This window comes from Quercus suber, unplaced genomic scaffold, assembly GCF_002906115.3.
Source record: "Quercus suber isolate HL8 unplaced genomic scaffold, Cork oak 2.0 scaffold_636, whole genome shotgun sequence".
Taxonomy (NCBI): domain Eukaryota; kingdom Viridiplantae; phylum Streptophyta; class Magnoliopsida; order Fagales; family Fagaceae; genus Quercus; species Quercus suber.
The window spans coordinates 167394-239482 of record NW_027070078.1 but is presented as its reverse complement, the minus strand read 5'-3'; the positions used below and the strand labels follow the sequence as shown (position 1 = coordinate 239482).

The 72089-nt window shown below is 33.7% G+C and overlaps 2 protein-coding genes across 2 annotated transcripts; both read left to right on the top strand.

Moving 5' to 3' along the window:
• Window positions 1–32035: 32035 nt before the first annotated feature.
• On the top strand, window positions 32036–39422 carry LOC111993753 (2-oxoglutarate-dependent dioxygenase 19). The gene is made up of 4 exons (XM_024025585.2): window positions 32036–32375; window positions 32483–32718; window positions 37356–37683; window positions 38959–39422. The coding sequence occupies exons 1-4, from the start codon at window positions 32097–32099 to the stop codon at window positions 39184–39186; spliced, it is 1071 nt and encodes a 356-aa protein (XP_023881353.1). The 5' UTR covers window positions 32036–32096; the 3' UTR covers window positions 39187–39422.
• A 16939-nt stretch (window positions 39423–56361) lies between these two features.
• LOC112000993 (metacaspase-1) lies at window positions 56362–62579 on the top strand. Its single transcript, XM_065765543.1, has 5 exons — window positions 56362–56975; window positions 57852–58182; window positions 58412–58532; window positions 58615–58821; window positions 62280–62579. Exons 1-5 carry the CDS (start codon window positions 56564–56566, stop codon window positions 62337–62339), a joined length of 1131 nt encoding a protein of 376 aa, XP_065621615.1. The 5' UTR covers window positions 56362–56563; the 3' UTR covers window positions 62340–62579.
• The last annotated feature ends 9510 nt before the right edge of the window (window positions 62580–72089 follow it).

The following is a 72089-nucleotide window of genomic DNA, read 5'->3' as shown; positions in this document are numbered from 1 at the left end:
GTACTCTTGGTTGGGATTTTCATCATAGGGGTTGGGAAAACTTATTTTTTGTCAAAAGTTTTGTATGGGATTGGTTTCTCTTGATGATTTGCTTTGGATGTTAGCCCCTTGTGGCAAAAAGAACATGTATTAAGGGTGGATTTCATGGTGTTCATGCATTGTTTCACATTGTTGTTCATAGTGTGCATGCTAGGTGTTTGATAAAATGACTTTTAGGCATTTTCTCACATGTTTGGATTTTGATGAGTACCAAACTTCGGGGTTTCTCATATGTCCTTATTAGGAACATGTTTGGTTCTTTGGTTGTGTATTTAACACATCTTACCCCACATGTGCATTTTTCATGCATTGGTCATGCATTGCACTTTGCCACCTCTTGCACACACCTTGCTACCCTTGTCATGCATTGGTTCATACATTATTTCTTCATCCTACCATGTCATATTTGCCTTATGCTTTGTAGCATTTTGCTTTGTCTTAGGTTTGAGCTTCATTTTCTCATTCATCTCGCACCCCTTATGCATCATTGCACCCCTCATGCATAATTATCATTTTTCATACCTTCATCTCTTGCCCTCTTTTCTCCTTGACCCCTTTGTCTATTCGTATCAAAAAGGGGGAGAGTATACTCTAGAGTAGTATACCAAAAAGTTTTGTCATTTCTATATGACTCTTGTACACATTCTTAGGGGGAGAAATTTTATTTCTCGTGCACATTCGTAGGGAGAGAGATATTCCATAGGGGAGATGCATATACTAAGGGGGAGAAGACATTTTTTGGTCAAGTTGCTCACATGTTTCACATCTTGTTTTCTTGATTGCAATTTTACTTGTTACATTATACTTATCCGTTTATTACTTGCTTTAACTTGAGGGTCTAATGTGTTTTGTGCAAGTGTTTCAGATTACCGGTATATATGTTCCAAGTTCATCATAACTCCTATGATTCATGATTGGGGGAGTGATATGATAGGGAAGTACTTTATTGTTTGTACATGGTACCTTTGTAGGTTGTTAAGGTTTTTGTTTATCTGATTTGTACCCATGTTACTTATGTAAGCTTTAAGGGTTTGGTTGTATGCACACTTGAAGGCTTTTGTGGTTTGTGCCATGCTTTATACAGCCTTTGTGCTTTGTTAAATCAGTATTTCTAATCTAATGCTATGCATTCATTTTTTAAGTATTATCACTCTTGTGCCCGTGTAGGATTTTTCCTAGATGCACATACTTCATGTATTGTGCATTGGTTGAGTGTTAGTCATTCAAGTGATTTGTCTTGTGTTTGTCATGTTGAATGTCCGGATGTTCATTCCAAGTATGAATAAGCATTGTGATCACTTGGCTATAATGATTGCATGTTTTGGTCTTGCCATGGTTTATTACTTTATTCCATTGTGCTTGATCGCATTGTACTTGTTCCATTTGCCTTACAAGTTTTCTGCATACAATGAACTTATTGTGTTATTATGTTTCAGGAGTTACTTGTTCTTATGGTTCTAAAACTCCACAGATTCTAGAGTTAGGTGTGAGTGAGTTTTCCAACTGTTCTTAACTCACGCGTTAAGTCTAGAGTTTGTTTTAGGGTTTTGTCACGAAATAGCCAAAAGGGGAGATTGTAAGGTTGAAATTTATCAACCATCTTATTGGCTTTATTTCGTGCCAATTTGCTTGTAATTTAGCACTTAGTAACCCTGTATTTAGGTGGGATTATTGTGAGGGTAATGTGTGAGAAGATGTGAAGAAAAGCTCAAGTATGTGCAAGAAAGTAGGGTTTCGCGGCTAGGACTCGCGACTGGCAAGCCGCCAACTGCAGGCATGTGAGATGCACACATGGGGAGCTGAAGGGTCGCACCAGCTGTTGCACTACAGGACAAAAGTCCTAGGCTGGCCAGGCCGTTTCGTCGCGACTTGGACAAGCCGTGAGGTCAAGCCACCAATCAGCCCTGTTTGGTAAAACTGACTCTTTGTATTCCAAACACACACCACTATATATAGACCCTTATACCCACTAATTTGAGAGAGCTTCTAGAGAGAATTTTTGTAAGAGAAACCTTAGAGAAAAACAAGATTGTCTCATCCCCAATCTTTACCTTAGAGATTTTACAAATTCCTATACTCTCTTTCTCTCCATTGTCATACCCTTGAGAGGTCATTGACCAAATCCTTATCTCACCACACCTATGTCTGTGAGAAGGTTCATTTGGTGCTAAGGAAAACAGTTTGGAAGGAACTAATATACATTGGTTGATGCTATGGTCTAGTAGCGGAATCTGGGAAGCTAAAGGAGAAATAGGTTCGGCGTAACCTCGTTGGAGCAAGAAACTTGGAGGGCTTAGGACTTGGGTAGATTAGGCTTGGAGGGTCTTCTGCTGTTCATGTATCCCAACTACATCCTTTAGTGGATTATTTGACTGCTTGGAGGGCGGCAGAGAGGTTTTACGTCGAGGACTTCGGTTTCCTCTTCGATAACATATCATGTGTTGTCCATGTGTTTGCATCTTCCTTCCTTTTATCTTTGCCTTATATTTACTGCTGTGAATGTATTTATATCTGGCATAGATTAGTTATCAATTCTGTGATTGGCTTATGTTCATGTTTCGCACATTAATTGTTTGATTATAAGCTTGAATTGATATTTTATTATTTAGGGTCTAAACGTTCAAGGGTGTTTTAGACACATATTGAACTTTCAAGAACCATAGAAACTGAGGAAAACATAGTATGACCAATGGGGTGTTGAAGAAGTAGATGGTGAAGAAGTCTCTTGAGTGCTCATTGAAGCCATTGGAAACTTACAACCTATGCTTTGTTTATGGAAAGGAGCTTTATAAGAACTTCAATATTCGACTTCAACGAAATAAAAAGATAAAAAAAAATTTTACATTCTGTATCAAGTTGGCTTACGTTACCGTTTACGTTGTGAAATTCTTGTTGACCCACGATTAAGGATTTTGGTTATGTTGGCACATGTGAGAAGCTCCCACTAAATGAAGCATGTTCCAACTGATAGCTAGGATTCAAACTTAGGAGGGCCAAAGTTCTTTATTGAAAGATTTTAAAAAATTGGAGAATTAATACTAAAGGTTGACAATGTTGCATTATTAGCATTATTAGCATTAATTTTTTAATTATTTGTATTTTTTATTTTGAAAAAAAAATTAATAATAGGAATTTTAATCAATAGTTTTCAAGGTCTGACAAAGGTTAGACTGATTATTTATTCTATCCACATTATAAATAAAAAAAATTATTTATTCTTTTCACATAATTCTATAACTAATAACTTCATAATGCCATGCTATTTATATAAATAATATATATATATATATATATTTAAAAGATTCTAAAAAAACAAAATACAAAAAACTATATTTAAAAGTTTAAATCCATGTTAAGCATTATATTAATAATACAGCTAAAACCACCGCACATTCTTGGTACGATGGTCACTCCACAAGTATAAGTGCTTGTGGGGTGTAGGAGGTAAGGGTTAGGGTTCAAATTTCCAGGAGGGAGATTCACATATATATACACTTAGATTAAGTTAGAGTAGAATTTCTATCTTGTATAATATAATAATATAATAATAATACAGCTAAAATAATGGTTAATAAATATCATGCATTAATATTCTGTGAAAAAAAGGTAAGACAATTATTGGTGTCTTGGTAAGGTTGAGATTTTTTTCCTTTAAAAACAAAAAATTAAAGTTTGAAAAAATGGTATTAAAAAAAAAAAAGATCTATTAAACAATCACTTGATAATGGACAATAAGTTTGAGTCTTTAACTAAGTAAATAATAAAGTTTTTTCTTGCACTACTAAATGGTTTAGACCCCTTAAACCAACCAGATTAACCTAGTTAATTAGCCAAGTTGTTACTTAGTCAAATTACGCAATTCTAGGTTATCACAAACATACAATCATATCAAAAGTATAAAGCAGCGGAATAGAAATAACACAAGACATGATCACTCAGGAAAACCAAACCGGTAAAAAACCTGGGGAGGATTTGACCTAGCTATCCTCAAAGTAAACCTGAATCCACTATGAAAGAATTGAAGTTCATACAAAAGAACTTACAGGCTCCCCGCTTGACTTCCTAATGCTACCCACTCGTAGCACTTACTGACACAATCACGTGCAAGCTCCGAATCCACGGACTCCTTCTTTCTTGGATTCTCCAATTAGCTACAAGCACCCACGCTTGTTATTCTTTAAACTCCAATGGCTGCAACCGAGTTGATCATTAAGGTTTTGAAGTAATCTCTACCTAGAAAACCTTAAGCTTTGTGTAAAGGAAAACTCCTCTAGATCTCATAAGAGATTTACACAAAATAGAAAAGTATGAGCAACAATACAACAGGAACAACTTTAAAAATGTGGCTAGGGTTTTTCTTTATATACTTAGGGTAAAAACAGAAAACCCAAAACGTTTAATGAGTTAGGGCTGAGCTAGAATATTCTGTAAAAAAACATTCTGCCCGAGATTCGATCGATCGAGTCTTTCTTTCATCGATTAAGCTAGGTCGAAATGCACCAATGCATCTGCAGCCTCTCGATTCCAACTTTACATGAAAGACCCATCTTTGAGTAAGCCTAAACAAGACTTAAACATATTGTTTTGATTATGGTTTGCCAACATTACACATTAAAGTTCTAAATACATAAATTCCTAAATCTTTAGAACCTAACAACTACATTTTTTTTTTAAGAGAGTTCCCATCATTACATTAATTTAGCTATTGCACAAAGTTTATTACCAATAGACTAATCACACACATGATTTGGTGGCATTTAGATTAGGCACAAAATAATAAATTGTTGTTGTTTCACACATGTATTACTATTTATGCATGCATGCCTAGTGTGTCCTAAAGTTAATAAAATATTAAAAATCAATAAAATTCTATCATTCAAAAAATAATTTTTTTTTTCACCGGTTGAGTTAAAAACATCAATTGACCCAAGCTGGTGGTGATATTAACTGGTGTGTGGATGAAACAATCAGTGGTATAGGAGTTGTCTCTGTGGCTATGAGGGTGGAGTTATTTGAGAGAGGAATAGAGCTCTCAAATGAGATGGAGAAATTGGGTAAATGTTATTAGGTATTTGTGATTTATTTTGCTAGGATTTGTAATTGATTTGTTGTTATTGTTTTTGCTTAGACCAGATTTATAATTTATTCAGAAATATATGTGCACTTCTTTTAAAGATTTTTCTTGTTATCTAATTTTGGGATTTCATGGGTCAACTTGTAAATTTTTCTTGTTATTTACTTTAGAGCCAAAAGTAATTTGTAAATTATTATTATTATTATTATTTTGGTTGTGTGTGTGTGTGTTAATATATATACTTGTGGGCATGGCCCCCTCAGCCCTAAGGTAGTTCCTTCACTGCCGTCACCACCTTTGCCGCACACAACCTGAGTTTTAATACACATTAAAATGTACACATGAAATCGTCTTCATGCAATTTTATGGATTGAAAGTCTTTTGTACGAGATGCCAAGTACGTGACTCTAACAACAATTAATTTCGACTCTTTGGTTTCACTGATGATAGAAACAAGATCGTGACAAGCAGTAGGTTCTCTTTTTTAATCAAAAATAAAATGAGTGAATCCTAAGTTTATATATAGGGAAAATTTTTTGATGATTCATGACCTTTCCCAATGATTTAATCTGTAGATTATACATTTTTTTTTTTTAACAGAGTAACTTCATTAACTAGAATATAGAAACAGAGTTAGGAGGCCATCGCCTCTTGGAGGAACTTCTGTAGACTATACTTTTTAAAATTCGAAGATAAGTTGATGAAGACCTTCCAATAAGATAATACACTAATTGAATTTTGATGTAGGGTGGAGATTGAACTTCAAATATTTTATTCAATTATCAAAAATTTTACCAGTTTAGTTAATTGGAACTTACAGTTTAAATTTTCTTTAGTTTGGAATAAAACACTCACATTCTTTATAATATTTAATATATATATATATATATATGTATGTATGTATTTATGCCTAATTAAGTTGAGGTAATCAAAAACCCAACCGAAACAAACCATTTCAGCCCCCAAAAACAAGTTGTCAAATTGTGCGATATATTACCCAAAAAAAAAAAAAAAAAAAAATTGTGCGGTGAGGTCAACCATACCTTTGCCTACTAACGTCCCCAATAAATTAAAAAAAAATTAATGATAAAAATAAATAAATTATATAAGAAAGGACAGAAACTTGTCTATTAAGTCCGAGGCATGATCTAACAAAAAATATATTATATATTTTAAAAAAAAAAGTCAAAGGCATCCAAGGAAATAACTTAATTAACTTAGAGCATTCGCAGTAGTGGAGCTAAAAATTTAACTTTTTAGCTCCACCAAAACTTATTTTATTTATTTTACCTATACATATACTGCAGTAGTGGATTTATTTTAACTTTCAATATAATAAAATAATATAAACATGACAATAAAATAATATATCTCTACAATAAAATAATATATCCCACTATCAATAAAACATCCACAGCACAACCACAACCACCTCTACCATCAACCACCACCACCACCACCACCTGTCCACAGCAAAAAAAAAAAAAAAAAAAAAAAAAAAAATCATAGACCAAACAAAATCACCAATCTTTTTCCTCAATCCAGATCAAACAAAATCCCCAATCATAAACAAAAAAAAAAAAAAAAAAAAAAAAAAAAAACCAATCACAGAGCTGGAGATGGAGGACTAGGTGGAGGTGTGGGTCAGAGATGTGCGGCTTGGGGCTTCGATCGGCGTTAGGGACGGCGTGGGTCTGAGGCTGGGACGGGCCGAGCCGAATTGGAGCCACCTGTGTTGGCGGCGTCGAGGCGAGCTGTGGTGAAGGTGCACTGTAGCAAATCAGCTAAAAATTATAAGGATGCCTCCACTGCTGCATAGCTAGTTTTGGCATTTTTGTGGAGCTAAAATAGCATTATAGCTATTTAGTTCCACTGCTGCGAATGCTCTTAGCACGCGAAGAGTTTCTCAAAAAACTTAGCACGTGAAAGAAGTTTATTTATTATATCGTATGGTTTGGTCAATATGTTAATTTTCTAATGTTTAATTCTTTTGTATAATTGATTTATTAGGATTTTGCCTTTTAATAAGTCATTGAACCAATCTATCTAAAAATTCTAATATTTAAAAAAATATGAAAGGTGTGAATGATTGGAAATAACGAGGAGCTCTTTCAGATGGAAGCATCGAGGAAGTGGTGGACCAATAGTTTGCTGCACAATACATAAATTCACAAAAATGTTTAAAGTTGTCCTAGAGATGGATTATTGGCAAAACTTATATACAGTACTTAGAGCATCTCTAGCAACTTTTCTATATTTGTATACTGTTTGGACAGTGAACAGTGACATTTACCTTTTATCTATCTACTTTTTTAAATACATCTTACAATAGATTCTTTATCTTATTTAAATATTATTTCTCTTCATTTATTCTTTTGCTAATGAACAGTAGCACATTAGGTTTGGAGAATAACTATTCATTAGCAAAAAACTTTTTGAGTTTTAAAGAAGTTGTTGGAGGACTATTTTTTGGTTTTATTATCTATTATAGAGATTATTTTGCTTTTACTTAAGCTATTGGAGATGCTCTTATGTGCTATTTCTTAGATTCTTCTTTTAAGATTTAATCATGTGACTGTATTTAACTAAAAATACACTTCTATCTCATAAGAAAATAACCACATCGCTGAATTTTAAGAGCGAAAATCTAAAGAACAACACTTAAGTACTATACTTAAGTTTTGTTCATCTCAGATTGCCAACCAGCTCTATCAAAGAAATTTTGTCAATATTCTTTGATTCCTCAATTGCGGTGATCTTGGTATGAAATTTCTTGAGTAGAGATCTGAGCACCTTTCTAACAATCTTGGGTTTGGGAATGGTTTCCCCAAGATTAAAGGCTAAGTTCACTATGTCCTTAAGCTTGGCATAGAACTCATCGAATGACTCATCGTCCTCCATCTTAATCTCTTCAAAGCTTATGGTAAGCCTTTGAAATTTTGAATCCTTGACAGCTTTAGTTCTTTCATAAGTTGTCTGGAGAATGGTCCATGCTTCATTTGTAGTTTCAGCAGAGGATATCTTCTTGAACTCCTCATTCGTGACTATACTGAATAACCCATTCAATGCCCTGCTGTTGAAATTTGCCACATTGATCTTCGCATCATCCTAATTGGCCGGCACTTCCTTTAGCTTGGTCCAGCCTATCTCCATAGCTTGACACACTTTCTCATCTAATGACTACAAGAAAACTCTTATGCACACTTTCTAGTATGTATAGTTAGTACTATCAAATAAAGGAGGTATAATAAGAGATTGTCCTCTATCCATGACAAATAGGAGTCAATGGATCACACAGCAAATATTAATCCTAATCAGAGTATGCCTGCTTTGATACCACTTGATAGGCCAAGAATGTATTAATCCCTTGTGATGATTAATTAATTAATTAGCCAAGTTAATTAATTAATTCAATTAGCATGCAATACGCGTAGCAGTACAAACAAATCACCAATTAACTAAATATGCAGTGGAAAATAAATGACACGGTGATTTGTATACAAATGGAGAAAACTTATGCGGCAAAAAATCCTACTAGGTGATTTTAAGGTCACCACTTCTGAGAATCCACTATTATCATAACAAGCGGTTACAAGTAAAGGAATCTCAGTGCCTTATACCAACTTATAGTTGAACTTTTACCACAATACCTAATTGGACTTGTTCTATAGTGATAATCTCTCCTTTCAATACACGGCTCCCAATACGTGATTAACCAATTCAATGCGCGGATCTTAGTATGTGGCTTACACACTAACTTAAGAAGGATGTTGGCTGCAAAGTTCTTTAGTTCATCAACACGATGAAGATTACGAAACTTCTTGGTTACAAAACCCTACGACATACAAACACAGTAGCTTCTTGAAGAAAAAGATGAACTAGGGCATATGTCTCCAGTTTACAATATGCTTGTGAAAAAATTTTACATTGAGGTGCATCAGCTGTGATGGCCCTTAAAACAGTCCTTATATATGTTTAGGGTTATGAGAAAAGAAAGCCCAAACATCTATACATGGATTGTAATGAAATCAGATCTAAAAAATTGATTTTCTTAAATCTCGATAGATATCCTATCTATCAAGTAGTTGTCGAGCATCGGGCTTAAACAGCCTTTTAAACATCGATAGATACTAGCTGTCGAGCTAGCTGTCAAGTTTTAAAATCCAACACTTCTTCACTTGATTTTTGGACAGACTTGCATAACTTTAACACTTGAACTTAAAACCTTGTTCATTGAAGTATTAAACATATCCTAGATCTACCTAATTACAAGTAAAGTGTGTTTTGTCAAAGGATTAGTCAATTCTATGCTGACAGCTATTCCTAACATGATTCACATATGTCTTAAATTATTATGATTTCACTGTTAGGATTAGTGCCCTAAAATCCTATTGTCTACGAAAACTATTACATTATGTATGATATTATGTTGTGACTAATAAAGTTATTTTATTGTTATCTAAAATAATGGTAACATGAATATTTGGACATTATCATATAGTCTATGAGATGCATAGTATGTGATTTATGTGATTTAGTCACAGAAGATATAAATCACAAATTCTTTTTAAACTAAAAATTTTAGTTTGTAGTTGGTGATAAAATTGAGTATTTCATCTGCAAACACTATAACATATCAATGAAGATGATTTGTGTTGATCATGGAAGTGGAGACTTCTAGTTGATATATTGATATGTTTTAAGTGTTAAGACGTATTAAATTGGACTGCTGTTATTATTCTACTAATAACTATCAAATGAATAATAAATCTCACGACTTCTATTTACATCAACTTTCAATTTTGAGAGAATAATGAACCTAATTATGAAGTGCAGGTTACTTTGATATATCAGAAGTGAGATTTAAAGTCACGATCAAAACCTCAGTATGTTGTGTAACCACATTTAATGTTGAAGAAACATACATTCTCAGGATGGAATTCATAATCTCTTAATGGAGATATAAATTATTCCCTTGAGATAAGTTTAATGAGTTTGGTTATTCAGAATGCTAGGCCTAACTACTTTAGTAAGAAGTTACTAAAGTATATATTTATGAAATTGGATTTCATAAATATATGATGAATAACTTAAAGGATTAAATCGGGTACTCAAGGATTAAGATGTAGTAATCTTTAATATGGCAGTCAACATTCATAAATTTGTATTACTACGATTATTTTAATGAAGGGGTTGAATGTATAATAAAGTCTTGGGATATAATTTATTAATAAGCCCTAAAATGCAATTATATTTATATAGTAGTATTAAATAATTAATGGTAATTTTGGACTTGTTAAGAGTTGATAGAAAGACCTAAAACCCATTGAAGCTAGTGTCTTATTTGTCCATTTTGGTCTCACTACAAGCCACATACTAAAACCCAATTGGAATGACCCAAAAGGCTAGCCTAATCAAATAATCAATTATATATAAGGAGAAAAACATATAGAATTTGAAATGCATGAAAATGTATGAAAATAGTGTGTATGTGAGTGTAAGCGACTCTCTTATTCTCCCTTGAACACATATGTGTAAAGTGATTGAGAGACTGCACTTCTTGGGCATAAGTGAAATTTGACTGAAAATTAAAAGTGTTCCTAGGTACTTCTAATCTTTAGTTTTGAATTTCATTGCACCAAGGTACGTTCTCCTGTTCTTAAATTCTGAAATTTACATAGTACATGTTATCAATTGCAAATGAAGTAGATTTGTTATTTTTTCGCTTCGTATGTTTTGTATGTGATACAAACTATGTTTTTCCAATATTCACAACTATACAAAATAATAATAAAGCTTACCTTGATCCATTGCTGAAATTTTCTTAAGATTAGGTCTTAGTATAAAAATCACTTAATTCTTATAAAATTGGTTTCTCTCTCTTGACCCTCTTTTTTCTTTAATTATTCAGTGTACGTGATGAGGGTAGCTAAATGTCTCTTTTATAGGCAGAAAGAGGACCAAGTTCCTTGTATCTATAACCTCCACTTACCCATCAAAGTTGGAGTTACTTAGGAAACTTACTTCCATTAACTAATGTTTTAAGGATAGGTAACATCTTGTTAAACCATAACATATATGAAGTTACCAAATGGATACGTTATCAAATAACACAATTTATTCTTACATTCTTCACTTGGCCCATATGATATCTTATGTCAAGGCTTAATATGATTAACTATTAGGCCCAGAATGATACATATCCTCTTACTTTAAATTGGTCATCATAATACTGTAATTAAACAACCCACTAATGTGAGTCATGGTGGTTCCATATCAATTATACGGCATAGTTCCTTCCATGTACTACAACATTAACAACTTGCTTAATATGGCTATCATTGAGAAGTGACTTAAAAGGTCCAACAATAATGTCTCTTTTGTTAGAGACTATTCCTGTTATTATTCATTCATTATCATATATGTATGTACATAAAATAAAATAGGAACAATCAGAAACACATTTAATAAGATCTCCAAGTGTCAAAAGCATAAAGTAACTTTAAAATAACAGCCATCATGTTCTACATTCGATCAACATGTTCCTTAAATGTCTTTGGAGGTAACCCCTTTGTCAATGGATCCACAATCATAAACTGTGTGTTTATGTGTTCTATTGACACTCATTGTTTCTGAAATTCTTCCTTAATAGTAAGATATTTCAATTCCATGTGTTTCATACCATTAGAATACTTATTGGTTTTAGAGAAAAACACAGCTACAGAATTATTACAATAAATTCTTAGTGGCTTGGAAATAGAGTTAACAATTCCTAGTCCTAAGATAAAATTCCACAACCACAATCCATGAATTGTGGCCTCAAAGCATGGCACAAATTCAGCTTCCATAGTGGATGTAGCAATGATAGTTTGCTTTGAACTTTTCCATGATATTGCTCTTCCAGCTAACATGAACAAATAAATAGAAGTGGACTATCTACTATCAATGCTTCTAGCAACATATGAATCTGAGTAACCTATGATCTCAAGATTATCAAATCTCTTAAATGTGAGCATGCAATCGTTTGCGCCTTACAAGTACGTCATTGCTTTCTTTGCAGCTTTCCAATGATCCAATCTTGGATTACTTTGGTATCTTCCTAGCATACCAACTGCAAAACTAATGTCGGGCCTTGTACATGTTTGGACATATACTAAACTTCCTACTGTAGAAGTATAAGGAATTCCTTCCATGTGTTTTCGTTCCCATTCATTTTGTGGGTATTACATAAGGCTAAATTTGTCCCCTTTTTGAATTGGAGCATCCCAGCAAAACATTTCTCCATATTGAATCTCTCTAGAACTCTTTCAATATATGCTTTCTAAGACAACCCTAACAGTCCATGTGATTTATCTCGGAATATTTCAATTCCTATCACATAAGTTGCCTTACCCATATTTTTCATTTCAAAGTTCTTAGAGAGAAACTTCTTTGTTTCATGCAATAAGCCAAGATCACTACTAGCAAGCAAAATATCATCAACATACAAAATTAAAAATACAAACTTACTCCCACTAACCTTCAAATAGATATACCAATCAATAATGTTTTCCTTAAATCCAAAAGATGTAATGGTATCATTAAACTTAAGATACCATTGTCAGGAAGCTTGTTTAAGTCTATATATTGACTTCTAAAGTTTGCAAGCTATTGTTCCTTACCCTTAATGGAGAAACCTTCAGGTTCATCCATATAGACATCCTCTTCTAAAATCCCATTCAGGAAAGTAGTTTTCACATCCATTTGGTGCAACTTTAAATCATAATGAGTTACCAATGCCAAAATGATTCTAAGTGAGTCATTCTTGATACAGGGGGAGAAGGTCTCTTGGTAATCAATGCCTTCTTTCTGAGTGAAACATTTGGCCACAAGTCTAGATTTAAATCGTTCAATATTGCCCTTAGAGTCATGCTTGGTCTTAAAGACCAACTTATCCCAAACTTTGTTTTGGTCTATTGATTTCATTTCATCTTTCATGGCATTTTTCAATTTAATAGAATCAACACCTTTTATGGCTTACAAAAAGGAAACCGGATTTGTACTTGTTCCTATATCAAGATCAGATTCATGTAGATAAACCATATAATCATTAGAAATAGCAGACTTTCTTTCTCTTTGAGATCTTCTTAATGCTACTTCTTGTGGTTTTTCTATCACTTGTTTGTTGGTGAGCATCTCGTTATGGAGTAATGGTTCATTAATTTGTTGTTCAACAATTGTTGGAACAACAATTTCATTTGAAGTTATAGGTAGTAGATCTTGTACCCTAACTTCTTGAACATCCACATTTCATAGATTATCACTCCTACTGATTTCACCATTTTCAATGAATCTGGCATTACTGGTTTCCACAATTCTCGTACTATGGTTAGGACCAAGGGAGTCAATACCGTATCGGAGGGTGTTTCGGTTTAGTTAGGAAAACGAAACATTTTGGTACCAACTAATACCGGTGCACCGTTTCAAGATTACTGATAATATATATATATATATATATATGTTAAGTCAAATCCCTATAATTTGTAAAAGAAATTTAAATTTGAAATAAAAAATTCACTTAATATGTTAACCTTTAGCTAAAGTGTGAGCTAATTAGTAATATTAGGCCATTGACGTATTTTGTATTTAGTATTTAGTTGATGATGATGATAATAATAATAATAATAATTAATGTCTTTTCCTACTTGCCGTTGGAAACTTCTAAGGTTTTAAAGAATTTTTATTAAATTTTTTTTTTAAAAACTTTGAATTATCAAGTTCATGTGAAGAGTAAATATTGTATGAGACGGTATTATGAAACCTATGTCTCAATGACATGTGAGTCCCTTGTATGAGATGGTCTTGTGAGACCCACATATCATTGAGACATAGGTCTCATGAGATTATCTCATACAAGAATTTTCCTCATGTGGGTTAGTATCCTATCAAAGGCACACTACCTAAACTTCAAGTTTAAAGGCCATAAAAGCTACACGTGTCCTCAAAAAAATAAAAGTTAAAAAGCTACAACTTGAGTCTACTGTCCATAAACATAAGATAATGTAAGAAATAGAAAGAGGGAAGATGCCTAGCTTTTGGGACTTTGTACGAAGAAGAAGAACATTAGAAGGACTAAATAAGAGGATGAATGGAAAAATAGGGTCATTACCAGAACATCATGGCGACAGTGGGGATTTGAGTTATCTAGTTTTTTTATTCTTATCCACTGACATTGTCTTTTTTTTTTTTTTTTTTTTTAAATACCGGCCGATTTTTATTTTTCGGCAAGAATCCGATATATTTCCTAGAATGGTCGGTACAATTCAGTATGCCCTGGTATTTGTTCTATACCGGTGTAGGTACTAGTATGCCAAATACCAGCAGTACTGGTCGATATGGTATGGTATGAACTCCCTTGGTCCATTGAATTATTATTATTTTTAATCTATTGGCTAATATTTGGAGCGTAATTAATACTCTTATAGGTATAGAAATTTCTATTGGTTAAAATTTGGGGCCTTAAACAACTGTCTAATTGGCCTAGTGGTAGGGCTGACCCTGAATAAAGTGTATATAATGAGTAAGAGGTTGGAACAAGATGTAATCTATGTAACAAATTTATAAGTATGTGCAATTCGCGGGTACGAAATCTCTAGGGACTTATGAAAATAAAGGCAACTACTTTTTAAATGACTATGACGACCAAATTTGTTGGTGCCAACTTCATTTGGCGGGTGTGAAATTGCCTTTAGCAGAACTTCCAATTTTGATGCGTAACCCCAACTCAAATACAACAAAAGCCCACAAATACAAGATATTAAGCGTGAATTACAATCAAATTGAAGTGAAATAAATAAAATATTAACAGACATGGCAAAACGAGCGGGTTGGGTTGGGTTTGTGCCGGGTCAATTGGGTTGCGGTAAAAAACGAGTCATTTTAGGCGGGTTAAAAATGGGTTCAGGTCAATCAGGTTGTGGGTTGGGTTTGGCTGGGTCTAGCTGACTCGTATTTTTCACATGATTTTTTTTTATTATTATAAAGAAGACAACATGTATTTGCCATTTTGAAAGTCATGCAACAAATTACTTGATATAAAATACATTACTTTGAATTCACCACTTATATTAAGAATGAATTACACTTATTAATACTTATTCAATAATTTTAAAATTATACAAATCCTAACATTGCTGTCTAAAACAAAATAACACAAAGATAAATAAAACAAATTCACAAGTTCTATTTCTACACAATATCAACATACCAAAATATAAAACAAAATTACAAATGACTTATTGGATAATTCATTTGACAAAGAATAAAAACATATAAGAAATTTACAATCTTGAAAATTAATTTTATAATCTATTGTCAATTATGGTTGACACTCTATTTCAATTTGAGATATATATTAAAATTTGATTGTTTACTTATTTATACATGGTCTCTTTTATAAATATCATATCATTGTTAAGCAACACACGCTCAAGGAAATATCATAATTTATTTTGAAAAGACGTTTATTTTGGACATAAATTATTTAAAAATAGGTCTAAGCATTCATAATTTATGTTAATTTGATACTTTGGCTTCACAATTTTCACACTTGTGAATGTTTCTCACACATGCCTACAATTTTAAATCTATATTTTTAACTGTATTGTAACTCGATTATCTTAGCATATACTTTGCTATTTGATATCTAAAAATCTTTACTCATTATAGATTTCTCAATAATTCATCTTTCAATTAATTTGCATACAGTTATGTAAATGTCTCAATTGTTTCCTTAAATCTCACAACAAACAATTAAACCAATATTGTTTTTTTTTTTTTTTTTTTACCAAAAAAAAAAGTTCTAAAAAATGGTTCGAGTTTGGGTTGACCCACAAAAAACACGGGTCGGGTCATGGGTCAACCCATTTTTGCTTTGGGTCAAAAAAATCAAATTCGAGTCAGGAATTTTTCGAGTCGAGTCGGGTCGGGCTAGGAAATTCTAACCCGTATTGCCATGTCTAATATTAAGTACAAAAGAATATGACTTAACAATCTCCAATTGGTTGGAATAAAGATAGCACTAAATGCAAGAAAAGTATGACTTGATAAGAACGGAGGAGGAGAGAGGCACCAAGATTGAAAATTATGGGTTTTTTCAAGGTTTTTTTTTTTTAATTTTTTTAATTTTTTTTAAATGTTTAAAAATTAAAATGAATTAATAAAATATGACACACCAATTCACATTTTTTTAAGGCGTAAATGCACTTTTAGTCCCTACATTTTGCACTTTTTTCATTTTGGTCCTTGCATTTTATTTTTACCACTTTTAGTCTCTAAACCAATTAACACGTGACATTTAAGTCCTTACTGTTAGCCAACTAACGAGAAAAGTTGAGGTGGCAGACAGAACATCCTATTAGCTAACGTGGCGCTGATGTGGCACTGATGTGATGATTAAAATAATATTAAAAAAATATTATTTGGCATTTTTATATGCTACGTTAGCACTTTAATTTTATATAAAAAGTCATGTCAGACAAGTTAAACCAAAAAAGAAAATAAATTAAAAAACAAAACTTAAAATTATTATTTTTAATTAGAAAATAAGAACTTGTTCTTCATGTTCTTCCCAAATCCAAGAAATAAACCTAGCACCCAAACCAATATATGACAAACCTCAAATCAAAATCTAGCAACCAAATCGTTTAAAAAAAAAAAAAAATCTAGCAACCAAATCTAATCTCTATCAAATCCAGAAAAACAAGAAACAAATCAAAGAAACTAACAATGCATGTCGAATAGAAGAAGAGAAAACCCAAAATCAAACTTCATGTTCTTACAATCAAACCCAAAACAAGAGCAAGAATACCCAGCAAACTTCATGTTCTCACAATCAAACCCACCACCACCATCGATTAAGAGCAAGTCAAACCCAACCAAACAAACCCATCTCTTAGCGACCAAACACAGCAACAAGTAACAAAAAACTTAAAGAAAAATTCTATGGTTTTTGGTTTGAAGCAGATTTGAGTTTTTGGGTTTAGAGCAGATCCAACGGCATCATTTTTGCCTCCTCAAATCCAACGAAATCATTTCACAACACCAACCCTAACTCCACCAAAACGATGCTGTCAAACCCCACTGTTTTTACCTCCCCGGCCACTTCGTCAAACGACGTTGTCTTGACAAACGACTGCCTCGTCGTCATCGTCATCCTCATCAATCGAAGAGAGAGTTTGGCCTCGTCGCATCGTTCTCTCTCATGTAGGTCGAGTTTGTTTTTTTGGCGAAATCCATTGTTCCCATCGTTTTCTCCGCATCAAGAGAGAAGCACAATCTGCTCGTCGTTGGTCTGCTTGTGAGCTCCGGTGCGTGGTGGAGAAGAAGGCTGAGTGAGCTCCGGAGATGGACTTACAGTGGAGAGTGATAGATTCTATCCATGGACGGTGAAGAGAGAGAGAGAGAGAATTTGAGATTAATATTTGATGAGATTATCTCAAAGAGAGAATTTGATCTATTTGGATATTTGGTAAAGGACCATCGAGGTTAGTCTTTTTGAGATTATCTCAAAGAAAAAAAAGAAGAGTAATCTCAAAAGATAAAGCTGCTATAGTTTTTAAAGCTGATGAGGTTAAAGAAAAACAAAAACAAAAACAAAAATAATTAATAAAGATAAGGATTTTTATTTTTTTTTTTTTTTTAAAATGATTTTAGTTTAAATTAGATTTAAGGTCTTTTTTTTTTTTTTTTTTTTATAAAAAATTTTAATTTACTTTTTGTTAAATGATTTTGTTTTTTAATTTATTTTCTTTTTTGGTTTAAATTGTTTGACATAATGCTGACGTGGCATATAAAAATGCCAAATAATATTTTTTAATAATATTTTAATTGCCACATTAGTGCCACTTCAGTGCCACATCAGCTAATAGGGTATTTTGTCTACCACCTCAGCTTTTCCCATTAATTGGTTGATGGTAAGGAGTTAAATGTCACGCGTTAATTGGTTTAGGGACTAAAAGTGGTAAAAATAAAATGTAGAGACCAAAATGGAAAAAGTGCAAAATGTAGGGACTAAAAGTGCATTTACGCCTTTTTTTAATAACGGTTGTAGCACCATTATTTTAAAGATTTTGTTAATGGATTAATGACATGATATAAAATCATCTATATAAAATTACATGTCAAAATTAAAAGACCTCTATACATTGTAAATATCTCAGGGAATTCTAGAGAACATTTTTGTTAGGCTATTTAGAGCTTATTTTATGTTTGATTCAAATTATAACAAGACCCAATACAAAAGTGTTATGATTTTAATGAGAAATTTTCTAAGGTTTAGTCCATTTTAGCCCATTGTGAATTAGCTATGTGAGTTATAAATGCATTTTAATCAAAAACAAAAGACAAGAAAGTATAAAATCACTTTCAAAAATAGATAAAACTCTCAAAAATCTTTTTGAATTTGATCAACAAAGATTGAGCATGTGAAAGCTCATTTAATCAAGTACAATCACACAAATGAATATGACATTCATTGAATATAGACTTGTGTGTTGTGTGTGGATATCAAAAATGAGATAGTCCTTAGTCCAATGTGAAGCTTCAATGATCAATTCAATCAAGGCATACACAACTAGCACTAGATTATGTGACCTATCTCAATTATAGAAACATGCATATATGACCTCCCACACGTACTTGATAACTATTCATTGAAGCTTTTCATTTGGCTCCATATTCAACATATCATTTGCAACTTTTGATCAAAGAAAATCTCATTTAGAGAAAGATGCCTGAAATTTTAGATATTTCAATTGAAGAGTTAGCCTTTGGCTTTTTGGGCATCATACATTTTATTTTTGGTCGCTTTCCCTTTTTCGTAGTCGAATACTAGTTTGTGCGACTGGCTTTTGCAGCTCTATATCTCTTTTCATTTGGAGATTTACATTTAGAGAGCTCTTTTAAGCAAAAATTTAAAGGTGGGAAGAAATATAGGCATGAGTCTATGCATGTCACAAGATCAACAAAACCATTCACTAATCATTCATGACAAGATTGAAGATCTATTTACAATAGTCGCATAGATTTTAGAATTTCTTCCACAATGATATGAGTGCATGAGGGACAAGTTAAGCTTGTTAAATGCACAAGGCCATAAGTGCAAAGATACAAGGCAAAACATGCTTCGAGACAAAACTCAACAAAGTGATCAAACTTTTTGGATTTTATAATTTTTATGAGTTTTCGAAATTTTTGAACACACCCAAAACAGAGCAAGAAAAGAACGATCAACAAAAGTTGCGGAAGCAAACCAAAACAGATAAAAGCAAAACTGTTAGACCCTAAACAAGTGGAACCAAAACAACAGGTATGCAACACAGAGTAGTATAGGTTCACACAAGAAATAAAGTTCAGGGAATGATACCAACACCGATGGTCTTACGCAAAGATTCAAACTTTGGGCCATCTAGAGGTTTAGTGAATATGTCTGCCTTCTGATTCTCAGTGTTGATGAACTCTAAGTACACGGTCCTTTCCTCCACCAAATCTCAAATGAAATGATACCGAATTTCGATATGTTTTGACTTCGAATGTTGAACTGGATTCTTTGACAAGTTTATGGCACTTGTATTATCACAATATACCCACATCGTGTCTTGAGTGATTCCATAGTCATGAAGAAGCTTCTTCATCCATAGTAATTGAGCACAGCAACTTGCAGCAGCAATGTATTCAGCTTCGGCTATTGATAACGAGACTGAATTCTGCTTTTTGCTCATCCATGACACCAAGTTATTTCCAAGATAAAAGCATCCATCGGAAGTACTTTTTCTATCATCAATGCAACCAGCCTAATCAGCATCAGAATATCCGGCTAAGCATTCATTTGAATCTCTTGAGTACCAAATCCCATAGTCAGAGGTGCCATTTATGTAGCGGATAATTCTTTTGACAGCTATTAAATGTGACTCTTTGGGGGTTGCCTGAAATCGAGCACACACGCCTATACTGAAGGCAATGTCTGGCCTGCTAGCAGTGAGGTATAAGAGACTGCCTATCATGCTTCGATAAAGCGTTGGATCCACTTCTATACCTACTGCATCCCGACTCAGCTTTGATGAGGAGCTCATTGGAGGGGAAGTATGTTTCTTAGAGTCTAGACCAAATCTTTTAACAAGATTTTTGGCATATTTCTCTTGAGATATTAATATCCCATCTTTCCGCTGTTTCACTTGAAGCCCAAGGAAATAGTTTAGCTCTCCCACCATACTCATCTCAAACTCCCTTTTCATTTCTTCGGAGAATTCATGAGCCAAATGATCAATTGTGGAACCGAAAACAATATCATCCACATATACCTGAGCAACTAGGAGAGACTTCTCATCTCTCTTTACAAACAAGGTTCGATCCACTTGGCCTCTTTTGAATCCGCGATCCAACAAGTATGTTCTGAGACGATCATACCATGCTCTTGGTGCTTGCTTCAAACCATACAATGCTTTCTTCAATCTTAGCACATGATTCGGAAAATGAGGGTCTTGAAATCCTTTTGGTTGCTCAACAAATACTTCTTCATTTAGAAAACCATTCAGAAATGCACTTTTTACATCCATTTGGTACAATTTAAAATCCATAACACATGCAATGGACAATAGAATTCGAATTGACTCTAACCTTGCTACTGGTGCAAATGAATCATCAAAATCTATGCCTTCCACTTGAGTATATCCTTGAGCTACCAACCTAGACTTGTTTCGAACTACCTCACCGTCTTCGTCAGTTTTGTTCTTGAAGATCCACTTGGTACCAATGACATGGGTATCTTTGGGTCTTGGAACCAACTCCCATACATCATTTCTGACAAACTGATGTAACTCCTGATGCATAGACTCGATCCAATTTTCATCTCTAAGGGCTTCCTCTACCTTCTTGGGTTCGAATTGAGCAAGATAACAATTGTACGTCACATGATTCGCACTGTATTTTGGTCCTTTTCTCAACCTAAGTCCCTCATTTACGTCACCAATGATATTACTTGGTGGATGATTGAGGATTACCCTTGATGATGGTCTCTTGGAAGTGGAAGGTTCTTCATCTTAAGAGATTGGAGGTTGAACTTCCGGAGGGGTGAGAGGGCTAGAGGGCCCTTGCATCGATCTAGTCTCCCTTCTTGGTATAGGGGGTGTAGACTCTTTTTCTGGTGATTCTTTCTCGATCTCATCATCTTGAGACATGTTGTCCTCAACTTCCCCCTTCTTCAAGTTCGATCCTTCACCGTCATCCCTTTCCCTTTCAGATATGGTATCATCAATGACCACATTTATTGACTCCATTACCATCTTGGTGCGTTTATTGAACACCCTATATGCTCGGCTATTTAATGAATAACCTAGAAATATCCCCTCATCACTTTTAGCATCAAATTTTCCGGGATTCTCTCTGTCATTGAGAATATAACATTTGCTCCCAAATATTCGGAAATATTTCACCTTCGGCTTCTTTTCTCTCCAAATTTCATATGATGTCTTCTTCGTTCCTGCTCGAAAGTAAATTCGATTCCCAATGTGACAATACGTGTTCACAGCTTCAGCCCAAAACTTCTGTGGAAGATTTTTGTTGAGTAACATTACTCGAGCCATTTCTTGAATCACCCGGTTCTTCCTTTCAACTACTCCATTCTGTTGTGGAGTCTTTGGGGCTGAGAATTCCTTCTTGATACCGTGTTCATTGCAAAATGCTTCAAACTTTGCATTTTCAAACTCTTTCCCATGATCACTCCTGATTTTGATGATAGGTACTCCCTTTTCATTCATCAATCTCTTGCACAATTTCTCCATCTTATCACATGCTTCCGATTTCTCTCTAAGGAAGTCCACCCAAGAATACCTTGAGAAATCGTCAACTATCACCATGATGTACCGCTTTCCACCCATGCTCTCTGTTCTTGTAGGACCCATCAAATCCACATGCAGTAATTCTAACGGACGAGAAGTTGCAACCACATTCACTTTAGGATGGCTTGACTTTGTTTGTTTTCCCAATTGACATGGACCACACACATTCTTTTCAATCTTCCCAAACTTAGGTAAACCAACCACAGCCTCAAGCTTCGAGACTTTCGCCACTTGTTTGTAATTTGCATGACCAAGCCGTTGATGCCACAGCTCCAAGAGATTTACCCGAGCACTTCGACATGCTATGCTGGGTTTTGGAATGATCCCATAGCAGTTATCAGTGGTCCTTAGTCCCTTTAGAACTTGTACACCTTCTTCATTCAAGATCAGACATCCTTTCTTTGAAAATTGGACCAGGAAATCTTCATCACAGATCTGAGTGATACTTAACAAGTTCACTTTTAAACCCTTAATGTATAGCACATCAGTCATCAAAGGCAGACCCGGAATATCCACTGTTCCTTTTCCAAGTACTTGTGAATGACTTCCATCCCCAAATGTCACAAATCCATCTTCCTTCTCTTTAAGAGTTTTGAACAGAGATTTTTCTCCAGTCATATGCCTAGAACACCCGCTGTCAAGGTACCACAAACATGAGTTAAACACTTTCAATGCGGTATGAACAAAAAGACATGCATGAGAGAGACATTCTTGACCATCAAAACAAGACTCATTTTTCTTTATTTCATTCAAGGATGAATGAAGCTTCCCTTTTAAACGACAAAGTTTATCACTTAACTGTCTATTTCTTCTCTCATATTCACAGTTTAAAGACTTTGACTCACATAGGCTGTTGTGTGTATCATGGTTCCTATGAACTAATGATTTCAGCATATGAGAAAAAATTCTAGCATGTTTCTTGGATTTGAATAACTCTAAGACTGCATTGCTGGAACAATCTTCAAATATGCTCATTGAGTCATTTTCACAAACACTTTTCAAATCCTTCATGGTGGTTTTATCAAGAACACTTTTCAAAACACACCAAGGGGTCTAGGATCACACTTAGGTATTAAAATCATAGCAAATGAACTTGCTCTTGTACCAATTGAAAGCTCGAAAACGTGTTGAAAAACACAAGAGCTGTTTAGACCCCTAAATTAAAATTACGGCTTGGTTGATTTTACACTAACTTAATACAAGTGCAGAATAGTGTAAACACAAGCGTATAAACAAGAAACTACTCTAATTCATAATTAAAGCAACACAGCAGTAATAATGAAATTAAACAAGAGTAGGGAAGAAGGATGCAAACACAGAAAACACCGAGACGTGTTCTCGAAGAGGAAATTGAAGAACTCAGCGAAAAACCTTTCCGCCGCCCTATAAGCGGAAATCGATCCACTAGACAATCAGTTGGGATACATGAGTAAGCAAGAGGCCCTCCAAGCCTAATCTACCCGATGTACCTAAGCCTTCCAAGCTCCTACTCCAACAAGGCTTCTCGGAACCGTGTCTTGTCTTAGTTCTCTGGATCCCACAACAAGCTCCATGTTGCATCTGCCATTCCAGGCTTCTTCCAATACTTCCCAGCAGCACCAAAACGTCACTCAACACTCTCAAAGGGTGTGGTAAGTGTTTGGGCTATCAACCTCTCAATGGTGTGGAAATGGAGAGGGAAGGGTTGAGGAGATACCATAAGCAATGGTATAGAGAAAGGTGGGGATGACAATCTCTAATTCCAAATGTGTTTGGCTAGGGTTTTCTCTCTGAAGCATTCCTCAACATTTGTTGGTAATGAGGGTTTATATAGGATAGGTATAAAATGTGTGAGTCAGTCAGTACAGGCTGGCAGAACAGCATGTCTCGCGGGTGTCTCGCGGGAAGGCCTTACCCGCGAGATACTCGCGAGAGACAGCTGTCTCCACCTGTCCTGACTCTTCGCATTCCAGCATGTGCAAGGCACATGCTTCACTTCGTGGGAAGCTAAGTCGCGACATACCCGCGAGATTCCTTCAGCTTCCAAATTGCTTGAGTCTTCACACACTCTCTATCACACACCCCTTACATCAATTCCCACAACAAATATAGGGTATAAACAATTGATAGTAATTACAATCAAATTTGGCACAGAATAAAAGCCAACAAAACACATAGTTGTAAATCACAACTTTACACCTATCTCATAGGTTTGCAAGTTTCCAACCAACTCAGTCAAAGAAATCTTGTCAATATCTTTTGATTCCTTTACAGCCGTAATCTTGGCATGGAATCTCTCGGGTAGAGATCTGAGCACTTTCCTCATAATCTTGGGTTTAGGGATGGTTTCCCCAAGATTGAAGGCTGAGTTTACTATGTCCTTGAGCTTGGCATAGAACTCATCAAATGACTCATCCTCCTCCATCTTAATCTCTTCAAAGCTTGTAGTGAGCCTCTGAAGTTTTGAATCTTTGACATCCTTTGTTCTTTCATAGGTTGTCTAGAGGATGGTTCACGCCTCCTTAGCAGTTTCAGTTGAGAATATCTTCTTGAACTCCTCATTGGTGACCGCACTGAACAACGCATTCAATGCCCTGCTATTGAAGTTTGCTGCCTTGATCTTGGCTTCATCCCAATCGGCTGGTGTTTCCTTTGGCTTGGTCCAGCCAATCTCTACAGCTTGCCACATTTTGTCATCTAAGGACTGTAAAAAAGCTCTTATGCGTACTTTCCATTATGTGTAATTAGTCCCATCAAATAAAGGAGGTATAATTAATGACTATCCTCTATCCATGACAAACAGGGGTCAATGGATCAAACACAGCAAAAATTTAACCCTAATTAGAGTGTACCTGCTCTGATATCACTTGATAGGCCACAAATTGAATGACCCCTTGTGATTACACCAATTAATTAATTAGCCAAGTTATTAATTAATCAATTAATCATGCAAACGCGTGGAAGCACAAAAAAATCACCAATAAACTAAATATGGAGCAGAAATTAAATGACACAGTGATTTATTTATGAATGGGAAAACCCCTTACGGCAAAAACCCCACTGGGTGATTTTTAGGTCACCACTCCCGAAACTCCACTATTATCAAATCAAGCGGTTACAAGTAAAGGAATCCCAAGTACCTTACCAACCTACAGTTGAACCCTTACCCCAATACCCAATTAGACTTGATCTGTAGTGACAGTTCCCCCTTTTGATGCATGACTCCCAAGTACGTGACTAACCAATGCGCAAATCCCAGTACGCGACTTCAAACACCAACTTAGAAGGAGAGGTTGGCTGCAAAGTTCTTCAGTTCATCATACACGATGAAGATTAGGAAGATGCTTGGTCACAAAACTCTTTGGTGCAAATACACAGCAACTTCTTTAGAGAAGATGAACTAGGCCAAGAACTTAGTCTTTGATCACAAATTGCTTGAACAGAGTTTGCTCAATGCTTGTGCAACTTGTGTACATCTTGACGGCTCTTAAAACAATCCTTTTATATGTTTAGGGTTTGGAGAAAAGAAGGCTCAAAAGCATATTCACGGATCCCAAGAAATCAGATCAGAAAATCTGATTTTATAATTCTCGACAGATAGCAGGTGTTGAGGAGCTATCGAGCAGGTGTCGAGATTTAATGATTTTGCACTTTAGCTTGTTTTTCTTGGACAGCCTTGATGACTTCAACACTTGATCTTGAAATCTTGTTTCTTGAAGTATTAAAAAAACCTAGAACTACTCAATTATAAGTAGAGTGCGTTTTGTCAAAAGATTAGCCAATTTACATAAATACGTGACATATGTTCTTAACAAGTGAAAACACATATGTCCTAACAATTTTATTTACAACACTAAATACTTTTAATGTTGTTGACCGTATTTGGTGAAAAATCATATTATAATATGTCCATAATTTGTGTTGTTGTTAGGTTTTAGTTTATTTGGAAAACAGCAGAATAGTCTAGACAATATGATAAAAAATAGTTAGTGTAATTGAAGAAGATGGTCATTGTGTAGTTTCATTTCACTGTTTTTAAATATTTTGTTTAACAAATTAGCACCAAATTGTTATGTCTTTATTAGATGATGTTTTTAGATGCTTGAGTAATTGTTTTAAGCATTTATGAATATTTTATATTGCTCATCTTTCTTATCTCATTAGTTTATTCTTTGAGATTTTTAAGTTATTTATTTATCTTTATAATTTTCACATTTTGGATTTGATGTTAGATTATATTATGACAGTATTTACACAATACATCATCTCTTTTCAAAAAACATTTCTCTACTTTTTTCCCTTTTGTACTCTCAGTTTTTTTATTATTTATTTATTGTTTTTTTAATTAAGAAAAAAGAGTTACAATCATTATGTATAAAGCTATAACCAAAACTTTTGAAAGTTCAAGTAGCGTTGAAAGCACTACGATCGTTTAAACCTCCAACAACAAATTGAAGCTTTATATCAAACAATGTATGTGCGAAAAATGATAATAAGCTTAAAACAGAATTGATAAACAATCTAAACCATAAATAATCACAATCACAACAGTAATTAAATGGTAAAGATAAAGGGAAGAGAGATGTAAACACAAGGACAACACACGATGTATTATCGAAGAGGAAACCAAAGCCATCGGAGTAAAACCTCTCTGCAGCCTTCCAAGCGGTCAATAATCCACTAGAAAATGTAGTTGAGATACATGAATAGCAATAGACCTTCCAAGCCTAATTTACCCAGGTACCTAAGCCCTTCAAGCTTCTTGCTCCAATGAGGTTGCACTGTACCTTTTTCTTCTCTAGCTTACCGGATTCCGCTATAAACCATAGCATCAATCAATAATCATTGGTCCCTTCCAAACTACTTCCCTTAGCACCAAAAGAACCTTCTCACAGACGTGGGTATGGTGAGAAAATTATTTGGTCAAGAACCTCTCAAGGATATATCAATGGAGAGGAAGAGAGTAGAGGAATTTGAAAAGTCTCTTAGGTCAAGATTGTGGATAAGGCAATCTTGTTTTTCTCTACGGCTTTTCTCTCAAAATTCTCTCCGGAAGCTCTCTATATTTCATGGGAATAAGGGGTATTTATACTAGGGTGAGATAGGAATGTGAAACGTCAGGTTTTTTCAAAACAGAGCTGGTTGGTGGCTTGGCCTCACGACTTAACAGAGTTGCGAGTTCAAGCTGCGAGCTAACAGAATGGCCAGGCTGGGCTTTTTTTCCTTTAGTGCTCCAGCTGGCGCGACTGTTCACCTTCTCCCACGCTTCACTCATGTGCTGAATTTGGTGGCTTGCTAGTCACAAGTCACCCGCGAGTCCTAGCTACGAAGCTCTGCTTTCTTGCACTTTCTTGAGCATTTCTTCACACTCCCTCACTCACTACCCTTATATGAATCCCACATAAATACAAGGTTTCTAAGTACTGAAATACAAGCAAATTGGCATGGAATAAAGCCAACAAGATGGTTGATTAAATTCAACCTTACAACTTTTTCTTAGGAATAGTGACATATTTATATTGCATTACTTCAAAACCTTATTAAAAACTTTGAGCCTGGTTATAAATTGGATATTTGGCTTGATCACATCGTGTTTGAAATGTTTTGAAGAATATTTCGAGAAATAATTCTGTAGGTATTTCATGTTGTATGCTGATTTTGTGACTGTGTAAAGAGTAGTTGTATGATGTTTTTGGTTTGTAATTTTGAAGTTGTTTAGGATTGTAATTTATAGTGTTTTATTTGTTTTAAGGGTTAGTGATTGTTTAAGTTATTAGCAATTATTTTTCATTGTTTATTTATTTAATAGAAGCCTTTCATATACCCTATACTATAAAACCAAATCTTATAGTATTGAATATATATTTCAATTGTAAATGATGTTAATAAGCTGCCCAAAGCCCCAAATTGTTATAGATAAGACAAATATATAAGTACAGAAATATATCTTAATGTTTGTGAGTTTGAATGGATTTTTACGTAGCTTCTTTTCCTTAAGTCTAAGTTATTAGCAATTTATTTTTCGTTGTTTTTTTTATTGAATAGAAGCCTTTCACATACCCTTCACTATAAAGGCCAAATCTTGTAGTATTGAATATATATTATCATTGTAACTTTCATTTAATGTTCTACTCCATAAAGTGTATCACTATTGAGATGTCTTGATTTGGATTGATTTGTGCTGCATAATTCTTATTCATCAACCTAGCTATGCCTTAATCAATATTATAGTGTTTTTATTAGCCACCATGCATTCCATGTATCTAAATGGTCAACAAATGATGAGGGCACCAAATAAATTAATATGGACATTTGAAAAAGTTTGTTTAAAACTAAAAAAATAATTTCCAAATTTTATATACTTTTTAATGATACACAAAACTTTATAATGGGTAAAATATTATTTTGGTCCTTAAATTTTACAAAAAGTTTATTTTTGGTCCCTAAATTTTAAAAAGTTCTTTTTTCATCCCTAAACTTTTTAAAGAGTTTTTTCAATAGTTTAGAGACAAAAATAGGGATGAAAAAAGAACCTTTTTAACAGTTTAGGGATGAAAAACAAACTTTTGGTAAAGTTTAAGGAAATGTATAAAACATTTTTAATAGTATAAGGACGAAAAATAAACTTTTCAATAGTTTAGAGACAAAATAAGAAATTCTTAAAGTTTAGGGATGAAAAACAAAGTTTTGATAAAGTTTAGCGACCAAAATAGTATTTTACCCAAATTTAAATTAAATTAAAATTTATTTATGTCTGTTAAAAAATATATCTATACTACTATTTAAGGGGCTTCGTTTATTTGGGATCGTCATTTTTTTTGGTTAAAAAATGCCCCTACACTCTATGTTTAAATAGAGACAAAACTAAAGGATAATCAGGTAAAAATATAACTTTAACTCCCACTAAAATATTTCCTATAAAATAAAGTCACTCACTAACTTGTTAATTTTAAAATTACTTTATCCATGTATAAATTAAACATTGCCTACAAAATAGAGTCACTCACTCTCATGTTGATTTTCAAATTACTTTTTCCATTTATAAAATTAGATTCTCAAAAAAAAAAAAAAAATTATATACTAGCCTCATCACACACGCTTCACGCGTGTGATGAGGCTCTTTTTTTATTTTTATTTTTTTTTAGTGTTATAATTTTTCATTCATTCCAATTTGTATTTGATGAGGCTCTTTACATGTTTTCTCATTAATATTATATATTTAGAATTAAATATACAATCAAGAGTGTTATGAGGCTAACTCCAAAAAAATGAACATTGAAAAATCATACATAGTCATTTTGAATCAACTTGAGTTGCATCCTTTCGCTTACATGGGCAGTTACAATAATTTCCGTTTCTTCTCATTCTTTTACATCTATCGGTAACTTATTTTCTACAAAAGCTCCAAAAAAAATTTACAGAAACAAGTTTTGGCTTATTTGGAATAACAGTTACACAAGAAGAAAGTATTAGCGTATTACAATTTCTACCGGAAAAGTCACCAAAGCAAGTTCAAACTTCAACGGTCAAATACCCCAAATGTTTCCCTTCTCTCGCGCTTTTATTTTTAAATCAAATGTCCCTTTTTTTCTTTTCTTTTTTTCTTTTTTTGTTTTTTTTTGTTTTTTTGTTTTATATAAAAAATAGAAATTCTACTCTAACTTAATTTAAGTGTATATATGTGTGAAAAGTTTCCTTCTAAAAACTTGAACCCTAGCCCTTGCCCCTTACATCTTACAAACACTTATACTTGTGGAGTGACCACTACACCTAGGGTGCGCAGTGGTCAAATGTCTTCTTCATTTGCTATTGCTTGATAAATGCATATGATTAACACAAAAATACAATTGATTCTAAAGAATCTAAACTTTGTTCCCAAAACAAGCATTTCGTTTGAATTGAATTTTTTTTAGAAAGGTTTGAATTGAAATTGATAATTAATTTTAATTCTATTAGTTTACAAATAGATTAACAAGATATTTAAAGTTTTTCCCCCACTCTTTCAGACTTTCACATCACGCCAAGTCAATCCAAAAGGTAGAAACTACAGCTAGACATTTAGTAAAAATTTACAATTTACATGAAAAATATATAGATCATTATTAATTGAAAACTTTTATGAGTGTTGGATGTTTATTTGCATTTTGTTTTTATTTTTATTCATAGAGAAACTGAAATTTAGAGGGAAAGTTATAGTAACAGTAAATAGTCAATAGCATATAGCAAAATAATTACACAATGACTTAAAAAAGCTTCATGATGTTAACAAACATATACGTAGAAGAAACCTAGGGGTTGTTTATAATATCCTAAAAACTTCTGATACAATTTTATGGTTATTTAGAGTACAGTTATTTTTTAAAAAAATAAAAAAATAAATAAAAAAGAGAGAAATACAAAAAGCTTTTATAGTACTTATGCATTTGTTAATTGTTAGTGAGAAAACCAAATGATAGTAATTTATGAAACATAGAAATTGTAGTTCTAATCAATGTTCCTCCTACAATCCGTACCTAATTTTTAGGGACTATTTGGTTCAAGGGATTGAAAAGTTGGAGGATAGAAAAAATTAGTTTTCTTTCGCATGTGTGTTTAGTTGAAGAAATAAAAAAACTCTTTTGTTTGGTTGAGGGAGCAAAAAAATAGAGTTTGTATAAATTTACTCTCATGCCTTTATTAGATAAAAAAATTTGCACATTATATTTTTATTAAAAATTTTCACATAGGTGGACACTTCATTAAAAATAAAATATGAGCACAAGAACCCAAAACAAATGAGGAAAAATGATAAAAAAGAAAAAAAAAAATAAAAAAAAAAACCTAAAGAAGTAACATAGGAAAAAAAAAAAAAAAAAAACCAGTGCTTTTGGTTGAGGAAAAAAGAAGAAGAATTGAAGAGTAGAAGAAGAGCAGAAGTAACAGAGGAGAGGAGAAAAAAACAAAAATCGAATGAGAAAATGAAAAAAAATCAAAACACACTTTGAACATTGGAGAAGGACATTTTAATCCAAAACAATCGTGTTTTTTGTTCTCACTTTCTTTTCACTTTTCCCTCCATTTTGGAGAAATCAATTTTTGGCAAGCCTGGAGTGAAAATAGTTGAGTCTCACTATTTTCCCCCCTCTCCCCTCCCAACTAAACACTCCCATCTATTTTCTCTTTTCTTTGTTTCATTCTCCTTAAAATCCACTCAACTAAACATAGCTTGGAAAGATAAATAGTCCACGTATTAATTAAATTAATAGTAATTGATCTTAATATTCAGTATAAAACCAATATTTTGACCATTATATACTATATTAATTAGCTATTGTTCTACACTATTCCCTCTACATATGTTTTAATTAATTTAAAAAAAAAAAAAAAAAAACTTATGCAAGTTCTATTATCATTTTTAGTTAAAAGGCTCCCTACGTACGACCATCAACTCTAGGTTTGTTACAGGCCTCACCTACCCTAGCTACTATTGCATGCCAATTAATTATTCTCCAACTAAAAAAAAGTCCAGGTCATAGATCCAGTTGCTTTGGCAGCATTCTTTCACACCTATTTGCATGTTATTTCACACATATCCACAAATAATGTGAGAATTTTCACATTTTTAAAAGGTCCACCTTTTAAACACTTGCAACTTGCATGTGGATATTTAAAAAACAAATAAATAAATAAAATCTTGTATTATACACATGTTTTTACAACTGAAACAGTTTATAAAAATAATCTTTTGTGTAAAATAGTGCGTAAATGAGTGATAATCAAAATCGGAAGTCCACTATGACTGCTATCTCTTTTCCCTTCATTCTTCTGACGTTTGTGCTGTCTTTCCTTGACAAACCACAGCCCTTTGTGTTGTTTTTCCACAAACCCCAGCCATTTGTGTTGTCTTTCCTTGAATAACCCCATCAAGTCAACAACGTGCTACAACAATTGTTGATTGTTGCTTTCTTTCAACTTTAGTAGGCCCTCCTACTTATATGTAACATATTATTAAATTATTAAATATATATTTAATATATATTCAAAATTATATCATACAGCTATTATTTTTTTGTTATATATAGCTTATCAGTAACATAAGGCTACTCAGCTACTCACTCTGTCTCTTGTGTTCTCCTCGTTTCTAATTATCCATGGCTTCAACAATTCCACTTGATACCTTGAAGGCATCAACTCTTCATTCACCTAAGATGAAAAGCGTCAAAGCACTAGCTGAATCAGCTAGTCTCTCCTCCCTCCCTTCAATTTACTCCTTCACCCATAATCCCCATGATGAACCAATAATATCCGATGATGCAGAAGATTCAGTCCCCATTATCGATGTCTCTCTTCTTGTGTCTGGTACTCCTGAAGAACGGTCCCAAGTCGTCCATCAACTCAACAAAGCCTGCTCAGACTGGGGTTGCTTCATGGTACAGTTTAGTTATCTATTAAACTTTAGCTTTCTATTAAATTTTGTTATGTGTCGGTTGTGGATATGCATGGTACTAGTGGGATTAATTTGATGAGTCTTAATTAGGTGATTAATCATGGTGTGCCTGAGAGCCTCACAAAGGCAATGATAGAGTCGTTTCAAGAATTTTTCAACCTGCCAGAGGAGGAGAAGCAAGAGTTTCATGGAAATCATGTCATGGATCCAATCAGGTGTGGTACAGGCTTTAATCCTTCGATGGATAAAGTAAACTTATGGAGAGATTATCTCAAGTGCTTCACTTATCCTGAATTTCATTCACCCAACAAACCTGCTGGGTTCAGGTACGTACATTTCTTTCCATTTCAGACTTCACCTAGCTCCTAGATCATATCATATTTATTATGAATAAAAATCCAGCTCTAAAGTACTTAGTTATCTCGACCAAATTAACGATTGGGCTGAAAAACAAGTCTTGGTCATAAGTCTCGTTGCTTTGGCAACTTTCTCTGCATGCGCTCTCCAGGACCAGGGTCTTACCTTTTAAGAGAACATTTGAATAAAAGTAGCTGGCAGTGTGAACTGGCAGGCGAAAAAGAGAGAACACGTGAATAAAATATATTATTATTATTATTATTATTATGAACATAGTGCAAGGTCAAAAGTTGCTGTCTATTGTAATTGTAGGGTCAAATTACCTCTACCGATGTATCTATATTTTTGTATTTGGTGGTGGTAAAAATAATAATATAGCTTCTTAGTGCCATCAATACTAATACTCTAACAATATATCATGTATATATAAAGGGACTTTTATAGGTTTGTCTACTAATGTAAACTTACACACTAGTCCGTCTGACACAAAAAATGTATAATATTTTTTGCAAATGTGAATAATATTATACATTTTTTATATTTTGTTTATACATTTATAATGTAAATTTATATTGTTAGTATAATGTAAACTAAGAATTTTTCATTAAAATGAGATGTAAATTAGTAAATGTGTGAAAATCAAAACCCAATCCACTGTGAGTGATTTCTCTTTTCCCTTCGTTCTTCTGTCCTTCTGGTTGTCTTTCCTTCCACTAATTATCTCACCACCCCAAATATTGACTAACCACAACAAGGTAACAGTGTACTCCAACCACTACTGCTTTCTTTCAACTTTAGTAGGCCCTCCGTCCATTAAATGTTCAGTAATAGCGTAGTGGTACGACCACATATGTAATAGGTAACAGGCCTTAGACCTATAAGGTGTACGCCAGGTCGGGTTGATTGGATTCAAGTTCGATCCGGTCTAGTTAATTTGCACCATAAAGTTATTGAGCAATTCTTAAGTATTTTCAATGCAAGGCTTCAGGTTCTTCACATAGAAGGTGAACCCTATATGTCGGATCCATCATGGGGACCACCCTCATATGAAAGCCTAGAGTATTGCGCGCTCCAGAGCTATTTAAGTTTTTTTTTTTTTTTTTTTTCAAACTTATTGGGTTAAACCGGGTTAATATTTTATAACTCCTATTTGGTCATAGAATAACTTTAGGTTGGATTACATGCTTAATCCATAACATTTGCCTAAAAATTGGTCCATATTCTCTAAAATGTTTCATTTTATTCCTTAAATTTAAGTTTATGTCCAAAAGATCCCCAACATTTTGAAAGTGTATGATTAAAAGTTTGTGTCATGAAGCCACCATTAACGGCAATAACTAACGTGTAATTAAACCAAAACTTTTAACATATTTCTAACCTCTTTTTCATATTTCTTTCAATACAAATAAAAGAACAAAAATCAAAAACACACAAAAAATAAATGTTGCATAATATAGAAATCCATAAGTTTATAGTTTGATAATAAATTATAATAATCAACTAATTCTACAAAATATGAAAAGAAATTGCGTATACATAAAACATAAAATAAAGTTAGATCAGCTATAAACTAAATGTGCTTTTGTATTCTCTCTCTCTCTCTCTCTCTTTTAAAGCTTATTAATTTGTTTATTTGATGAAATTTGTTAAAATTATAGTTGTACTTTAAAAAAATTGAGGCTTTTAAAAAGTTGTACATATTCTAACAAGCTAAATATTAAAAGGAAAAAAAAACTAGTTCAAACTCATACAATATATATATATATATATATAGTGGTGGAGCTAGGATTTCAGTTTAAGGGGGTAAAATTAAAAGACAAGATTGAAAGTAAAATTAATCTAAATATTATTGGTCAATGTTAATAACAAAATAGATAAACAATTATATACTATTAATACAATTGTCGTACAAAATCTAATATAATATAAACTCTAATTTATTTTTTCATACATAGTTAAATTTGTTCAATTGGAAGATTAGCAAAATACACCTCTATTTGTGTTTGTTTAGAATTTGAATCTAAATCAGTATTATAATTTGGCTTCTCCATAATCTCAATTGATTATAAGTATATATTTCACATTATTAAAATAAATAAAACAAAAAAAAATCATAGTTAATAACAATCAAATTAAGATATTATTCTAAATATATAGAATTTAAACATGTAATTTGATTCCTTAAAATAAATTTAGAAAATAAATCAATATAAAAGAATTATAAAGTTGTACTTTTCTGCCATGAATGCTCTAAAAAAGTTATGCAAAATTCAATATTTTTTTCTCTATTCTTTAAGTAGTAAGTAGTTAAAATTTGGTTCTATAGTAAAAATAAAGTGTTTCAAAATTGAAATTGTGAAAAAGTTAAAGTAGATGAGAAAAAGATTAGGGAACACTACGGTTTTAGTCTGATATACAAGGTCCTAAATATATATATATATATATATATATTTTTTTTTTTTACTATGATTATGTAGGAATATTTCATTCAAAGAACAAATTGCCCTATGAAAAGCACTCCGAGAAAAAGATTTCTAGTGCTTGAGAACATGTGGCAAGGAAAAAAAGTATGGGTGTTAAGTAGGACCCACAAAACTTTTTTTTGTTTAGAAAAAGACAAAATAATGTTATGAAGATTTGCATCTAATATTGCTTTCTTCTCTAGGTGTGGAACGTTTGTGTCAAGGTCAAAATGTATGTTTGATAATGTAATACTTGTGTTGCTATTCTAGATTTTTTTTGGGAGGTCAAAGGGGGCACTTTCCCCCTCTCACTTCCTTGCCTCCGCCCTGTATATACATATAAAAGAATAAAGCGAAATTTGTGGGACTCATGAACATTTTAAAATAATTTTTAAATATGTAAATAGTTTCATGTGACCTATTTTTAATGAAAAATTGCTGAAAAGTGAAGTTTGTGAGACTCATGAACAGTACATGGTGCACTGTTCACGGGAGAATAGTCAAAATTTGCGGCTAAAAAAAAAAAAAAAAAGGAATGAAATGTGATGAGGAAACGTAGACGCGCAAATAAGTTGGATCCAAGCACTCACAAAATATAACGTGTAAGCTAAATAAAGTAAATAAATAATTAGGAAGTAAATTTATGAAGAACCTACGAAAACTACTCAATGTAGTAGTAGATCTAACGAAAAAAAATTTATATTTTTGAGAATTGCTACTCAAGTGGATGAGTAATGTCATTAGTATTTACATTTACAATTACAATATAGAAATTGAAAATGAGTTAATAAAAAATTTTAATTTAATATTTTACAAAAAAAAAATTAAATTTAAAATTTTTTAAAAAACCTTAATGAGCAAGTGTTGGGTATAGGTTCAACCCAACCGGGTTGATTCAAAATCAAATACAAGTCAGAACTTGTCGAACTAAATCAAACACAGGTCAAAACTCATACCCTGTTTTTTGGGTTAGGTTTGGGCAAGTTATGTGGTCCAAGTCCAATATTGCCAAGTCTAGAAACACGTGTCGAATTAAAAGAGAATCAGTGAAACACATCAAGAAAAAAAAGAAAAAAGAAAAAAAAGAATGGTTTTTGGTTTGGTTTGTGCAACTGGATTTGAACGGCAGTTAGACTAGTGACGTAATAAATACATAAATAAGTATTAATTATTTAGTAATATAAATAAATAAAATAAATTGACATTATTTCTCTTTTTTGTTCTATTTTATTTTGGAATATTTCAAAATCTTGTAATTTTCATATTTATTAAAAAATAATTTTTATTGGTCTTAATATCTAAGCAAATTTATACAATACTTCATGAACTAAAATGAATATGGTAAAAAGAATTAAGTATCTAAAAAATCAGCATACAGATTAGTAATCACAACAATAAGCAAGGTATTAATTTCATTTGTTAAAATAAAAATTTTAAAAAAGTCAAAAAGAGTTGGACTACTGTAACTAAAAGAACCACTGAAAATCATACACTCTTGCAATAGCTTTTCATGACTTCACAACACAAAATATAAGAGCGAGTATGTAATTTTTTCAGTGCTCTCTCACTCAAGTTTGAAACTTCAGAACTTCTACAACCTAGAGCACTAGCATTAAATGTGTTAAATGCTAAAATTTTAGCATTTAGCACATCAAACACGAAAATCCATATTCTATGAGATTTGTCAAAGCTTTTTTTTTATTTTTTATTTTTTATTTTTTAACAACATGCTATAATACCCTGTAACATGTTGAATTTTTTATTTTTATTTTTTATTCCACTCTTTTCTCTTGTCTCTCTCATGTCAAGCTCTCTTCTCTCTCTTTTCTCTCCATTTAGTGTTCTCTTTCAGCCATCACATTTATATATATTTATATTATTTTAAGAAGCTGTGTGTTAAATTAAAAGGTGTGACATGGAGTGTATTATTAAATGGTATGTTAATACTCTAATGCTTTGTTTTAGAGATTGAACTTCTAATCGTGAACCCAAGACAATAACGTTTCCCCATTTGAACAAAGAGGCCCAGTGTATTAATTCTGATAAAATTCTCATTCGATTAAAACTTTCAATATATCAAGAATCATGTCATGGGCCATATGCAATTCATAATGAATAGTTTATTTATGTTTTTGTTAACACAGTGAGATTGCATTGGAGTTCAGCAAAAAAAATCGGGAAGTTGTAACAGTATTACTAAAAGCTATATCAAAGAGCTTGGGTCTAGAAGAGAGCTACATAGACAAGGCCACCAATATCGAGTTGGGTTTACAAATTCTTGCTGCTAACTATTATCCAGCTTGTCCAGAGCCAGATAGAGCAATTGGCATCCCCTCTCACACGGACCATGGTCTGTTAACCCTTTTGGTGGATAATGGAATCTCTGGACTTCAAATACTGCATAAAGAAAAATGGATCAATGTCAATCTCCTACCCAATGCACTTTTTGTTCACATTGCTGATCACTTGGAGGTACATTCTATCTTGCATCTTGAACTCCATTTTTATTATTGTCTCCATGTATTATTCATCTCCACATTATCTTTCTCACTTTCGTGTTTTTTTTTTTTTTTTTTGGATAAGCAACTATGCCAACTAAAGTAAACTAGAAAGGTCGGTCTGATACAATAAAACATTTGTCATTCAAATAAATTTTGTTATATTTTGTTTGTTGCTAATAAAAAATTTAACAGTAACATTAATCACGCAATAGCCTTAACATTAATAAGTGAAGATTAATTCACTTATAATCAAATTAATAAAAGAATTTTTCAGATCAATTTTATATAAGTCCATTATATATACACACAAAAAAAAAAAAAAACTTATGAGTAAATTATATTTTTGATCTAAATAAAATTTAGGATAAATTCAATTTTGGTTATATGGGTAAATTATATGGGGTGACTTAACATTCCATTAATCACATAAACAAAAAAATAAATGGAGACACAAAATTGTTTATATTTTATAATTTCAAGGACTAATTAAAACCCTTTTAAATTTGAAGGAACAAAATCAAACCTACACCAAGTTTCATAACGAAAGGTATAAATTACCGTAAACTTATTTATGTTACATGTGACACGGGCGAATAAGTTTGAGGGAAGAGAGAATAATAGTGCCTTCCTAGTGATTTTTTAAACATATTTTGCTTTTAGAAATAGAGAGAAATTGTGTGTAAGTGGTTTATAGTGACCCATTGCAAGAGTAACTTTGAGAGAGAGAGAGAGAGAGAGAGAGAGAGAGAGTTTATACGGTTTTCTACGATATAAGACAAAAAGCAATTGTCTAAATACCCCAAAGGAAGAGTCAACCCAGTTAAGTAACCCAGTTCATGGAACAAGGTACTAGAAAAAAGAAAGGGGGGTTGGTGATGGAACAAGGTACGTACCAAACATACATATTGATATTAGGGTTGACATTTTCTTCCCAATTAAAACAAAAATTATGGAGATTTCATAATTGCCTAAATGGCCAAAATGAAAGAACTAACCCTATAAAGATAACAAAATTAAAAAGAGGGTAGGTGATTGTAACAATGAAGAGGATATACAAATGTGGGTTGATTTTATTTCTTTTTTCCTTATGTGTGTGTGTTTAATTGTATAAATTTTTATTTAAATACAGATGTCTTTAATTATTTCACTTATCATGCTCTTTGCATTCAAGCCTAATGAATATTTAACTAAATGAATAATTTTATGAATTAATCAAAATTTTATGAACATAATGTTTCCCTGCAAGATTTTGAGCAACGGCAAGTGCAAGAGTATTGAACACCGGGCACTTGTAAATGACAAAGCTACAAGGATGTCCATAGCTTTGCCACATGGACCATCACTAGACACAGTTATTAGGCCAGCACCAGAGTTAGTTGACAAGGAAAGTCATCCACCTGCATATGTTGAAATGACGTATAGGGAATTTTTGGAATTGCAGCAAACTGGCAGGCTGAGATCTAAATTTGGATAGTCAACAAAGCAAAATAGTCTGAGCTAGTTGATTGGTTTACAAAGCCAATTTCGCAATTTAGTGTTTGATAATAATAATAAATAAACTGCCATGTTGTTTTCATTTTTTTTTTCCTTTTTGAGAAGGATGTTGTTCTCATGTTTGTTGAATTTAATATTTGGTAATAAATGTTGCAATATATTCTACATTTACTATGTAATAAATTTCATATTTACACATATATTCCTTTTTTTTTTTTTTTTTTTAAAGCCTCCATACATTTTTTTTAAGAAATAATTAAAATATGTTATTAATCCTACAGTTCGAATCATTTCCTCCCTAGATCCCCAAGAATTTTGTCCATAAAAAGGTGTCAATTCAGCTGCAAGGCCCTTGACTTGAAACCTCCATACATGCTTCTTATAAATGTATTTATCTATGATACCTAATATTAGCCTCTTTTTTCTAACATTATAGACCGGATAATATTGATATTACAAATTTTACTAATTATTTTTATAAACTTTTTGTTAACTTTTAACTCCATGAAAACAGTCTATTGGCAAGGGTCAAACTCCCTTAAAAAAAATGTCAAATGTCATCACAAAATGTTATTAGTGAGGGTATATGACCGTCAAAGGTCATCATATTTGCTCTTATTGCAAAAAAGATTTTGCAACTATACCATTGCTAATAGTAAATTTATAAGGACAATTCGCGGTCTTTACTCAACAAATCTACCATCACAAATATATTACCAAACTAAAGGAAAAGTTGACGGTTTATTTTTATCAAGAGGATGTCGTTATCATGAACAACTATTTGTGAGGGCCTTTATGATCTTGCAATTAATTAGTTTTTTTGCAAATTTTAAATTGAGGACTTAATTTTTAGCAACAAATAATGGTATTTTTGAAATTATTTGGCCCTTGAAAATAATTATTGGCAACTTATTAGGAACAATAGTGACAACAATAAGTTGTCACATAAAACATTTTTGCAAGGGGTTAAGTGAATCGCTATTTTTCAGATTGCAAGGGATGCTGTTATCACTATGAAGTTAATTATTTACGACCAAATTTTTATGTCAATGGTGATGATATTTTAAATAAGTTTTGTAATATTTTATTATTTATTTATTTATTTTATATCATATTGTTATATGTTTTTATATAAAACAACTGAGATATTACGATACTACAATAATTATTTATCAAAAGATGAAATCTCATATGAGTTCATAATTTCAAATATTAAGTATACAAAATGGTAAAGAGAGCACAAGATGTCCATAGCCATGCCACATTGACCATCACTAGACACAATTATAAGGCCAGCACCGGAGTTTGTTGACAATAAAGCCTTCATATGTTGAAATAACGTACAAGGATTTTCTGGAATTGCAACAAAGTGGAAAGCTTAGTTATAAATTCTGAAAGCTCGAAGACGTGTTGAAAAACACAAGAGCTATTTAGACCCCCGATTAAAATTACGGCTCGATAGATTTTACACAACTTTAATATAAAGTGCGGAATAGTGTAAAAGCGAGCGGATGAACAATATAGCTACTCTAATCCATAAACTAAACAACATAGCAGTGTAATGGAATATAAAAGAGTAGGGAAGAGAGATGCAAACACAGAAAACACCAAGACGTGTTTTCGAAGAGGAAACCGAAGATCTCGGCGAAAAACCTCTCCGCCGCCCTCCAAGCGAAAATCGATCCACTAGACAATCAGTTGGGATACATGAGTAAGCAAGAGACCCTGCAAGCCTAATCTACCCGATGTACCTAAGCCCTCCAAGCTCCTACTCCAACAAGGCTTCTCAGAACCGTGTCTTGTCTTAGTTATCCGGATCCCGCAACAAGCTCCATGTTGCATCTGCCATTCTAGACTTCTTCCAATGCTTCCCAGCAGCACCAAAACGTCACACAACACTCTCAAAAAGTGTGGTAAGTGTTTGGGCTATCAACCTCTCAATGGTGTGGAAATGGAGAGGGAAGGGTTGAGGAGATACCACAAGGAAGTGTATAGAGAAAGGTGGGGATGACAATCTCTAATTATAAATGTGTTTGGCTAGGGTTTTCTCTCTGAAGCATTCCTCAACATTTATGGGTAATGGGGGTTTATATAGGATAGGTGCAAAATGTGTGAGTCAGTTAGTACAGGTTGGCAGAACAGCATGTCTCGCGGGTGTCTCGCGGGAAGGCCTTACCCGCGAGATACTCGCGAGAGACAGCTGTCTCCATCTGTCATGACTCTTCGCATTCTAGCATGTGCAGGGCACATGCTTCACTTCGCGGGAAGCTTAGTCGCGAGATACCCGCGAGATTCCATCAGCTTCCAAATTGCTTGAGTCTTCACACACTCTCTATCACACACCCCTTACAACAATTCCCACAACAAATACAGGGTATAAACAATTGATAGTAATTACAATCAAATTTGGCACGGAATAAAAGCCAACAAAACACATAGTTGTAAATCACAACTTTACAATCTCCCCCTTTGGCTATTCCGTGACAAAACCCTAAAACAGACTCTAGACTTAAACGTGAGTTTGGGAACACAGGCAAAACTCACTCACACCTAATTCTAGATTCTGATAAGCTCTTGAAACATATGAACAAGTAACTCCTGAAACACAACAACAAAATATTATCATTGTATGCAGAAAACTTGAAAAGCATATGGAGCAATAAGCACATGATCAAGCAGAATGAAATAGAAACACTAAATCATGGCAAGATCAAACGAGTAATCACTATACACAAGCAATTACTATGCTCATTCACACAAGGAATGAACATCCGGATATGCAAGATGATAAGCTCATATGAAGAGTACCATTTGCACATCCAACACTCAACCAATGCAAAATACTTGAAGAATTTGCATCTAGGAACAATCCTACTAGGGCACAAGAGTGTTCATCACTCAACCAATGCATAGAACGTATATGCATCTAGGAACAATCCTACACGGGCACAAGAGTGATGTAGTGAAGTAAATGTATGACATTAAACTTCAATAGCACAAGCATAAAGGCTGCATAAGCAAAGTATTGCAAATACATGGCACAAACCATAAAAGCCTACAAATCATGCAATGAAACAAAACAACCCTTAAAGCTTACAAAAGCAACATGGGTACATGCAAAGAGTGCTACAAAGCATAGAGAATATCACAAAAGAAACATCTGAAAATAAATACTTAAATAAAGCATAGTATCAAAGCTTTAAACACAAAACAAGTAAACATAGGAACTGTTGACTTCTTCTCCCCCTATCTCCATACTCCCCCTATCAATGACATCATCTCCCCCTTTTTGTCATGGAATAGCTAGTCATCCCCTTCTAGCTTCCGTTGAATTTCGTCCATCTGAGTTTGGAGAGATGTGAGCTGTGAATCAAGACGTCGGTGGTGAGTGTACATGATAGTCGCAAATCCGGACATCTTTGTACTCATCTCTTGAAGAGCAGTAAAGATATTGTTGATCTGTTCATCATTGATACGAGCTGCAGAACTCGAGGAACCCGATGGTGCATGAGTTTCTTGCTTGGTGTTCTTCTTGGCATGGCTCATACTAGCATGGAGAGACCGAATGTTGATTGGACTTGGCCTTGGATATGGACGTTCATCATCCAATGGACGGACACCTTTGAGCTTCAAAATCTTTGAAATAAGGCGAGAGAAAGGAAGACAATTCCTTGAAGCAGTGCGGTCAACTGTTTTTGCCAAAATGTGAAAGATATGAGAGCACACATCAATCTCGACATCTGTGATCAGATCGTTCAAAAACAAAGCTCGACCAAGGTTCATATATCCGGTGCTGGACAAGGGATAGAGATTGCTACACATGATCATTGAGAGAAGTCGTAGCTCGGAAGAGAGAGATGCCACATTGATTGACTTCTTAGTGGATGAGAATTCCAAATCAGCTCCTAAAGACTGTCTGAGATATTCTTCATCGGGGTTCAGCTCATCATATACCGGCGGTATGGGGAGTATTGGCCGGTTAATGTGTAGAATTTCCGCCAAGTACATTGGTGTGACAGAAAAGCTCTTTCCTCGAACCCAACATTTAATCTCATCGCCGACGACACTGGCATTGGCATAGAATTCCTTAACCATGTTCTCGAATGTATCCTCGAAAGTTGACAGCAGATAGTTCCAATCTTTCGTGGCAAACCAAATAGGTATTTGTGTGTCTTTGAGTGATGGCTGGTCAACCCCCCTTTCAACTATCAAAGGAGCACCCTGAAAGTGGTTCTTGAAGGATTCAAAAGCAGCATGAGACTTGAACAAGTGAGGATCAAAAGTTCCTGTTGAGCCACGAGTTCGCTTCGGTCTAGGTGAATCAGCATCAACATCAATGATCGGTTCTTTCCCTTTGTCGCGGCCTCCTTTCACAGCTGAAGTCTTGAATGGAGACATCTGTGCAACATAGTACACAGAACACACAGGAGACAAGAGCACATCCCATAGACCATAGAACACAGAACTTGATTAGAGGCAAGTTAGGTTAAAGCAGAAGTAACACTGCTGAATGCATAGACACAATGCATGGAACAAAGTAAATGTGCATGTGTATGTATATGTGAGCAAGTGCAAGGTGCATGAGACACACTATCAATGACCAAATTGAGTGAAATAAGGTCAAAACATGTGAAAGTCCATGGAATGAAATCACTTTATTCCGAATTAGCACAAAAATGTCACTCGGACATTTTGACAAACACCTGGCATGCACAACATCAAATAAGACATGAGCAATGCATGAACATGGGAAAATTTATCCTCAATACAAGATAAAATGCCACAAGGGGCCAACACAGAAGCAGAAACAACCAATGGGACACAGCCCAATCAAAAATATGAGAAAAATTCACCCAATTTTGAAAAATAACTCAAAGTTTCGAAAAACCCCAATTTTGAAAAACCCTAACAAAAATTCTGCAAAAATAAGACAAAACTTGAAAGAGAATGCTTTAGAAGACATACCTTGAAGATGACAATGCAGAAAGGATGCTTGAAAGTGAAGGGTTTTGGGAAAAATGACCTTAGGTTGGAAGAAAATTGGACAAAGGTTGAGCGAGGGAAGTTTTTGTGTTTTTGAAACACTGTCACATCAGCAAGATAAAGACAGAAAACACGCGTTTTTCGCGGGTTAGGGAGTGGCGACACAGTCGCGAAACAGTCGCGAGAAGGGCCACTGAAGCACAAAAATTTCGCGAGAAGCATTAGGTCGCGAAACAGTCGCGAGACAGTCGCGGTAGCTTCTGTCTGAAATTGGAAAAATCCAATTTTAGCCAAACAGCATTTCGCGAGAAGCTGTTGGTCGCGAGACAGTCGCGAAAGTTTCTGTGTGACATGATAAACTAAAAACTTTCCTCAACTCCTTTTCGCGGGAAGCTCTAAGTCGCGAGCTTCTCGCGAAACTACCCCTGAACCAGTTTTTGAAGAAACACAAAAACATGCACTTTAATCAAAAACAAACGACAAGAAAGTATAAAATCACTTTCAAAAACAATTAAAACACTCAAAAATCTTTTTGGGTTTGATCAACAAAGATTGAGCATGTGAAAACACATTTAAACAAGTACAATCACACAAATGAATAAGGCATTCATTGAACATAGACTTGTGTGTTGTGTGTGGATATCAAAAGTGAGATAGTCCTTAGTCCAATGTGAAGCTTCAATGATCAATTCAATCAAGGCATACACAACTAGCACTAGATTATGTGACCTATCTCAATTATAGAAACATGCATATATGACCTCCCACACGTACTTGATAACAATTCAATGAAGCTTTTCATTTGGCTCCATATTTAACATATCATTTGCAACTTTTGAGCAAAGAGAATCTCTTTTAGAGAAAGATGCCTGAAATTTTTGATATTTCAATTGATGAGTTAGCCTTTGGCTTTTTGGGCATCATACATTTTATTTTGGTCGCTTTCCCTTTTTCCTAGTCGAATACTAGTTTGTGCGACAGGCTTTTGCAGCTCTATATCTCTTTTCATTTGGAGATTTACAATTAGAGAGCTCTTTTAAGCAAAAAAAATAAAAGTGGGAAGATATATAGGCATGAGTCTATGCATGTCTCAAGATCAACAAAACCATTCACTAATCATTCATGACAAGGTTGAAGATCTATTTACAACAGTCACATAGATTTCAGAATTTCTTCCACAATGATATGAGTGCATGAGAGACAAGCTAAGCTCGTTAAATGCACAAAGCCATAAGTACAAAGGTACAAGGCAAAACATGCTTTGAGACAAAAACTCAACAAAGTGATCAAACTTTTTGGATTTTCTATTTTTATGTGTTTTTGAATTTTTGAACACACCCAAAAAAAAAAAAAAAAAACGATCAACACACGTAGCAGGTGCAAACCAAAAAAAATTTAGACACTAAACATGTGGAACCAAAACAACAGGTATGCAACACAGAGCATTATAGGTTCACACAAGAGATAGAGTTCAGGGAATGATACCGACACCGATGGTCTTACGCAAAGATTCAAACTTTGGGCCATCTAGAGGTTTAGTGAATATGTCTGCCTTCTGATTCTCAGTGTTGATGAACTCTAAGTACACGGTCCTTTCCTCCACCAAATCTCGAATGAAATGATACCGAATTTCGATATGTTTTGACTTCGAGTGTTGAACTGGATTCTTGGACAAGTTTATGGCACTTGTATTATCACAATATACACACATCGTGTCTTGAGTGATTCCATAATCATGAAGAAGCTTCTTCATCCATAGTAATTGAGCACAGCAACTTGCAGCAGCAATGTATTCAGCTTCGGCTGTTGATAGAGAGACTGAATTCTGCTTTTTGCTCATCCATGACACCAAGTTATTTCCAAGATAGAAGCATCCACCGGAAGTACTTTTTCTATCATCAATGCACCCAGCCCAATCAGCATCAGAATATCCGGCTAAGCATTCATTTGAATCTCTTGAGTACCAAATCCCATAGTCAGAGGTGCCATTTATGTAACGGATAATTCTTTTGACAGCTGTTAAATGTGATTCTTTGGGGGCTGCTTGAAATCGAGCACACACGCCTACACTGAAGGCTATGTCTGGTCTGCTAGCAGTGAGGTATAAGAGACTGCCTATCATGCTACGATAAAGCGTTGGATCCACTTCTATACCTGCTGCATCCCGACTCAGCTTTGATGAGGAGCTCATTGGAGTGGAGGTATGTTTCTTAGAGTCTAGACCAAATCTTTTAACAAGATTTTTGGCATATTTCTCTTGAGATATGAATATCCCATCTTTCCGCTGTTTCACTTGAAGCCCAAGGAAATAGTTCAGCTCTCCCACCATACTCATCTCAAACTCCCTTTTCATTTCTTCGGAGAATTCATGAGCCAAATGGTCAATTGTGGAACCGAAAACAATATCATCCACATACACCTGAGCAACTAGGAGAGACTTCTCATCTCTCTTTACAAACAAGGTTCGATCAGCTTGACCTCTTTTGAATCCTCGATCCAACAAGTATGTTGTGAGACGATCATACCATGCTCTTGGTGCTTGCTTCAAGCCATACAGTGCTTTCTTCAACCTTAGCACATGATCCGGAAAATGAGGATCTTGAAATCCTTTTGGTTGCTCAACAAATACTTCTTCATTTAGGAAACCATTCAGAAATGCACTTTTTACATCCATTTGGTACAATTTAAAATCCATAACACATGCAATAGACAGTAGAATTCGAATTGACTCTAACCTTGCTACTGGTGCAAACGAATCATCAAAGTCTATGCCTTCCACTTGAGTATATCCTTGAGCTACCAACCTAGACTTGTTTCGAACTACCTCACCATCTTCGTCAGTTTTGTTCTTGAAGATCCACTTGGTGCCAATGACATGGGTATCTTTGGGTCTTGGAACCAACTCCCATACATCATTTCTGACAAACTGATGTAGCTCCTGATGCATAGACTCGATCCAATTTTCGTCTCTAAGGGCTTCCTCTACCTTCTTGGGTTCGAATTGAGCAAGATAACAATTGTACGTCACATGATTCGCACTGTATTTTGGTCCTTTTCTCAAACGAAGTCCCTCATTTACGTCACCAATGATATTACTTGGTGGATGATTGAGGGTTACCCTTGATGATGGTCTCTTGGAGGTGGAAGATTCTTCATCTCGAGAGATTGGAGGTTGAACTTCCGGAGGAGTGAGAGGGCTAGAGGGCCCTTGCATCGATCTGGTCTCCCTTCTTGGTATAGGAGGTGTAGACTCTTTTTTTGGTGATTCTTTCTCGATCTCATCATCTTGAGACGTGTTGTCCTCAACTTCCCCCTTTTTCAGGTTCGATCCTTCACCGTCATCCCTTTCCCTTCCAGATATGGTATCATCAATGACCACATTTATTGACTCCATTACCGTCTTGGTGCGTTTATTGAACACCCTATATGCTCGGCTATTTAATGAATAACCTAGAAATATCCCCTCATCACTTTTAGCATCAAATTTTCCGGGATTCTCTCTGTCATTGAGAATATAACATTTGCTCCCAAATATTCGGAAATATTTCACCTTCGGCTTCTTTTCTCTCCAAATTTCATATGATGTCTTCTTCGTTCCTGCTCGGAAGTAAATCCTATTCCCAATGTGACAAGACGTGTTCACAGCTTCAGCCCAAAACTTCTGTGGAAGATTTTTGTTGAGTAACATTACTCGAGCCATTTCTTGAATCACCCGGTTCTTCCTTTCAACTACTCCATTCTGTTGTGGAGTCTTTGGAGCTGAGATTTCCTTCTTGATACCGTGTTCATTGCAAAATGCTTCAAACTTTGCATTTTCAAACTCTTTCCCATGATCACTCCTGATTTTGATGATAGGTACTCCCTTTTCATTCATCAATCTCTTGCACAATTTCTCCATCTTATCACATGCTTCCGATTTCTCTCTAAGGAAGTCCACCCAAGAATACCTTGAGAAATCGTCAACTATCACCATGATGTACCGCTTTCCACCCATGCTCTCTGTTCTTGTAGGACCTATCAAATCCACATGCAGTAATTCTAACGGACGAGAAGTTGCAACCACATTCACTTTAGGATGGCTTGACTTTGTTTGTTTTCCCAATTGACATGGACCACACACATTCTTTTCAATCTTCCCAAACTTAGGTAAACCAACCACAGCCTCAAGCTTCGAGACTTTTGCCACTTGTTTGTAATTTGCATGACCAAGCCGTTGATGCCACAGCTCCAAGAGATTTACCCGAGCACTTCGACATGCTATGCTGGGTTTTAGAATGATCCCATAGCAGTTATCAGTGGTCTAATCCCTTTAGAACTTAAACACCTTCTTCATTCAAGATTAGACATCCTTTCTTTGAAAATTGGACCAGGAAATCTTCATCAGAAATCTGAGTGATACTTAACAAGTTCACTTTTAAACCCTTAATATATAGCACATCAGTCATCAAAGGCAGACCCGGAATATCCACTGTTCCCTTTCCAAGTACTTGTGAATGACTTCCATCCCAAAATGTCACAAATCCATCTTCCTTCTCTTTAAGAGTTTTGAATAGAGATTTTTCTCCAGTCATATGCCTAGAACACCCGCTGTCAAGGTACCACAAACATGAGTTAAACACTTTCAATGCGGTATGAACAAAAAGGCATGCATGAGAGAGACATTCTTGATCATCAAAACAAGACTCATTTTTCTTTATTTCATTCAAGGATGAGTGAAGTTTCCCTTTTAAACGACCAATTTTTTCACTTAACTGTCTATTTCTTCTCTCATATTCATAGTTTAAAGACTTTGACTCACATAGGCTGTTGTGTATATCATGGTTCCTATAAACTAATGATTTCAGCATATGACAAAAAATTCTAGCATGTTTCTTGGATTTAAATAACTCTAAGACAGCATTGCTGGAACAATCTTTAAATATGCTCATTAAGTCATTTTCACAAACACTTTTCAAATCCTTCATGGTGGTTTAATCAAAAACACTTTTCAAAACACACCAAGGGGTCTAGGATGACACTAAGGTATTTAAACCAAGCAAGTGTACCTGCTCTGATACCAATTGAAAGCTCGAAGACGTGTTGAAAAACATAAGAGTTGTTTAGACCCCCGATTAAAATTACAGCTTGATAGATTTTACACAACTTTAATATAAAGTGTGGAATAGTGTAAAAGCGAGCAGATGAATAATATAGCTACTCTAATCCATAAACTAAACAACACAGCAGTGTAATGGAATATAAAAGAGTAGGGAAGAGAGATGCAAACACAGAAAACACCAAGACGTGTTTTCGAAGAGGAAACCGAAGATCTCGGCGAAAAACCTCTCCATCGCCCTCCAAGCGAAAATCGATCCACTAGACAATCAGTTGGGATACATGAGTAAGCAAGAGACCCTCCAAGCTCCTACTCCAACAAGGCTTCTCGGAACCGTGTCTTGTCTTAGTTATCCGGATCCCGCAACAAGCTCCATGTTGCATCTGCCATTCCAGGCTTCTTCCAATGCTTCCCAGCAGCACCAAAACATCACACAACACTCTCAAAAGGTGTGGTAAGTGTTTGGGCTATCAACTTCTCAATGGTGTGCAAATGGAGAGGGAAGGGTTGAGGAGCAAGTGTATAGAGAAAGGTGGGGATGACAATCTCTAATTACAAATGTGTTTGGCTAGGGTTTTCTCTCTGAAGCATTCCTCAACATTTGTGGGTAATGGGGGTTTATATAGGATAGGTGCAAAATGTGTGAGTCAGTCAGTACAGGCTGGTAGAACAGCATGTCTCGCGGGTGTCTCGCGGGAAGGCCTTATCCGCGAGATACTCGCGAGAAACAGCTGTCTCCATCTGTCATGACTCTTCGCATTCCAGCATATGCAGGGCACATGCTTCACTTCGCGGGAAGCTTAGTCGCGAGATACCCGCGAGATTCCATCAGCTTCCAAATTGCTTGAGTCTTCACACACTCTCTATCACACACCCCTTACAACAATTCCCACAATAAATACAGGGTATAAACAATTGATAGTAATTACAATCAAATTTGGCACGGAATAAAAGCCAACAAAACACATAGTTGTAAATCACAACTTTACAAATTCCAGTTAGATTTTGAACAAATTAGCAAAGGAGCCTGTGCTCATTGATTCCTTTAACGTAACTGGTCTCCGAATTTAGTGTTTGATAATAAAAGTTCGGCTAAAATTTACTTCCACTCTCAAAAACCGGTTTGAATATGTACTTTGATAATAATGGTAATTAATAGGATGATAATGGTCTCATATATGAGTTTGGTTTACCTCTAGTAATTTCAGGCTTTTAACTTTGTCTTCATTCATTCCAGTCCTCTGAGTTTCAAAATTTATTCAATTAAGGCTGTTAGGTTCTTTTTTTTTTCTTTTTTAATGTGATTGACATATCCTATAACAAAACGCATTTTACTTGTATTTGGATAAATCTAAGTAGGTTCAAGATGATCATTACAAGTGGTTGCATTGAAAACATGAAGAATACTCAAGAAAAGCTGAATCTACAGGTCTCGATACCTGTCGATATATCAAGATTTAATATATCAAGCTATAGGATTTCTGATATAGCCTACAACATTTTATTCTAATAGGCTATTTTGTTTATGGGTTTGTGTAAACCTAATAGAACTAGGAGAGCAAACCTTATTGGAATAGGAGAGCCAATTCAAAAGGCCTATTAAACTCCTATTGAAATAAGGAAGAGTGATAGGCCACAATCTGAATGACCCCTTGTGATTAATCCAAATTAATTAATTAGCTAAAGTTTTTAATTAATCAATTAATCATGCAATTGCGTGGAAGCACAAATAAATCACGAAAAACTAAATATGCAGCAGAAATTAAATGACACGGTGATTTGTTTACGAATGGGGAAAAACCTCGCGGCAAAAACCCCACCGGGTGATTTTCAGGTCACCACTCCCGAAACTCCACTATTATCAAATCAAGCGGTTACAAGTAAAGGAATCTCAAGGACCTTACCAACCTACAGTTGAACCCTTACCCCAATACCCAATTGGACTTGATTTGTAGCGACAGTTCCCACCTTTGATGCACGGCTCCCAAGTACATGACTAACTAATGCGCGAATCCCAGTACGCGACTTCAGAACACCAACTTAAGGAAGAAAGGTTGGCTGCAAAGTTCTTCAGTTCATCCTACACGATGAAGATCAGGAAGATGCTTGGTCACAAAACCTTTGGTGCAAATACACAGCAACTTCTTGAAGGAAGATGAACTAGGTCAAGAACTTCGTCTTTTGATCACAATTTGCTTGAACAGAGATTACTTAATATGCAACTTGTGTCACACTTGATGGCTCTTAAAACAATCATTTTATATGTTTAGGGTTTGGAGAAAAGAATGCCCAAAAACATATTCACGGATCCCAAGAAAATTAAATTAGAAAATTTGAATTTTTAAATCTCGATAGATTGCAGGTGTCGAGGTAGCTATCGAGCAGGTGTCGAGCTTTAATGAAATTGCACTTTAGCTTGCTTTTTTTTGGATAGACTTGATGACTTCAACACTTAACCTTGAAACCTTGTTTCTTGAAGTATTAAAAACACCTAGAACTACCCAATTACAAGTAGAGTGCGTTTTGTCAAAGGATTAGTCAATTTACATAAATAAGTGACATATGTTTTTAACAAGTGAAAACACATATGTCCTAACAAAGAGGATAAAGAAAACCCTAACCCTAGAAAACTTCATAAGGTTTTCTTTTTGAAACCCTAGCCTCCTCCTATAGAAGAAAGAGATATTATTGCATTTCTTTTACATCTTTGGGTTCTATAACCAAGCAAAATCTCTAGCACCAACATTGAAGATCTTATTGGTGTTTATATGTAAAGCTATTGCAAATCAACTACAACAAACAAATGGTTGCGGTGGAGTTAGTTACGTACTAGCCAAATCCATGCAAAGGAAGAAGTATTCTACAAGATCATGACCAATTGCAGATTGGAGAAAAAATTCAACTGTAGGTTGGTGATTTTGGATAGATCTGGTAGTGATAAGATTTCTTATACTTGTAACTGCTTGTTTTTTATTAATGGATTCTTGGGAGTGGTGACATGAAATTCATTTTGTGGAGTTTATTTTTTTTTTTCCCCTTGTGAGAGGTTTTCCCCATTTATCAACAAATAAATGTGTCTATTTTATTTCTACTGCACTTAGTTTATTTGGTGATTTGTTGGTGCCTCCACGATTTACATATAATTTGACATAATTAATCAACTTGAGTAATTGAATTAATTAACTGAGGTCAATCTATAACCCAACAAAGGCCTTTCCATCAACTTTTATTAAATTTTTTTGAAAAACAAAATTGGAAAAAAAATTTCAATAATTAATTGCATTTTTTAATTTAAAAAATTGGAAGAAAATTTTTTAAAATTAGAAAATTAACCATAACATATAACAAAAGTTGGTAGAAAATATTTAATTGAATAAAATTAGAAGTTAAAGGACTGAAATGAATGAAAGCAAAGTTAGATAACTAAAATGAATTTTGGTCAAGCCTAATATTTGTTTTAAAGATATTTAGATTAAAAAAATTCATTTAAAATTCATTTATTTATTTTGGTTTTCTTTTTAATTTATCTTCCTTCTCACTCTCAAGTCTCATCTCTCTTTCTCTCTCTCTCTCTTCCTTAAACCTACTCCATGTTGTGGCTCCACCTCATCCTTCATTTGAATTCATAACCTGATGAAAAGATTCCAAAAAATTCCATCAAAGAAATTTCACATTTCTCATTCCGACCTCTTTCTTTGTCTCCTTGACTGCTAAGAAAAAAAAATTACATGAAAATAAAAATTAAAAAAATTAAAATTTAAAAATTAAAAAAAAAAAAGGTTTTAGTTGCTTGCTCGAGAAGAGAGTGGGTGAAATATAGGTATGTATAAGAGAGTAGAAGCGTAGAGACTTGTATGAAAATAAATTACATAATATACATATAACACAACATTATAACTTATATAGCAAGAAGTGTGGGTATCAACACCATTATTCACACTAGTCTAGTAAGGGAAGACAAGAGACCTATATAAACAACGGATAGTCCCAAACAATTACTATATCTTTACTATGTAGTTTTTGTTGGGAAATTTAGACCTCAGTTGATAGAATTAACAAGTTTTAAATCAAAATTATTAATTAGATTTATTATGAATAAAACTTGTTAAAACAAACAAACATCAATATCATGTCAATAATAAATGCAGTGGAAAACTAAATAAGACAAGATATGATGACCTAGGAAAGCCAATGAAACAAACTAGTTTCACAGTAAAAACCAAGGGGGAAACCTTCCCGAAAAGCAATCCATTATAGTAAAGAGAAGTTTCAAATCTAGTACAAAACCTTTATCCTTAAACTCTACAATCTCCGTAGATGAATTCACAGTAGAAACCTTCTATCGCTTTAGAACTTCTGAATTCTTCAATATATGAACGCCACCCTTTTGATGATGCATGAATCCCAGTAGGTGACTAACCAATTGCGTGGATTCCAGTACGTGACTTAATCACCAACTAGAAGAAGATGTTAACTGCAAAGTTCTTCACTTCATCAACAATGAAGATCAATAAGCACTTGGTTACAAAACCCTAAGGCGCAAAGACCAGTAGCTTCTTTTTTAGAGAATAAGGCATCAGTCACCTTTTGCATATGTTCTCCTTGTATTCTCTTGTGTGACGGCTTCTAAAGTAAGCCTTATATAGGTCTAAGGTTGTGAGAAAAGAAACTCTACACATACATGTCATCATGGGTTGAAAATCATATCTGAAAGTCTAAATTCCCGTAACCTCAATCGATCGAGAGATGTCGAGGAGGTGTTGAGCTTTAAACTTCGATAGATACAGCTATCGAGAAGCTATTGAGGAGCTGTCGAGGAGACAGGAGCTTTCTCGATTGATCCACCAGTTATCAAGAAGCTATTGAGATTGCGATAAGAAGAAGTTGAAAATCTAGATAGATAGCCTAGTTGTCGAGAGGTGTCGAGCAGCTATCGAGCTATCTACCCACAAGTGTCGAGCTATCTGTCCAGCTTTATTGAATAGCTTTTCTTCACTTGTTTTTTGGTCTAATCTTTATGGCTTTAATATTAGACTTGAACAACATGTTTCTTGAAGTATTAAACACATCCTAGATCTACTCAATTACAAGTAAAGTATGTTTTGTCAAATAATTAGCCAACTACATAAAATAGTGACATATGTTTCTAACAAATGAATCATATATGTCATAACAATCTCCCCCTTTGACAATCTGTGACAAAACCACAACAAACAAATGAACATATGAGAGAAGTCATAAATCACTCAACTCATATTCACTTGTTGAATACAATAAAATCTATCCAACACAAACTCTTGAAAAACTTTACAAGAAGAGAGTTTATGGCAAGTAGACTTTGATAACTTGTATTTCTGAAACACTTTAAACAAAACTCATCAAGGCATTTTTGTGTGAAATAGAAATAATAGATTGCGTACAAGTAATAAGAAACATGTGTATGGAGATAGAAAAGAAACAACACATGTAGAGGGAGGTGAAGAAGACATACATCATCATATATATATATATATATCAAACATAAGCACAATGTATGTAAATATGGTCACAAGACCGATGTACAAGAAGAAGGAGATAAGTACTCCCCCTAACAACATGAAACACATCTCCCCTTTACAAAGGCATGTATTTCTCCCCCTAACATGTAGAATCTTAAAAAGAAACCACATATTCTCCACAATTTCTTCCCCTTTTTGTCATGATTGACAAAGGGTACAAGAAGCTAAAAAACTTCACCCAAGAAACATAAAGATGATCAAGGATGATCAAGGGGGTACAAGAAATTTATAAATGCATGAATGTAATGAAACAAGATGCTATGGATGACAAGATAATAGAATGATGCAAAACATGTGAAAAACAAATTTATCAACAAGAAAAATGTTAAGCACATAGATCCTAAAACACATACACACATACTAAACAAGTTTAACCAATTTTATATTTCAAAAGCAAGTCAAGATAATTTAGTGAGCATACATTAACACATGTAAAACCTTATGATAGCCAAATCATATTGTACCTGCACATGTATCAAGAGTAGTAAAGAATATTGCATGTTGTGTGTGAAAAACATCGCAAGATTGCAGAAGTGTATACATGTTATGACAATTTGAGATATGAGAAAATCTTTTTAACTCACACACAATCATAACCGTTTGATGAAGACTATCACCTTCGAGGTACATTTTATAACTCCCATATCTTCTAAAATACACGCTTGCAATCATATTTAAAACAATTTTTTTTTTTATCCTTTTGTTTTTTATTTTTCTTTGAATATTTTTCTTTTATTGAGCATATCATGCATGAGAATATAAGAGAAAGAAAAGAAATACCCAATGATATTTAACATTCCAATTTTGCTATGCCGAAGCACACAAATATCATTGACATCACACTTTTGCTATACCGAAGCATACAGATGTCTTATCATGATTGGCAAGCAACAATGGTGAGATGGTTATTTATGCCTTTCTCTTAGGATTTTCTAGTACTACACGTCAAAAAGAGTGATACGAGTGTCAAGTACAAGACATAACTTAATCTTACTCATCACAAACAAAAGCCGCGAAACTCATTTATTTAGTTGTGCATAAAGATGTTCATATAAGTTACAAAAGATACAAAATTTTGAAAATTTTGTTTCAATGGCTATCTAAGGTACATAAGTACCAATGTACACAAAACACACACTATTTTTGTATTTTTATATATATATATATATATTTTTTTTTTTTTTTTTATGTTGAAAACAATACAAAATTGTTTAATTGCCAAACCAAAAAGAATAATCATCTATATATATATATATATATATATATTTATATACTATTTTCATAAACAAATAAATATAATCAATTGGTGCAAAAACATAAGCGTGTGGACAAATAAATCCGTGTCATTCACGGGTAGTAGTTGATGTGGAGTTGTTGTTTGCTTTGCTAATGAATTTCCTTGGCTTTTCTTCCAAATCCAACATTTCTACACCGTTTCCCACGTTTGCAACTTGCAGACTAATACCTACAAGTCAACAAGTCTGTAACATTATCTCAAAAAAAGAAAAAAAAAACAAGTCTGTATCATCTCCTCTCTCTTTCCTACCCTTTTCTTTCTTCTTCTCTTTACCTTTCATTTCATGAAAAGAAGTTAGACTTTTCAAGTTTTCATATATCGTTATTAACATACAGTATATATATATATACTCGATCTCCACCAAAAGCTAGCTTTGATCTCTCTTAACTCTCTTTCGATCATCATCATCATCGTCATAATCAACATGTTGCTTGTAGATTGTTCAAACTGCCGTAGAGCTTTAGAGCTTCCACCAGGTGCTCATTCAATTCGGTGTGCTATTTGCCATGCTGTGACTCGCATAGCTGACCCTCGTAGCCTCCAACCACCACCTCCACCACCACCACCACAAGGTTTTTACTCCACCCATCAACACCAACCGCACTACCCACCACCACCACTACCACCACCACCCTTCACTGCTCCGTCTCCTTACAACCACGCGCCACGAGGGCCGCCTCCGGCCGTGCACGGCCGCAAGCGTGCTGTCATTTGTGGGATATCTTATAAGAACTCACGGCATGAGCTGAAGGGTTGTATCAATGATGCTAAGTGCATGAAGTACTTGTTGGTCAACAAGTTCAACTTCCCTGAGTCCTCCATTCTTATGCTCAATGGTACTCTCTTCCTCATCTTTGATCCTCCTTTTCGTTGTTTATGTTGGATTTTTTGTGTTTTTGTTTTGTCTGCTGTCTTATTTGGGCTGAGAGAGAGAGAGAGAGCTTTCTTTTTTCCTTTTTGCTCATACGTTGCTGTTGTTTTATTCACCTGTTTCTGAATTCAGATTGTTGCTGAACAAGTCCTAATGCTTATTTGCTCGCATATGCATTATTTGCTCGCATATGCATTATTTGCAATACTTGCTATGTCTTTTCTGAGTTTGGTCTCAAATTTTTGTCAATTTAATTGTATACCTATTATGTTATGTTTCTTTTTTCTTTGATTAAAATTGATAAGCAGTCCCCACTCATTTGTTTCTAATCAGAGCATCAAGAAGGGCAACTCGTTTCTACCTGACTATAGGAAAGTTAATTTTGATCCCAAGTTCATTATATGGTGGCAAGAGAATTTACCAATTGAGTTAATTGAACCCACATTTATCTTCATCTGAATTCAGATGCGGTCCACATTTCCCTAAAGGCAAAAACTTATTCTTCTAAAACCAACAAACTGACCATCACTCAATCCTTACTTTAGCATTAACAATTTAGAACCAATAGTCTCCTCTCCTTTATAAAGGGATTCAGGGTTCGAATCCCCCTCCCTGTTGTTGTAACTATTGAATTATCAAATGTGTTTTAGAAATGCTTTTTAAGTGTAAACATACAAAGTTTTAATTGATTACAAGTTACTAGATAATTATATGTAGAGCCACAATCTAAAAAGATCCGTCCTTTTAAACCTGAATTCTTTTTTTTTTGGGTACTCTTTGATGTCCCTGTATTTTTCTTCCATGCCATAATCTGAGTCTTCTTGTGAAAGTTACTTTGCAGAAGAAGAAGCTGATCCTTATAGACATCCCATTAAAAGCAACATTAGAATGGCACTGTATTGGCTCGTGCAAGGTTGTCAACCAGGAGACTCCTTGGTTTTTCATTATTCTGGTCATGGTTCACAGAAAAGGAACTACACTGGAGATGAGATAGATGGATATGATGAAACAATCTGCCCCTTAGATTTTAAAACTCAGGGAATGATTGTTGATGATGAGATCAATGAAACCATTGTCCGGCCTCTTCCTCGTGGAGTTAAGCTCCATGCAATCATAGATGCTTGCCATAGTGGCACTGTTTTAGATTTACCATTTCTATGTAGAATGGATAGGTGAGTCCCTTTTTTTTCAGTGGATATTATTGTCACACAAAATATTATGTTATATAGCTTTGATAATACATTGTGATAAGTTTACAAGACAATTTCCAAAACCTTAATAAGTCCCTGCCAGTGTATATTATCCATTGATGGGTACTAGTCTAGTTTTTCTACTACGTCCTTTCATTGTCCTTTCTTGCTTACACTTTCTTTATATATCTGTCTGTGTGTGTGGATGTAGGACTGGGAGGTATGTATGGGAGGACCATCGCCCTAGATCAGGTGTGTGGAAAGGAACAAGTGGTGGGGAGGTCATATCTTTCAGTGGATGTGATGATGATCAGACCTCAGCAGATACTGCGGTAAAGTTTTGGGCATCAGTTTATTCATTCAAGTTAAATATAGTGGTGATTTAAGATCTGAGCTAATGTTTTATGTGGACAGGCTCTATCAAGGATCACTTCAACTGGTGCAATGACTTATTCTTTCATCCAAGCCATTGAACGTGGACAGGCAACTACATATGGAGCCATGCTAAATGCAATGCGTTCAACCATTCGTAACACAGATGACGATCTAGGTGGTGGTGGTGTAGTGACATCTCTTCTCACCATGCTTTTGACAGGAGGGAGTGGTGGCGGGTTGAGACAGGTATGGTTGTCATTGCAATCACATTGATTTGGACACATGTATTGTGAAAAGAGACAATTGTGCTGATGTTAGTGTATTTTTTTTCATTGGCACATAGTGCCAGTGGCGAAGCTAGGAATTTAGGTTAGGGGGGGCAAGATTAAAAGATAAGATTGTAAGTAAAAAATTAATCTAAAAAAATTAATCGATATTAATAACAAAATAAGTAAACAACTATATGATAATGTAATTGTCATACAGAATCTAATATAAAATGTAAACTTTAATTTATTTTTTCACATCTAGCTTATTTTACTCAGTTGCCCTTGACGATTTTTCATATTTTGAAACCGCTACATGATTTCTTCACACTTAATAGTCTTAAATATATCTTTCTCAATATATGTGACTAAGCAATCATTCATCTACTGATCTCTTATTCGATTGCGTAATTGATTTTTAATTATGTTCATTGCTGAAAAAACTCTTTCAACAGTAGCTATTGCAACTGGTAAGATCAATGCCAAAGTCACTAATAAGTAAACCAATTAATATGAAACATTTTTTTTCCATTTCTACCATATTTTTAGCTAGCTATCCAATTCCTTTAACTACTAAAAACTCTTCAGTAGATTACATGTCATGGATGTATGTCTCAAGTTGGCTATCCAAGAAAGAAACTTGACACATAAAAAAATTTTACAGGCAGCTTTGTCTAGTCTATCAAGTTTACTAAGTGGGATCTATTAATTTTATATGTAGACTTGTACTAGGAGTAGAAGTCTACTACTACTAGGAAAGCTGGAAAGGTAACGTGAATTCACTTAATTGGATTTTTTTTTTTTTTTTTGGTAGAGGGGGGGGTCAAAACATTTGAAAGTTCAGGGGGGGCAGGTGCCCCCCCTCGCCCCCCGCTCCCTCCGCCCCTGCATAGTGCAAACTGCAAATGCTGCCTGAACAAAATTAGAGGAAAAAAAAGGCTAAACTATACTTTTAGTTCCTGAAAAACAGGCTTCCCAAACACACGTTTTGCGTTTCGGTGGTTTTTTTTTTTGTTTGAGCCGGAATGTTTGACTTTTCCCGTGAACAGTGCACACAAATTTTACTTTTCAACAACTTTTTCATTAAAAATAGGTCTCATGTATTATTCACACATTTAAAAATTATTTTGATTCAGTGTTTTTCAGTTTTTAGTTTTCAGTTTTCAGCTGTATCCAAACGGACCCTTAGTATATCAAGGGCCAAAGTATGGTTTAGCCTATAAATCTAAAACACTAAAAATTGGGAGGAAATATAGGATTATAATTCTCTAGTTATTTGAATTATAAATAAAAATATAAGCATTGATCGTTATCTTGGTTTTTGTCTGCATTGTGTCTTTCACTAAGTTAATATTGTCATCATTTATGCATGGAAAAACTGAAAACTAGTTTTATATACAGAAGATGCTTGTTTAGACAATGTTAGGGATTTTCTATTTTAGTGGTTTAGAACTTGTAGGATTTGGGATTAGGGTGGCTTTTTTGAGGTAGCTAGGCCTCCTAAGAAATGAGAGAGATTAGAAAAGTATAGAAGATTAGAAAGAGTGAAATTGGTTATTCCTTTGTTGTTCATTCCATTACAGCAAGTACAATCTTTAAAGAGCTAGCTGAATGTAACTGCCATAACAACTAACAGTTAGTAACTAACTTGAGTTTAACGATTCACATGCCAATTCTTGATCACACACATGCTGGAATTACAATAAGCACATGGCTAATTGATCATGATATGATCCTACTGCCAGCACATACCAGACAACCTAGAATACTGCTAACTAAAACCTAGCTTGATGCTTTCAAAGACTTCACTCTCAGTCCAGCAGTACTTGTGAGGAACAAGGCAAGGCCACACCTTCAATTGCAGCAGCCTTGTGCAAGCCATTGAGACTCTAACAGACAAGAACTGAATTTCTAGTTCAGAATATAGCATAAACAGTTCATCAACCTCTGAAAAGTAAAAAATTTTACAAGACAGAAACTCATCTTGGGGGTGGCATGGGATTTTCAAGGCTAAAGTCGAAACTAAATAAATATACTGAAATTTTGCTCTCTTTCTCTCCCACACACAAATAAAAATCATCTTTGTTGAATTGTAGATTACCTAAATATATTGAAATGAGAGTTTGACATAATAAAATTCAATACAAGCTTTTAGTCTCAACCGTAATATAAGAACTGAATTTCTACTTCAGAATATTGCACAAACAGTTCATCAACTTCTGAAAAGTCTAAATTTTACAAGCCAAAAAGTTAACTCGGGGGTGGCAGAGTATTTTCAAGGCTAAAGTCTAAACTAAATAAATTTGCAGAAATTTTGCTCTCTCTCCTCTCTCTCTCTCAAAGAAAATAAAAATCTTCATTGTTGAATTGTAGACTACCTGAGTATATTGAAATGAGAGTTTGACACACTAAAAGTCAATACAAGCTTTAAGCCTCATCCATAATATAAGAATTTTTAAAAAGGAAGCAGATTTGAGTCATCTATCTCTGTTATCAATGTTTTATCATAGTTATATATACTTATATGAGATATTTTAAGTCAACTTATGTTCTTCACATTACTCCTCTCCTGTTGGATAAAAACAGCATATGAATTCTTCTCTGTCATGGCCAAAATGTTGTTTACCCACAGTTTCTGATGTGCCCTTGAAAATACTTCTAAGGTGGTGAATGATTGTTTAGGTCCTTAGAATTTAGTAGGTGATTTATGGTGTCTTTCTGCATCTCTAAGTAGTGAATTTCTTTATTTTGAGTATTATGTAGCCAGTGTTCTCTCATCCAACACATGAAATTGACTCAAAAAAGTTTGCATCTTTGCCATCAACAAACTTTCTAAGAAGTGAGTTTCTTCATTTTGAGTATTATGTAGCCAGTGGTCTCTCATCCAACCCATGGAATTGACTCAAAAAAGGTCTGCATGTATGCCATCAACAAACTTTCTATGCAACTGCTATGATTCCAACATGGTATTTGAGGCCTTATATTTTCTGCATGTCACATACATTCAGGAAGTTTCATGTGATGCAACACCCAAATGTTAGAAAGCATGACGACTCATCTATGCGTATGAATTTTTAGAAAAGCAATTGTTTGTTTATCTCTTTGAATATGTCTGATAGTGTACTCAAAATTGTAGTAGGATGGTATATGCTTTTCCATTGCACCAAGAACTACCCTTTAATTCTTAAGTTTCAACAAGACATATGTTGTCTCCCTTTTCTCCAGTAATATTCATTAAAAGGCCTTAAAGATGCACTATAGCTAGATAAATTCAAATTGTATGCCTTCAAATTATATCTAATAAATTGAAATTTGATCACATGCCTTTCTGTCTTTTTGTATTACTTGTATATTTTATCATTTATGCTGAAGTAAGGAATGGTATGCTGATTTTCGATTAGTATGTTCTAACTTTTTTCTTGTTGTATTTTGCTACAGGAACCACAGCTTACTGCAAATGAACCATTTGATGTGTATGCAAAGCCTTTCTCCATATAACTATCAGAGCAATATATTTTGTCCCTTGAGCGTGTACAGATAGCAGGGAAACCCCATTTATTGTTTCATTGTTTTCTAATAGTTTTTTTTTTTTCTTTTTTCTTTCTTTCTTTCTTTCATTTTTGTTGTTCCCCTGAGTTCTTCAAAGAGAGGTGTTATACATTGCTTATCTAACCTTTATGTAACATTTCAAGATTCAGAGGATGAAGATTGATGAATTCAACAAACCTTTTAGTACCAGAGCCCAAATGGGGATTGAGTTCTTGAATATGCTGACCACTGTTTCACTTATCAATTAAATTTTTCATTTTTCAATCAACACTTCATCTGAGCAGTCATCCTTTGTCATTTGGTGTAGTTCTTGAGTTTGACTCAAAGATCAGAGTTGCTTATCAAATTGAATAAAGGAAGTAAAAAGTGGAAAGAGCAAAAAGGTTATGCCATTGCCTTCGAAAGAAAAGGTTACTATTTGTAGTTCTTCTCGCTTCATAGTCAGTCAATCATTCCAAAATATAATAAATTAATAATAATAAATAAATAGAAAATCAAATGAGAACAACTGGTAAAGAATGATACATGATGTGAATGAGAGAAGACTTGTGAATTGGGAAAATGCTATCTCCAAAGAGAATAACCTGATCCAAGAAAAAAAGACACTAGCTACACCTGCACCTGCATATTACTGTAATTTTCAATTGACCTTTTATCATAAACTGAATGTAACTAAAATATGATTGGAGTTTAAATTTAATATATAGTGTTAAATAATTTAGAAAAGTTACAACCATTCAATTTCATTTTCTCGTAAATCTTATAAAAATTTAATTTTTTTTTTTTACTTGGCATAAAGAAACACTGGTTACCACTTACATTTTAATTTTATCTGCCAGAACAATTAATTAGAAAATAAATCAAATAAAATTAATTAGAAAATTTTATTTATTAGTATTGAATTATTAAAGCAATAAAAAAAAAAGTCATATTTTAAGCTCAAATCATGAGATGTCTTTAATTTGATTAAGATATCTTTGCAAAAAAAATACAATTATCTTTTCTCTAAATCTTTCTCTCCAAAAAAAAAAAAAAAAAAAANGGACCTTGCTTCTCGAAAGCATTACACCATCAAGGGAGTCAAATTGTAATGCTTTCCACTATAATTATCATCTACATGTCAAGGGCCAAGCAATAAAAATGCATAGCAAAACCATGTGTATTTGTGCACAATTGGTTCTCATCCATAACAACAAAACAACAAAGCAGGAGTTTGTTATTAATCAGAGTTAGGCAGGCTGTGGCTTTTTTTTTTTTTTTTTCCTTCTTTTTTTGCTGGCAACCTAGTCAGGAGATGGAAGAGCTATGGAGAAGATAGAGAGAGAAACGTGCAAAGAGAAAGAGAGAGAGACGTGTAAAAATATTTTGGGTTTAGAAATAAGTATAGAATGTACGTATTAAATAAGGAATACTAAATAGAATCAATTAGAATATTAGCATTAATGAAAGTATTTTTTTTTACCGTTAGATCTACTTAAATCCAATGGTTTAAAAAAATGTGTAACTTCAAAAGAGTTACACATTTTTATAACCTTTGATTCTTATAAAATCTAACGTTGAGAAAGACACTAATTTTCACATCATTAATATATTAAATTTAATTACATAACTGCCCCCAAATTAGTGTACATCATTTATTATTCATTTTTATAAATTTTTATGCACCTTCTCTCTCTAATTCATCTCTTCCATGGCTCCACCTATTACGTGGGCCACAAAACCAGCAAAGAAACAAAATATGCTAAACAGGGGCGAAGCCACATAGTGGCTTGGGGGGCCAGGCCCTACCAAAAAAAAAAAAAAAATTCCATTAGAGTAGGTAGAAAAAAAATGGGACCCTCCCAATATTGGACAGCGCCCCCCCCCCCCCAATGCTCAATTCTCAACTATTCTCCCAAACCCAGCTCAAATATTCTCTCAAGCTCAGCTTTAGTTTTAGGCCTTATGTACTCCAAATAAAACAAGCTGGCCTGCTCAAGTCCAAACACTAAAAACAAAACTTCACTTTCTTTTCATCACAAAAAATCCATTCATTGACCACGGAATCCCTTTCTTTAATTCTTATTCTTTTGTTTTGTCTTCTTTGATATACTTTCATTTGCACTGGTATCGTTGCCTACCTACCAGCCCCAAAACTCCAGTCCTTCATACTCACAGTTCAAAAAAAAAAAATCCTGACCAATTTTTTCTTTCTTCATCAGTTTTAGTTTTGAAACTTAGTGACTACTTGTAACTAATGAGTTTTCTTCTCTTTCTTAACATTAGACATTCATCTCTTTTTAGTGTCTTTTTTTTTTTTCTCAAATATATACACCTAAATATTCACATGCTCTTTATATTTTCATAAATTTTTAGAGAAATACATGATTGAAGACATGGGGAAATTTTTTGTAATGAGTTTTAAAGGGAAGATCTAAAGTTGAAAGCAGTTAGGCAGAGGTAGTAGACATTGCCACACGGGTGACCCATCTTTGCAATTTATGAAGACAAAGTTTCTAAGATAAAATTGTTTTGATTTATTACCTATTTTTGATTTGTTAGATATCATGTGGCTATGGATGTGGCTATGGGTGTTGCTAAATTGTTTGGTTTATGTTGTGTACCAATACTTGTGTGTTTAATTTTTTGTTTTTATAATTAAAGTTGTATTAAAAATGGGTTGTATGTTTAAATTATAGTGAAAATTTTGTTTTTTCTTGAGTATGAACAACATCTATATAACTAAGTAAAAATTTCTAATTAAAATTTTATTTTTTAAACTTCTTTCCAAGTTAATTTTTGAGTCATATTCTTAAAGCTAAAAGAATTATGAGCAAACGAAAAACAATTGATGCATTCTTTAAGAAAAAAGATGTTAGCAATTTAGAAATTAGGACACCTGTGGCTGTAGAAACAAATGCTGATACTTCAATGCCTGATGAACACCCTGACCTCTACAAATGTTCAAGAATTTAATCTGAAGAGATAGATCATGATCCAGGATCCCGTAAACAAATATGTGAATTCCCTATCAACAAACAAAATGAAATCTGACGAGCTTATCTCAAAGAAGGTCCATATCAACTTAAAAATATAGACTATCCATACAACAATGATACTCATCGTCGTCGATTTCAACCTTCATAGTTCGAATCGGCCCCCCCATATAAAAATTCCTGGCTACGCCGCTGATGCTAAGCCAACTAAGTTTGTAGGGGTTGTTTTTTCTCAAAAACAAAATTTTGTGGAGGTGGCTTCTAATTCTTAAACGAGTTGGGTTTTTCAAAAAGGGTGGGTCTCGGTCAAACTCGACGGTGGCAGGAAAGGCTTGGTCATTGGTTAAAAATGATACCCATTATCACTTTGTAATACATATGCAGCTATCAATTAGAATAGTAAAGAACCTTAAAATGTGCGGGGACTGTCACTGTGTGGCAAAATTTGTGTCCAAAGTTTACAACAAAGAAGTAATTGTTAGAGATAAAACTTGATGATTTCACCATTTTAGGCTTGGACGTTTGAGTTCTTATACATAAAGATATTGGTGAGAGTTTAACAAAGGAGACTCTGTAAATTATTGATCCAGTTTTCTCTCTGTGTACCATGTGCTTCTAAAGGGCAAACAAAATCAATACTTCCATATCAATCTTTAACCATGAAGAGACAATCAATACTTATAGCTATTATTTGTGAGGGTGGGTCTCCATCTAAAACCCAACTGGTTTAATAGATAAGAGAAAGTACTATTTTTCTCACCACTAAATTTTATAAAAATGAATGACTACAAAAAGTGTAACTCTTTTGAAGTGTAACTTGAATCTATCTCATTCTAAGGGGATGAATTAAATAAATAAATATATATATATATATATATTACATTAAATGAAAAGCAATTTTGTTTCCAAATACTCACTTGCAAAAAGTAGAAATTTTTATTCCAACACTTTTATTTTCAGTGCCCTAATAGATCGGATTGTGACTATAATCGGTGCTGAGTAGAACTGTAGGTAGAGAAAACAAATTGAAGATGTTTTCATTAAAATGTCTTATATTTTCTCAATTCTCAGCATAAAAAAGGTTGCCATAGAAATTCACATTAAACCAAACATGACCAATTGATGGACTAGTTGTTCCTTTGGCAGGGCTTAAATTAAGATTGAAAAGAATTCAATTGAATACGAGATCACCGAGATGTCATAACTCATAACTCATAATGAGTTTTTTAACGAGTTGCGTTCAATCTGTTGGTGGGTCCTTTTGTGTGTGTGTGTGTTTCTTTCTATGTTTAACTAACATGCAAGATTCTCTCTTTTTCTCAATGGTGTAGCAGAACCAAATGAGTCAAATACTGAAAGTCGTGTGAAAATATAAAGGTGTCATCTCTTGCTCGCACAATGTACCGCGGTAACATTTTATAAAAGAGAGGACGTTTTTTAAGGTGAAAATCAATTTTGTCTCCAAATACTAATTCTCTCAAATAGTAATTTTTAATTTTTTTTAATACAATATAGAAATTTTACTATAGTCTAATCTAAGTGTATGTGTGTATGAAGTTCACTCTTAGAGACTTGAACCTTGCTCGGCCCTTGTCCCCTACACTCCACAAATACTTATACTTGTAGAGTAACCACTGCACCAAAGAGTGCACGGTGGTAATAATAATTTTTTATATACTAGTTAACATTAGAATGTTTTAGATTTTCTCAACTCTATGCATAGTCTGATATAATAAAATAAAATAAAAAAACCTCAGCATAGAAAATGGTTATGGAATCTGATATCAAGCCAAACATGACCGATTGATAAACTATACTTTTCTTGTTAATTTGGTAGGGCTGCTTAAAGAGTTGGAGAAAAATATTGCATAAAATGCCGGTGAACTGCTCAGGACGACCCAGGTGGGGGCCCAAGGGAGCCCGGCCCCCTCTTGGTCCAATTTTTTTTTTTTTTTTAATAGTTATAATATTTTTCTTTAAATAATTATGCCAATTTCCAAAACCTTAGACCCCCTTTCTTTACAATGACCCGGTTTGGATAGCACTTTAAATCACTCAAAGTCGCGTTGCGTTTTCTGTTTTTTTTTTTTTTTTTTAGCAGCCGGATTTATTGACTTTTGTGAGGAAAAAAACACTGTGCATGTACTGTGCGTGCACTGTTTACGCACTGTTCATGCACTGTTTACACATTAAAAATATTAAAAGTGGGTCCCATGGTACTATTCATATATTTAAAAATTATTTTACTACAGTGTTTTCAGCAACAATCAGTTTTTAGCAACTTTCAGCAACAATAAGTGCTATCCAAACAGACCAAATATGTCTAATTAGCATTACCTAAATAGCAACTGACCAAAAAATTTAACAAAAATAATAAAAATATTCACAATGGTAATTGTATTTTAGCACAAAAAAAAAAAAAACAACTATTTTACTATCAAATAACCAAAAAAATCATGTGTTATTGCAGAAGATAAAACTAAATTTTTTGCAACTACAATAAATTAGTATAAATACCAATTGATTATATTAAGTTGTTAAAAATAAAATACAATATTTTATTAAGATTATATCTCTTCATTCAATTAAAAAACTCAAATTCTCTTGTTTCCTTTATTATTTTAATGAATTGTTTATGTTATTTTAAATGAAATTATTAAAAAAAAAAAACATTTGATATTAGATGTATTAATTGTAAAGTGATGTGGTAAAATAAATAAAGTAACTTTTTGAGATACTAAAAGCTAAAATTTTTAGCACCACTAATATGAAGACATTATTTTGTTTTTGTTTGTCTTTGTTGATAAATGATTACATCTTAATGTATTTAAAAACAACGATTTTGAGTATTTATAATTTTTTAATATTATATAAATGCCTATTTGAAGTTTTTTTTTTTTTTTCTTTATACTCCGGCTCCCGCTAACTTAAAATCCTGATCAATAATTTCTCTATGTGATGGTTGGATTGAATTTCTCTTAATGTGTTTGACCACTCAAAATAAAAAAGTTAGTTATTTTTTTGAGAAAGTTAAAATTGTCTGCTCAAGAAATTATCTTCTTTGTGTTAGTGCTACGTGTAAACAAGCTTCTCGATAATTGATTTGGTTAAAAAATTGTAAAATTTGATTTTTACAGTAGTAAAAATTTCCTATATAAAGCAGCCAAATGCTGGCCATGTTGTTCATCAAAAATCTTCTGAACCACCTTTGCTTCTAAATATGGTACCATCTCTTTATCAAAAAATGCTTCTCGTAGCGACAGTGGCGCTTTTTATAATTATGAGCATGGCTGATGCATATGAGGTTAGGAGAATCCTCCATGGCACGCCTCTCCTTCAACTTTCAACCCAAAGCCATGGAGTATTCCCAATCCAGCAATATCTCCTCATGTTCTGGTGCCTCCATCTGCACCCAATCCAGGCACACATATTCCCAGTTCATCATGGAGACAAAGAAAGAATCCTCCACGTCCCTATATGCTGCATGGGCTTATTATCAGGGCACCCATATCCCAGCAGCTTCAACAACCAGTACTACTGCTCCAATGCTAGGCACACCGTAGAAGAGTTTCTCTGACACCTCCTCTCTATGTCAAGTGGGGTACCTCCTCCATCCCCCAGCCCCAATGAATATATGAATAATGTACACCTGTTCTTTTATCTATATATATATATATAGAACAGCAATACTATTCAGAGAGAGAGCACTAGCCAGATGACAAATAGAGCAATATATTATATATATGTTGTATGGATGGATTAATAAATCTATGTTTTAGTAACGTGATCGAGTTTGGGTTTATCTTTTGAGTGGTGTCATAGAATTAATCTTAGCAAACTTTTTGAACTTATAATTAAATACCATGCCCAATTCTAAATTTCATAGGAGAAAAAATTATAATCCATATTATACAAGAATCATATTAAAATTCTAAAGATAGGTGGAGAAAGGCTTGCAGGATGGAATAAGTGAAGCTTAGGGTTCAAATGAAGAATTATGTATAATTATTTAAAATAATTTTATTTCGATCCTTTAAATTAAAGTTTTGAACCCCTAACCCAAATTTTTATTTAAAGTTCAATCAAAAAACTTGAATATGATCATCTTTACAATATTTTAGCTTTTCTAAACATACACTAAAATGCAATTGAAAACATGGGTGATTCTAAAAAAAAAATGAAAAAAAAAGGAAAGAAAATAGACAGGGGGCATGGGGCATGGCACAGGGAATGATTGAGTGAAGATAAATGCAAATGTTACACAACAAAATTTTTCTCAATACAATTATAAAGACCAATAGTTGTCAAAGTTGAGTTGAATTGGTAAATAAAATAATTGTAATGAGTAAAGATATAAACTAATAGATAAAGCATTTTAAGCAATAATAATTAAAATTCACTTATAACAATAATGATAATATGTTTATTGTATTTAGAAACAATAAAAATTCTAAAATTTAATCTTAGTAAGAATAATTAATATGTTTATTGTATTAAGAAACAAATTATCAAAAAACTTATATTTTATCTTTTTTTCTTTCTAGCATATGAACAAATTTGTAAAAAAAAAACTACATAAACTCCAAATTCATCTCTTATTTTAAAATTCGTCTTCTTAGTTCTTGCTAACCCACTAAAAGAAAATCCTAGAGCTGCCACCGAATAAGTTATATATACTTGTCAAAAGAAGGGAGGATTAAAAATACACTCAACATTAATCTTCTATTACTGCTTGTTTTATGCCTTCGTTACGATGCATATAATCAATTCATGTAACTAGTAAGCTGGATAAGTTTCAAAGGCACTTCTATGGGAAAGAACATTGGGGACACAAAAAACTTTTACTATGATGTGTCATGTGTGCCGGTGCCATGTTCTCCTTTTTAAGCTCCTCCTAACACATAATGCAACAGTTAATTATTGTCATGATCACATTTTGATTATGACTGAGTTGGGTGAAATACAAAAGACTGTTCCAATCTATCCCATTTTAAAACAGTAAGGCTATAAAATTAAATGCAAACCATATCAAAAATTAAAGAACTAAAACTTAGAACATATTTGACCGCAATTTCTTTCTCATTTACAATTTTTTTTTTATTCACCAAAAAAATCAAGTTGACATCAAGTTGTGGCTTAAAAAGAAATTATGAATGATTTCCTACTAAATTACTAACAAGCAATCCCTAAAAGCAGTTTAATTGAAAATATAATTTCATGATTTCATAATTATAACTGAAATTTAGGGATATGTGTACGGATGTATGCAACAAACATTAATGTTTTCCATTAGGAGAAGTGCAACGTCCACAATATTTTTAAATATTTTCACAACAAATCCTAAAGTGGTAAGTGTTATTGGTTCTAATTGAACCTAGCTTTAAAATTACTGTTTGCTCGTCAATAACTAAGAGATAAACCTATCATTAGGATTTGTTGTGAAAGTGTTATAAAAAATATTGTAAAACATAGTATTTCTCTTTCCATTTTTTAATAGATAAATTATTATAATAGTACTCTAATTTAATAGATAACCTGAAAAACTCTTGAAATCAAAATATCAAAATTTAGCAAATGAAAAATAAAACCTACCTACATCCCTCCAATATCACCATTCCATTCCAACGCATTAAACCTCTTAATCAATAGACCAATCAGCATTAATTAACCTTACATTTTCATCTAAAATAGAAACTGCAAAGCATTTGTAAGTTGTGAAAGCGTTGATCAGTAAATTGCTAACTCTCCTGGAATAAGCAGTAATTATATCTTCTGTCCCATTTTTTCTACTCCACTCTATACTCCACCAATAAATATTTGACATGTTCATCTAATTAATTAATTTACTTCATTATTGACTTATTAATACTATAGTTATTAATTAATAGTAGTATTTAATTCATTAGGTGAACACGTGGCAAGTATTTATTGGTGGGTATAGAGTGGGAGAAGGAAAGTGAGACAGAAGATTTGGACTCGTAATTATATAGCAAAATTTGTGATTGCTTTTGTAGTTTAATGAGGAGACCCATAATTTATATATATTTTTTAAATTACTTAGGTTGGTTTGTTTCTCCTTAAAATGTCAATCTATATTCGCCTTTTACAATATTTATGTTTCAACAAAGATATTAGATTTTGTAAAGATAAAGTATAAACCTTATGAATACATAGTCAATAATGTCTCATATTATCATTATTTTTCAAATAGAAGATAGAAAATGACACATAATATTGAAACTCTATTCACTCTATAACCTCAATATCAAAACATAGAAACAAAAACATAAAAAAAAAAAAAATTTTAAAATGCCAAAGATGCCAAACCACCACATAAAAAAAACCATGATTTGCTCTCTCTCTCTCTCTCTCTCTCTCTCTCTCTCAAGACCATCTTATTTTGGTTTTGTTTAAAAAAAAATTTTAAATGGCTATTCCTATTTTACCCCTTCTTTTGGGCATAATGATGAGGAAGCATATAAACAAATTGAGCATATAAACAAAATTGCTACTAAGTTACATGGTGTTCCAGATATGCTAATGGGATACTATATATAGTGATTGAAATTGCCGAGGCAACTTTGTTGCAGTTTCCAGCATTATAGACAGCATTTTTTTTTTTTTTTAATAACAAGTGATATTCAGTTCTCGACTTGTTGCACTTCCTAATTAGTTGCGCTATTATATGTGGCGGTGGCACTCCAGCAATTATGTTCAGAGCTCG

Coding starts and splice junctions, on each gene's coding strand:
- LOC111993753 (XM_024025585.2), top strand. CDS start 32,097: ATGGCTTCAACAATTCCACTTGATACCTTGAAGGCATCAACTCTTCAT. Junction 32,376..32,482: donor CAGACTGGGGTTGCTTCATG/GTACAGTTTAGT, acceptor AGTCTTAATTAG/GTGATTAATCATGGTGTGCC. Junction 37,684..38,958: donor ACATTGCTGATCACTTGGAG/GTACATTCTATC, acceptor TTTCCCTGCAAG/ATTTTGAGCAACGGCAAGTG.
- LOC112000993 (XM_065765543.1), top strand. CDS start 56,564: ATGTTGCTTGTAGATTGTTCAAACTGCCGTAGAGCTTTAGAGCTTCCA. Junction 56,976..57,851: donor CTCCATTCTTATGCTCAATG/GTACTCTCTTCC, acceptor GTTACTTTGCAG/AAGAAGAAGCTGATCCTTAT. Junction 58,822..62,279: donor GTGGTGGCGGGTTGAGACAG/GTATGGTTGTCA, acceptor ATTTTGCTACAG/GAACCACAGCTTACTGCAAA.